Source organism: Oryza brachyantha, chromosome 11 (genome assembly GCF_000231095.2).
Source record: "Oryza brachyantha chromosome 11, ObraRS2, whole genome shotgun sequence".
Classification (NCBI taxonomy): domain Eukaryota; kingdom Viridiplantae; phylum Streptophyta; class Magnoliopsida; order Poales; family Poaceae; genus Oryza; species Oryza brachyantha.
This window is the reverse complement of record NC_023173.2, coordinates 316733-386814: the sequence shown is the minus strand read 5'-3', so window position 1 is coordinate 386814 and position 70082 is coordinate 316733. Positions and strand designations below refer to the sequence as shown.

Below are 70082 nucleotides of genomic sequence, written 5' to 3'. Positions count from 1 at the left end.
AGCAGAGACGCAAGCTCGGGCGTAGTCTGTGATTGGAGCGGCCGAGGCGACGACCAAGGCGGCCAAGCTGGCTCGAGACCGATTGGTCACAGCTGCCCTGGCCATCATCGGAGCCAAGGAGTCGCTAGCACAGGGTCATTCATCGATCAGTGTGGACGACATCGTCCGCAAGCTCGAGGAGACGCCCGCGACGCATGACGCAGAGCTACGAGAGATGGCGAAGCTGGCGTCTACCATGTTCTCGCCATCGTCAAATCCCTGTACCCTCGCGTGGAGGTGAACGCTGTTTGCGACGGATTCGTCGCCAACTGCGACGAGGAGAAGGCGATGCGGTTGACAAATGAGGCCGAAGGAGCCACCGAGTCAATCACCGATTCGATGGGTCTGTAAAAATATAGGTAACTTGTAGTAGTTAGCCTTATTTAAGGTGAAGACATGTGACACATAATCTTGTTTAATCTATTTGCTTTTGAGTTTTTCGCTGTGGTGTATCTCATCGTCATGTGAAGAGTTATCCTTTCAGCGTGTGCTTGTCCTGACAACCCCCAGGCAGACTTAGCCAGCACAGGGCTTGGCGTGGATTTGCTCGGTTTGGTGGTGAGCTAGGTGTAGCCGAGAGGACGTATAACCGTATCCAGACTTCGATATAACTGACAATTAAAGAACTCGTAGGCAGTAGATTTTATTAGGAGGGAGCCCGAAGGTAAAGAGCATTGTAGCCCCCGACTGGTCTCTCGAGGGGGAAAACACTCAGTGAGGGCAGTCGAAGGTTAAAAAGAAAGAAAAAAATTACAAAAATCAACTATGTGTAGAAAGGACGTAGCTGTCGATATTCCATGCATTCTCTAGCAGCCTTCCGTCCTCCATCTTTAGCCGGTATGAGCCGGGCCGAGTGACCTCGGCTACGATGTAGGGCCCTTCCTAGATCGGGGAGAGCTTCTGTCGATCCTTTGTGGTCTGTACTTTGCGTAAGACCAGGTCACCGACTAGGAATGCCCGACCACAAACTTTCCTGTTGTGATATCGGTGTAGTCCCTCTAGGTAGCGTGTGTGATATCTCTGGCTTCTTCCAGCCTGTTGAGGTCATCTTCCCTGGCCAGGTCTGCCCTGGACTCATTGCGTATGTGAAAGGATTCGTGGTCGACTTCGGTCGGAAAGACTGCTTCTGCTCCGTAGACGAGAAAGAAGGGCGATTGTCCCGTGGCCCGACTGACGGATGTGTGGAGTGCCCAGAGTAATGGGGGCAGCTCCTGTACCCATCGTCCAGCATACGGATGTAGTCGGTCGAATACTCTGGTTTTGATTCCTTGGAGGACAATGCTGTTAGCTCTCTCGACCTGCCCGTTGCTCTTCGGGTGTGCTATAGACGCATGGCAAATCTTGATCCCATGCTCCTCGCAAAAATCCTGAAAAACTCCAGAGATAAACTTTCTACCATTGTCCGTGATGATACGGTTCGGGATACCGAACCGGTAGATGATGTTCTGTATGAAGTCTCTCGTGTGCGCTGAGTCAATTGTGGTGACTGGTTTGGCTTCTATCCACTTAGTGAATTTGTCGATGGCGATGAATAGGTGGGTGAAGCCCCCTGGTGCCCGCTTGAAGGGCCCGACTATGTCGAGTCCCCAAATAGCGAACGACCATGAGATCAAGATAGTTTGCAACTCCTGTGCTGGCACGTGTCTCTGCCTTGCGAAGAACTGGCACGCTTCGCACTTCCTAACTAGTTCCCGTGCGTCTGTGATGGCGGTTGGCCAGAAAAATACTTGCTTGTACGCCTTTTCGACAAGTGTCTTGCCTAAGGCGTGGTTGCCGCAGAGGCCCGAGTGGATCGACTGGAGGATTTGTTTGCCCTCGTCGGGAAGCACGCAGCGCATAAGGATGCTTGACGCGCTCCATCGAAGGAGTTCTCCGTCCGACATGATGTAGCAGTAGCTTCATTGGCTGACGCGTTTGGCTTCTGCCTTATCGGTCGGGAGCACTTCCTCCGTGAGAAACTTGATGAACGGGGTTCTCCAGTTGTCGTCGATGACTGCTACCGTGCGGTCGTCAGGGTTCGACAATTTGTCATTGTTCCCTTCGTTTGCTCTTTCACTCGGGGTCGGCTTGGGCTCGGCCTTCTTCTTGACTGTTGGCTCCGTGAGGTGTTCGACGAATATGTCGGTTGGCACCTATAGGCACTTCGAGCGGAGGTTGGCTAATTCATCGCAACTTCATTATTGTGCCACAGACGTGAACCAGCTCAAGCCCATCGAACTTGTCTTCAAACTTGCGTACCTCCTGTCGGTAGGCTTGCATGTTTTCGTCAGCACAGGTCCACTCGTTCATGACCTGGTTGACCAGTAGCTGGGAGTCCCCACGAACGAGCAGCCACCCAATCCCAAGGGATATGGCCAACAGCAGCCCGTGGAGGAGCTCTTCGTACTTGGCTACGTTAAGCGAGCCTGAGAAATGGATTTGGAGCACGTACTTGAACTTCACACCATTGGGCGATATAAGCATCACTCTAGCCCCAGCCCCCGTCATGCGCAAAGAGCCATCAAAGTACATTGTCCAGTGGGGTACTTCTTCTGGCGCGGTTTCTAACTATACATTGGTCCACTCGGCCACAAAGTCGGCGAGTGCCTGTGACTTGATCGCGGTGCGGGGCTTGAAGGTGATGGCGTATGGCATCATCTCCAATGCCCACTTTGCGATGCGGCCTTGCACCTCCTTATTGTGTATAATATCGCCGAGTGGGAAGGACGTGACGACTGAAACCTTGTGGGTTTGGAAGTCGTGAACAAGCTTCCTTATCATGATTAGGACGTCATAGAGCAATTTCTGGACTTAGGGATACTTTAACTTGCACTCCCCAGTACTTCGCTGACGAAGTAGACCGGCCGCTGGACCAACTGGGTGTGCCCGTCTTCTTCCCGCTTGACCACGAGGACTGTGCTGACGACTTGTTCTATGGCCGAGACGTAGAGTAGGAGAGGCTCGCTCGGGTTGGGTGAGACTAGCATAGGGGGAGAGGTCAAGTATTTCTTGAAGTCCTCAAAGGATTCTTGTGCTTCCAGGGTCCACGTGAAGTGATCGGTCCTCTTCAGTAGCTTGAAGAAGGGCATCCCTCGCAGGCCGAGTCATAAAATGAATCGGCTGAGGGCTACCATGCATCCGACTAGCTTCTCGACGTGCCAGAGCTCACTGGGAGGCTTCATGTTGAGTGTAGCCTGGACTTTCTTCGGGTTTGGCTCGATGCCCCGTCGAGAAACGACGAAACCAAGGAGCATGCTGGAGGGGACGCCAAACACATTTTTTAGGATTCAACTTCATCCTGTATCGTCGGAGGTTGTTAAAAGTTTCCTACAGAACATCTAGAAGGTCATCCATCGACTTGACAACCACGTCATCCACGTAGGCCTCCACGTTGCGCCCGATCTGATCATGGAGGCAACCTTGGATCGTTCGCTAATAAGTCGCTCCTACGTTTTTCAGACCGAACAGCATCGTGATGTGGCAGTACACGCCGAATGGTGTGATAAAAGTGGTCTTCATCTGATTAGCCTGTCTTAGGTTGATCTCATGATAGCCTGAGTAGCAATCAAAAAAGTTGAGCAATGCACAGCCAGCCGTCGAGTCTATGACTTGGTCAATGCGCGGCAAACCAAACGGATCCTTAGGGCACGCCTTGTTGAGGTCCGTGTAATTCACACACATCCGCCATTTGTTGTTTTTCTTTTTGACCAAGACGGGGTTGGCCAACTAGTCGGGGTACTTGACTTCTTTGATGAAGCCAGCCGCGAGCATTTTGGTCAGCTCCTCCTTAATCGCGTCTTTCCTGTCCTGTATTAAGTGGCGAAGGCGCTACTTAACTGGCCTAGCGTCGTCTTTTACATTCAAAGAGTACTCAATCACCTCCCTGGGGACTCCCGGCATATCTGGTGGTTTCCAAGCAAAAATATCATTATTATTTTGGAGGAAAGTGATGAGCGCGAGTTCCTATTTAGGTTCTAACTGGGTCCCTATGAATGTAAATTTAGACGGGTCGGTGGGGTCGAGGGCAATCTGCTTTTTTTGTTGGAGGTGATTTTTGCTGTCTTTTTAGATGGCGGGTCGTCGTCCTCCGTCTTGCGAGTTGAAGCCTCGCATAACTGCTCCCGGTCGGCCTGCTCTTCGGCGTGCTGTGCGATCTCGCAGCTAAAGGCTTGCTTGATGTCGCTACGCATAGTGATGACTCAGTGGGCTCCAGGCATCTTGACCATGAGGTAGGTGTAGTGTGGGATCCCCATGAACTTCGCCAGCGCGAGCCTGCCGATGACGGTGTGGTACGCTGTTTCAAAGTCAGCGACTTCAAAGCAGATATTCTCCCTCCGGTAGTTTTCCTTTGCTCCAACGGTTACCAGAAGAGTGATCACCCCAAGTGGTGTTGCCGACAGCCCGAGAATGACTTCGTGAAAGGGCGCATTGCTAGGGTGTAGCTCCGACCTCGGGATCTTCATGTCGTCAAGCGTCCTAGCGAAAAGGATGTTGAGGGCGCTCCCGCCATCGATGAGCACGCGGTTTAGCTTGATGCTCTTTATGACTAGGGCCAGCACCGGTGGGTACTACCTTGGGTGAGCCACTCGGTCAGGGTGATCCGTGCGGTCGAAAGTGATCAGGACTTCCGACAATCGCAGGTACTAAGGGACGTCCACCGTTGTGGTGTCCCTTGACGTGAGCTTCTACTTCCACTTGGACTCATGTGCGAGTGGGCCACCGAAGATGTGGTTTAGCTCCGCTTGCGGGTCCTGGAAGTCTTCATGTCGGCGGGCTTTGTCATGCTCAGCCCGACGGCCCCAACCTAGCCTTTGGCTAGCTGCTCAGCGTAGTGACACATGACAAAGCAGTCTTTGGCCAAGTGGGAGCACTTCAGGTGGTAGGGGCACTTGCTGTTCATGACCTTGTCGTAGTCAGACATCTTGGGACGCTGGATCAGCTGCCATTCTACGACGGCGACCAACTCCTCCAGCTTGCGTTTCCGCAAGTCCGAGTCCTTATGCTCTTTTTCCTTTCCCTTGCCAGACGGATGTCCTTTCTCTTCATGCTTGTCTCCCCGTGAGACAGACACCGCATCGGCGGCCGCTGCGTAGCCGTTAACCATGTCAAAGAGGTCTTTGACAGTAGTCGGCTCCTTCCTGGTAAACTTGGCGATGAATGGCTCATCGCGTACTCCCTTCCGGAAGGCGGCGATGACCACATCATCTTTCATATTTGGGATGGAATTGCGGAGCTCCAAGAACCGTTTGATGTAGGCCCGCAGAGATTCGCTTTTCCTTTGTTGGACTTGGTACAGGTCATACTTCGTCCTTGGCCTTTCGTATGTGCCCTGGAAATTGGCGATGAACCGATCGCAGAGCTCTACCCATGAGTCAATGGACCGTTTGGGAAGCCCCGACAACCAATGTCCGGGTCGAGTCATCCAGGGCAACCGGCAGGTAGTTGGCCATGGACTTGGTGTCGCCTTCGGCGGCTTAGATGGCCATGGAGTATACCGTAAGCCACGCTTTTGGGTCGGTGGAGTCGTCGCACTTCTTAATACCAATCGGCTTGAAACCAGTCGGCCAAGTCAATTGACTCAAGCTTTTGGTGAAAATCGGGACGCCATCTGTCATGTCAATGTCAGAGCTCTCGGGTGACTAATGCCTAGACATTTGGCTATGACTACGGTGGTCCAGGTCGTAGTGACGGTCCTCCCGACGGGTGTGGCATTGCTACTCGATCTTGCGGCGGAGGTCGGCGGAATACTCTTGATTGAGGCGCCGCTTCTCGGCCCTAAGCTCTTGGCGTTGTCAATCCAGTCGGTGGATTTCATCGTCGATGCGCGCTGCCTCTCGACGGAGTTCCTTCTCCGCGCCGAGTCAGGAGAGTGTCGGCGCGACCCGTTTTCGCTGTGCTGCCGGGGCCTAGTCTGCTGCCTAGAGACGTTCGCCCTGGACCTAGGAGATCTGGACAACTGAGTCTCCGAACGAGTGGCTGGGGTATATGTCATGCGCTGGATGGAGTGTTGGATCGCAACAGTGGTCACCATAGCCTTGACCTTGTTTATGGTTTCAACCATAGGTTTATCTGACTGCGGAAGCTGCTAGATGATGTCGCCGAGTAGATCGGCGACCGCTCAGACGTTTTGCTGGGATGTCTTGAAGACGTCATGCCCGTCAACTTGGGTTTGGAGCAGATCACGCTGCATCTGCCGAGATTGGAGTCGCAGCTCAACATGCGATTGCATCACACGTCGTTCTCTGTCCTCTTGCTCCTGGCATTCTTTTTCCTCCTTGAGTCAGCACTCTTCTGCTAGTCGGGCTGCTTCCTCCTCTTGCCACCTGGCTTCGAAAGAAGGTGACACCAGCTTGCTGGCGGCGAAGACCTCTCGGGATGGCACGAAGCTTCCAGTACTGCTACGAGTCTCGGAAGCATCGACCAAAGGAATCGGCGCCATCTCGAGATCGGTCTCGACCTCCATTGGAACTATGCCTTGACTTGCTTGCTGGTCAGCCGACTTGGGGGAGGGCATCTCGGTGTCGTGTGACCTAGATTGGATCTCGGTGTGACCTGATGCCTTCTCATCAGGCTCGAACCAGCAAACCTCTTCGTTGGAGTCGGAGGAGCTCGAGTCGATGTATGACAGTGCATCGAACTGGTCTGTTTGAAGCCTGATGCCGCCGAACTTGAAGGTCAAGCCCGCGGGAACTTCCTCTTCATGATGTCCGAGTTGAAGTCCATCGAACTTCGCTGAAAAGAACCTTAGATCGAAAGAAAAAATAGCACACCCCCTACCTGGCGCGCCAACTGTCAACGATTGATGTCGGCAATAAACTTATAGGGTGGCTATCGTGCTCGGAATTTGACGGTTAAGATGAAGAGGGAAACGATTTACCCAGCTTTAGGCTCTCGACGTGGCTATCGGGCCCCTCCTTATTGGCGATGGTATTGCGTAGATGAATCTCCGTTGCCCTCAAGGGGGCACCCCGTACCCCATTATATAGTGGGGGAGGGGCTACAGATATGATAGAGTCCTAATCTAACAAGACTAAGATCTATCCTAATTCGGTTACAGCTCGGGTCCGGAGTACACGACATGCAATCCGGTACATACCAAACTCCTAGCCAACACCATACAGACATAATCTCCTTCCTATTCGGTACCCCATTGACCGTACGTATTCGTGTAGTCTTCGGATACACCCGATATAGGTATCCCACACCATGTTTTATTATCTTGTCAGTTACAGGATCAAACTAACTAGCACGCCTGTTTTCTGAGATTTAGGTCTTGCACTGGAACATTCTGAGAAGTGATTCCTATGCCTACGTGTGTGACATGTCGATCACATTTTCGACGTCAACACCAGGATATCGGCCGTATAAACAACCACCAAGAAGGTTCAAGCCTGAGATGTACGAGCTGATGAAGGCCGAAATAACAAGATTATATGATTCCAACTTCATCAGGCCTTGTCGGTACGTAGAATGGGTATCAAATATAGTTCCAATACTCAAGAAAAATGGCAAGCAAGGAGTTTGTTTGGATTTTTGGGATCTGAATAAAGCAACACCCAAAGATGAATACCCAATGCTAGTGGACGATCTACTAGTTGACGCAGCTTCAGGGCATATGATGATCAGTTTGATGGATGGTAATGCAGGATAAAATCAAATTTTTATGGCCGAAGAGGACATACACAAGACTGCATTTAGATGCCCAGGAGCAATCGGTCTATTCGAACGGGTCGTTATGACGTTTAGACTAAAGAGTGCTGGAGCAACCTACTAGAGGGCCATGATTTATATTTTTCATGACCTAATCGGCTCTTTGGTGGAGATTTATATCGACGATGTGGTAGTCAAGTCAGGTACAGTGGATGAACATCTGAATAATCTTCAGTGAGTGCTTGGAAGAACAAGGCAATATGAACTGAAGATGAACCCGACGAAGTGCGTGTTCACTGTATCTAGTGGGGAGTTTCTTTGTTTTATGGTGCATGTAAGATGAATAGAGGTAAATCAAAGGAGTCTGAAGGCTATTAACGAAATTGAACCTCTGGTTGACAAGACAGAATTATAGTCATTGATCGGCAAGATAAACTTCATCAGGAGATTTATTTCAAATTTATCAGGAAGGATTGAACCGTTTTCTCTGCTGTTGATATTGAAAGCTGATCAAGAATTTGTTGCGGGAGGGACCAGCAGAATGCTTTTGACAGAATCAAGGATTATCTCAAGACCCCTCCAGTTATTATGCCACCAAAGAAATGAGTACCATTCAAGTTATATTTATCAACCGACGAAAAAACAATCGGCTCATTGCTAATTCAAGAAGTCAATAACAAGGAAAGGGTGGTATTCTACTTGAGCAAGAAATTGTTAGATGCCGAAACCAGATACCTAGATGTTGAAAGGTTGTGTCTCTGCCTATACTTTTCATGTACAAAATTGGGTCAATACTTGTTGGCAGCAGAATGCACGGCGGTATGCAAAGCTGATGTGATCAGATACATGCTATCGGCTCCCATGCTAAAAGGAATGATCGGTAAATGGATTTTAGCATTTGCAGAATATAACCTAAAGTATGAATCAGCCAAAGCAGTAAAAGGACAAGTAGTAAAAGGATAAGTGATGGCCAATTTCATTATTGAACACCATAGAGAAGCCAATTACGTGGAGGTTGTACCCCAGACAATTTTCTTTGACAGATCAATGTGCAGACATGGGTGGGGAATCAGCTTAATGGTAATTTCGTATCGGACTAACAATCCAGCGGAGTATGAAGCGTTGATTAAAGGACTGCAATTATTAAAAGAGATAGGTGCTGAAGTCCTTGAAGTTATGAGAGACTCTCAATTGGTGATCAAACAACTATCAGGAGAATATGAGTGATCTAACCCACACGGAAAACAAGAATGAACATTACCTTATGATTAATCATGAAGATCGTATTTGATTGATTTTTTAAAAAAAAAGTTAGAAACAGGATGTTTGCCAAAAGAAAAAACCCATCATGTTCAACATTATAGAAATTTGTGTGGCTGATGTATCGAAGGCCTCGTGATGCCATGTCTAAGAAAGCGTTCCCATGACCCCTTTCTTCATCGCCAAAAATTCCTGATCCCATCAACTTGAACACGAAAAATTCGTAACCCTAAATCAACGTGTGCATATGTCTTCTGTGCAACATCCATGAGATCCACTGCCAGGAGCTCTTGCCGGCTTATGGTTGCATTATGGGCATTGACAAGCAGTCAGATAAAATGCGCAAACGAAGATGCTGATTCAACTTTAATTACCCAGATCCATCCATAACATCATTACGAAATGTCCATAAATCATTAAAACATAATAAATTAGCAATTTTCATAAGAGAACCAATTACGGCGTGACATGAATGATGATGCAAATCACATCGATATGAGGATCAATGCTGCTCTCAAGTTTCTCATACAGAACTGATTCTCAACAAATTCGTTTATTTATCGTATAGCAGTATCATCATCCTGTAAATTTTTTTCTCTAATTTTGCTAGCAGTTCACGTCGATTGACATAGGAATCCGAAGGACATCGTCCCCTTAAATCTGCGTGATGTTATGATGTGAATTAATCGAAACACGGGATTCAGAATCCACGGTGTTGTGGCAGCATGCACAGCAGCAACTAGCAAGCCCACTAGCCATACCAAATCCATTCATGCAAATTGAAATGATCTAACAGATACTAATGATTATAACTAATTCAGCAAAAACTTGTAGTACTAATACATAAAAGTTGTGCCATACAGGAAATGTTAAAACATATATTCGCATAATAATCAACCACTAGATAGATCATACATACCACGATATTCTACTTTCAAAGGCAGGCCATTAGCCTGTTGATCACTTGCCGGATCATTTAGGCCTGGCATACTAAGAAATAAATAGCGTTCCATTATATCTTATGCCTTAATATAACACTGCAATCAAGGTTTTCACCTAAAAAGTGTTGACATAACAACCATGCAACACAGCTCCTAGCAGAACACGATACAGCCATCTCATGTAGGCTCCCAGTATCATTGATCTTTCTTAGACCTGCACAAAAATTAAAGCAACATTTTGGATGTAGGGGTACTATGACCAAAAGACATTCTAGAAGCTTATAGAAAAATGTGTCAACAAGCATACCACCAAAGATTCTGTACTCAAGTGCGCTTAAACACCTTCTGGGAAATTGAAGCAGCAGTACAAAGCATCCTTCTGGATTCACTTGATAATGGGGTCCATCCCATTGAACCAAGATTTCCTATTGGTTTGTTTGGGGCAGATGGGTGGTATATACTCTTGCTCCCTTCTTTGCTCGCTTCGGCACTTGGCGAGTCCATCCAGCTAGGCTTAGAGGATAGAATTTTCTTCACCTCCAACCGACGAGACAAAACTGATTTCCAGTATGGGAAGAACATATTTCTCACATCTTTTACACCCAATCCTTTAGGTGGTTGCTTGCCCAGAATCTGTTTGCGTGAGAAAATTAGCATCTGAACGCTTAAACAAAAATTAGAAAGAAACTCATATTTAAGTAGTGAGTATTCCTTCTGTTGTTAGCCACCAAGGCAACAATTGATGGTTATGCATTATGTCATCAAATATTTCCAGATCTTGTTAATCAATTGGGTAGTAGGAATAAATTTGGAGGAACAATATTGTTTTCATGCAAATTTATCAGTATGAATTAGAAAACAAATAAATTTAATTACATATCTCATACCCTTTTACTAACTTCGCATTTATCAGACGACGACTTCTCCACTTCAATAGTTTCCCCAGAGCCCACTGCAATCACTAATGAAATTGGTCATGAGTCAACTTGTGAAATGCAAAGCATAGTACGGAGGCTGGTGTAAAAAGCCAGGTGCACCCCTTTTGCACTGGATGGAGATCATAGGCTTTCTGCAATGTTACAAAGTTGTGCATTCACCACAGCAAATGACTTTGTAATGGGTGGAAACATAAGAAAGTTGCACAGCTAATTTTCCCTTCTAGTTTTATTTTAATAAGAAATAGGATCAACCAAAATGAAACATACCTCTTTGTGAATCTGTCTTACCAATTGGCATTCCCCCATGATGTTTGTAGCTCAAAACACAAAAGATAATTCAACACACCAATTATATGCACAAAAACATGAACTGAATATATTTAAAACCAATAGATGTCAAACCATTCAAGTTTTCCAGTGTCAATGCTTTCCCCAGAATGGGCAATGCCATTGCTTTTTAGAATTGATAAAACATGTTGAACAATGCCGTCATGTGGCACCTACATTTTCACCGGTAAATATGTTAAAACGAATCATTACAAAGTGTTCAAGGACATTATTCCAAAGTGTATTCAGATATCTACACTTGCAGGTGGTGGGAGTTGCAAGCCACATAACAACCTTCAATAACATCATCTCTCGATATAAACAGTATGACACAGCTGGGAGTCAACTATAATGTTTTACGTATTACATTTACACAAATACTAAGCGGCCAAAAGTATCAAGTCATTGATTTGGCATGCTGCCAACTTACTGTAGTCAACCAACTCTATTCTTACAATCTTGGATTTATTTGCCATCCTTGCTCACCACAAAAAAAGGCAACACCAAATAGCCCATTAGGTCCTTAGGGCATTGTCAATAACATCTCATTGGTCTAGACAAACAAACAACCAAGTTACCCAACTTATACTTTCTGTCTGGAACCAATGACACATTACATGACAACACTACAGTATAATAACAGAAGAAAATTAGAACAGATCCTATACAATATAATAAGTGGTATGGCAGCACTAGGCCAGCACACGTGTAGAGAGCAGAATATTGGCAGTTGAGAGTTATTTTGGGTACCACTGCACCTGCTACAAACCAGATTCCTTTTTTGGAATTGAAAGTAACAGTCTAGACTATATAGATGCTATGTGATAATAAGTTCTAGATTATTGTGGTGTCACAATGTTATGTTCTACAATGTGGGATATTGTTGCATGAAATTGCGGTTTCATTGACATGAATCTCAGCAGAGTTTCACTTTTCCTACTACTACCTCGTCACTAAATAAGTGCACTCCTAGCTTTAACTTATCCCAAAATAAGTATATTTCTAGAGTTCAGTTTTCTCTCGAAACCACCATGATTCAAATTTCTTCCCATGTTACCCCCAACACCATCCTACCTGCAACTACCATCTCATTTAATTGTGGGCACCTAAGCCATTTATTTATATATTAACTGTCTCCTTTAATTACTAGAAATGAACTTACTTAGGGATGGAGATAGTATATATCAAAGTAGTAAAGACAAGAAAAAAAAGAGTTGCCTGATGACAAACGAATCTTGAGTAGCACCAAGAACCAAGGCCTCGTCTCTGCTAAGCTTGATGTGAAAAGGTAGAGGCTTAAGGCTTAAGCTACTATTCTCCTATGACAAACCAGATGAACATATATCATCACTGCAAACAAAGTTGTGGCATGATGATATACCATGATTGCTCGGGTTAATCTTTCTGTCAAGCATCCACTTTTTAATTTTATTGATATATTCGTTGTGGCACACTGGCATATATGGGTGCTGTAATATGGCGGGGTCTTCAAAACAGGGGCAAGTAAAGTTGAACAGAAAATATTAGAACTCACTATGCATGTGAGTTGAGACATGGAATGAAAAAGGATCACAATGAGCTATATTTTAATTGGCACAGGTTAATTAGCAACGTTTTTTTGACACACCAGCATTCTCACTTATTTTTAACATGCATATAGAATACAAGTAAATACGAAAGAAAATAACAATTCGGCATATTTTTTATGTTTACACGAACATGCCAGGTGAGGAATAAAAGACATAAGTGCGGAAGAAAAAAACTGGTCAGCACCAACTAAAACTGCCATGATGCAGGTCTTCTGGTTCTGTTATTTGTGTCATTATCAGAAGTTTGTCTCAGGGTAGTTCAACTTTTTGGACCATTCATTTTTTAGAGCTTAATTGAATTTAATTAAAATATTGAATTAAGACTCATTTAGAGAACAATATGAGTATCCCTAGACCCTAGTCATCATCATGGTTAGAGAAAGACTATTATCAACTTCCACTCAGACATATATACTAACTAGAGCAGCATATCCAATATTATGTCTCGACTCCAATGGGGCTACCCACAAACCACATCACCCTTACCACTATTGTCTCTACCCTTTTTCAGGTTACCCCGATATAACCTATGCAAACCACATCACCCTTACCACTATTAGCCTCATGATCTCTCAAACTAATCAACTAAGCAACTTCTTGCTCATCTTACCCTTTATGTTAGCCCCCAACTTAAATAAAAAATAGAAGCTGAATACATAGTCATGATCAGGGTTCACATTCCCGTCCAAGCCATCCAGGCCACGGGACGGCAGACCCACAATTACCGTGCGGTTACCGCGTACACCGTCAAAACCGCGACAAATTCAAATCCAAAAAATTTGAATTCAAATGGTGTGGTAACCGCTCGGTTTCTGGTCAAACCGTATGGTTTCAACCGAAAACCGCGGATAGTTCAATCTGCGAGATGTCAAATGCAAAAAAAAAAAAACTTTTGAAAAAATACAGGAAAATAAGGAAAATATTATGACTATATTTGTGACATTTAGAACATGTTATAGGGAAAAAATTTTGACATGACCTTTTCTAAATTCTTGACATTGCAACATATAAACATACACCTTCATATCACCATTCACCAAATAATTCACATCAATAGCAAGTACCAACTTCATTTTGAGTGCCAAGTCACAACTATACCTACTACCCATTATTACGAACAAAACTATTTCGTATGTACTAACAGGCACATATAATTTTCCTCCATACATGTGTTCCCTGTATATATCGTTGTATATTTGTATTTCAACATTATGTACAACATGTGCAAATTAATATTGACTCAACAAAAAAATATCTTAACCATCTTATGAAATATTATTTGCAATATGCTATTTTTTCCCCCGGAATTCTCGGTTACGATTTTTAATTACGTCGGAAATACATTTTTTCATGAATCTTTGACAAAACTATACTATATATCAACCTCTACAACATATACTTTTTTGGTTAAATTCCCCTCAAATTTAAAGTCGAAACCGTGGTCATAGCGTTACCGCCCCTCGACGGAGGGCCCAGTTTTCGTCGTGGAAACCGCGGTAACTGGAACCCTGGTCATGATTAAAATTGCTGAATATGTATAGTTACAAAACTCGAGCTCAATTTCCAAGCTAAAAAACTTGCTTTGCTAAACTTACATGGGGTCCCACTTTAAATGTAACCCAATCTCCAAGAGAGAGTGCTATTATATTTTTATTCTCAAACCATACTTAAGAACAATTGATTTTCTTATAAAATTTATATGTTCCAGATCCCAAAAGATAAATTTGGTACCTTCAAGGGACCCCTATGGTCTTATATATTATATTGTTCATGTAATTATCTATTCATGATCTTTTAAGGTGTTAAATCACACGAAATTGTAGTCGTGAGGCATTAGTGGAGGCATCCTGCGTGCTGCAAACCTTTTCCCGTTTGTCAGCCATTGAAGTTGACAGGTACTTGTTATTCCCTCCTCTCTGCGCCGTTTCTTGCGCTATACTCCACTCTGCTACTTTGGAAGGCCTGTCTTCCCTCATCTCTGCTCTGTTTCTTGCGCTTTGCTTTGTCTCTATGGAAAGGATACACCTCCTTTTTTGCCCTTCTTGCATTCTGTCGCTGAGAATGAAGAGGTCATCTCCCCTCCTCTTTGCTCTTCTTCTTTGGAAAGTGGGAACAAGTGGTACAGGGGCTCAAGAATTGGTAAGCATGTGTGTAATACAAAAGTTGGCGACATTGTATAGATTTAGAATAAGGCATCACCTTGACTTGTGCCTTAAACAATAGGCGTATAAAAGTTGGTGGGCCACCTTGCTTCACGTTCAAACTGCGTCTACTCCTGTGTTTCCATATATTTTTGACTCATACATTAGACTTGAAACTAGCAGTATACTATTACTATGTTGGGCCAACGTTCTGCCTCTTGGATTTACATGAAAATGCGGACTAAAATATGTCATCAACTGCATGGGTCCAGTTCCTTTTCACTCCTTTTTATGTGGATATGTGACTAGTAGTTGATACATTGCAGCAGGTGCTCCAACTTTTTTCATATCACCAAAAAGAAAAAATAATCTGACACAGCCACAGCTTTCTAAAACACGGGTAATTCGAGCATTCACTAGCAGATCAAAATGATGGAAGCAAGCATCACACAAATTTAAAGAGCATGAAATTGGAAAATCAAAACAATCAGATATCACAAAACAATGGGGAAAATGTTTCATCAATTACCTGTGAGTGAGTCTGAATGTATCCCTCAAGAGCTATACCGGCTTTGTCAACAATACGAACAAGTGCATGTGCTGTAAGAAGGGCTTCCTTCCTGTCTTTGAGTCTCTTAAGTGCCTTGCCATTCTTTCCCTGCTTAACCATAGTTAACCCCTCAAGATGTATGGTGTCAAGAGCATCATCAATGCAGCTTTTAAGAATATCAAAGCCGTTCAGAGAGGCCTCGCCACTGCTTTTGTTAAGGCGCCCACGGAGCTGCTTTTGAGCAGCCAGCAGCAAAATTGCTGTGTGGACATGCATCTCCTCATGGATGTAACCGCATACCTCTTCAACAATGTTGTCTGTATGTTTGGCAATTAATCTAGTTGTGTCCAAGAACATTTTCTGCATGAGAGTGGCAGCTGAAATTAGTTATATATTGGTCGTAGATAGCTAGTATTTGAAATAAGCTAATTAAATGGTCTGATAATATAGTATGAAAGAAAGATAGTAGTAGTAACCATCTCAGGAAGGCAGAGGAGGAGGATGAGGCGGATGATACTGTCCCCATCAGTCCAGTGGTCCTCCAGATACTTGTGCATGGTGGCATTCTCAACAGCAACATGAAGAGGGAGGAGGCCCTCGATGACTTTGCTGCCCTTGGTGCGGATGTTGGCGGAGGCGCCATAGCGGAAGAGGAGCTTGACCATGGCCACATTGAAGTTCTCGGCAGCCATGTGGAGGGGCGAGAAGCCAAAGCGGTGGAGGATGTTGGGGTCAGCGTGGCGGCCACGCAATTGAGAGGTGCCCTCCAATGCCACCCTGGCACAACGCAGCGCGTTGAAGGAGGCCATGTTGGTGAGGAGATCAGGGTAAAGGAGATCCCTGATGCTCATGAAACGTGGACATAAATTATAGACTTGGTAGAAGTGCTTGACGTTATCCTTGACCAATGCTGGAAGTAGTTTCGGCTGTGCAACGCATACGAACCCCTCTAACTTTTCCTGCAATAGCAATCCATCGATCGACCGGCCGCATATATAATAATAATAATAATAATAATAATAAAAATATTTTCATCCATGGATGGAAGAAGAAGAAGCAAATCGATGAATGTGTGTTACGTACCTTGAGCTTTTTCTCGAAATATGCTCTATGTTCAGGATGCTTTGGCAGGACATTATTGATAGGATCGCTGTTAACGATGTCATCAATCCTCTGCTTGAGTGTCCATGACCCGTAATCCTCAGCTTCGGCTTCGGCTTCACCCGGGGTTCCATGCTCCATCGTCATCGTGGAGCTAGAGTACGAGATGCGGATTGCGGAAACCTAAATCGATCCCCTTCCCCAGGAAAGGAAAGGATACGTACGACTCGAGGGTTCGCCGCTCCTGGAGAGGACAGGGTACGGTCGCGCGGGGGCTGATGGAGAAAGGTAGATCGGTATTCGAGGCTAGCAGAGCAGAGGCGGCGGCGGCGGCGGCGGCTGCATTCGTCGGAGGCGGAGGCTAGGGTTGGAAGCAGTGGGAGCCTTGGATGGAGTACGACGGCAAGATTGTTGTAATCGTGGAAATCGATGATTATTAACGGGCTAAATGGGCCTCTACCTTTTCATGTTCCTTCTACTTCTATGCGGAATGAAAAAGTCCTTCCTAGCTCCCTCAACTGTAGAGTATACCATGTCTGATTTTTCTTCTCTCCCTGAAAAAAATTGTATGCAGCCTCCCTCTCAACACCGCCACCGGGACAGATATAATAAGGGTTAATTAGATCTGTGTCATTATAAATTTGCTAGTTTTGAAATGTGACATTACTATTCGACTAATTGTAAGATGTCGTCGTAATTTCATAACTATGCGACGGCGACCCCAACGGGCGACGAGCCGACTTCGGTGGCGATGGACGCGGCGATGATGCGGCTCGGGAGGCGACGGCAACCCCGGCGGGCGACGAGCCGACTTTGGCGGCGACAGACGCGATTCTGGGAGGCGACGGCGACCCCGGCGGCATCTCGGCGTCTCACTCCTCCCTCTCACTTTTTCTCCCACTTTCTGACCACACTCTGACAAGGCACCGCGTGTCCTCTGCAGTCTGTGTGCATCCTCGCGGAGAGACGGTCTATGAACAGTTGTCATGTGTGCACCGACGTGTGGGCTAGGGCTCCTCGCCACATCGGCGCACTATGCATGGCCTTATGCACCTTCCTTTGTTTTCGAGGAACAAACTTTTGTTCTATGTTTGCGTGTTTCTGGAGATAAGCATGCTACTAGTTAAACAATAGAGCTTAATGTGATAATAAACAAATAGATAGAGCTTAATGTGATAATAAACAAATAGATAGAGCTTAATGTGATAATATCTTATTATCTTGTAAGCCCTTCTTCTCCCCTTTACAAACAGTCTCCCAAGTATCATTCTATCAATTAAGAAGTAGCACTCGTGGAAGCAAGAACAAGGGTAACTTGAAACGCTGGATGGCTGCTCTTCGGAGAGAAATGTTGAATGAAGAACAATGAATGCTGTCTCATTTTGTTTTTTGAGGATTTCATTGATGATCCAACCACAAAACCATGCCTCTGATACTTGTTGCAAAATAATAAAACATAAGTTGAGGTATGAATAGGAAAAATTCAGATGCATGACTGTATAACACAGGCCATGGCACGGCCCGCAGCTTCGGAATCGGAATTGGGATGGATGATGCTGGCAATGGCATGCCAGAAAACCCAACGCCTCCACGCCACCGCCGACTCCTTTCCTTTTGGGCTTCAGTGAAGATGTTTGTCTGACTCTTCACTTATTGTGCGGCCCAAGTTCGGCCTCATAGTTCAGGCTGAGAAAGTTAAGATTGATGACCTCATGGCTGCTCCTCTTAAAGACATCGAAAATTTGAAAAAATAGGAAGCCGATCTGATCAACAGATGCATGCATGAATAAATATTCCTAGCCTTCCCTAAATATAGCAGCTACCTGAAGCCAAAGCTAAAAAAAAAAAAAGAAGAAAAGATGCATCTCATCTTTCTTTCCTAGCTTTCCTTAAATCATGCATCATCTCAGCTGTTCTGCAGAAAAACAACACGCCCTACATGCTTACCAAGGAATATAGCAGCTAGCTGAAGCAAAGTAAATGCAGACATTTGCTAGCTTGCTAGGCTAAAAATGGAAGCAACAACATGTCAGTAAAGACAAGAACAAAAATAAATTAATCCATGACTGATAATGCATGGGAGGATTGATATGTGGTTTGAGAGGAACAAAGATGAGCCAGTTGTTTCTGAATTTAAGCACCTAAATAGAACAAGCACCTTGTTCAACACAGTGACTTAATCATAGTAAGACCAGTTCAAATTACTTAAAAGGTCCAATTTTATACAGGTAAAAACTACTCTGATTTTGAAATTACTCATCTGCTGAAATAAACATCACCGTTGATCACTTACAGGATCATTTAGGCCTGGCATACTAAGAAATAAATGACGTTCCATTATATCTTATACCTTAATATGACACTGCAATCATGGTTTTTTCAACTAAAAAGTGTTCACATATATAACAACCATGCAACACAGCTTCTAGCAGAACACGATACAACCGTCTCATGTAAGCTCCCAGTTTCATTGATCTTTCTTAGACCTGCACAAATATTAAAGCAACATTGAGAATGTAGGGGTACTATGACCAAAAGACATTCTAAAAGCTTATAGAAAAATGTGTCAGCAAGCATACCACCAAAGATTCTGTACTCAAGTGCGCTTAAACACCTTCTGGGACATTGAAGCAGCAGTACAAAGCATCCTTCTGGATTCACTTGATAATGGGGTCCGTCCCATTGAACCAAGATTTCCTATTGATTTGTTTGGGGTACATGGGTGGTATATACTCTTGGTCCCTTCAGCACTTTGCATCCAGCTTGGTCGACATGATAAAATCTTCTTCACATCCAACCGACGGGACAAAACCGATTTCCAGTATGGGAAGAACATATTTCTCACATCTTTTATGCCCAATCTCTTAGGTGGTTGCTTGCCCAGGATCTGTTCATGTCAGAAAATTAGCATCTGTTTATGTCAGAAAATTAGCATCTGAACGATTAAACAAAAATTAGAAAGGCATTCATACTGTAGTAGTGAGTATTCATCCTGCTGTTAACCACCAAGGCAACAATTGATGGTTATGCATTATGTTATCAAATATTTCCATATAGAGTAATTTTTACAGTACTTGAGAAGATATCTAAAGGTACCAAAATTTTAGTGTAAAATTTGGTATCTACTGGTACCAATTTTACACTAAAATTTTAGTACCTCCTTGTATCTTCTCAAGGCATGTAAAATTGATCTTCCATATATAGTTAATAAATTGGGTAGTAAGAATAAATTTGGAGGAACAATGCTGTTTTCATGCTAATTTCATCGGTATGAATTAGACAAAAAATAAATATAATTACATATCTCATTGCCCTTTTACTAACTTCGCATTTATCAGAAGACGACTTCTCCGCTTCAATAGTTTCCCCATAGCCCACTGCAATCAGTAATGAAATTGGTCATGAGTCAACTTGTGAAGTGCAAAGCATAGTCCTGAGGCTGGTGTAAACAGCCAGGTTGCACCCCTTTTGCACTAGATGCAGGTCATAGGCTTTCTGCAATGTTACAAAGTTGTGCATTCACCACAGCAAACGACAATGTAATGGGTGGAAACATAATAAAGTTGCATAGCTAATTTTCCTTTCTAGCTTTATTTTAATAAGAAATAGGATCAACCAAAATGAAACACACCTCTCTGTGAATCTGTCTTACCAATTGGCATTCCCCCATGATGTTGGTAGATTCAAAACACAAAAGATAAATTAACACATCAACTATATGCCCAAAAGCATGAACTGAATATATATATTTAAAGCCAATAGATGTCAAACCATTCAAGTTTTCCAGTGTCAATGCTTTCCCCATAATGAGCAATGCCATTGCTTTTTAGAATTGATAAAACATGTTCAACAATGTCGTCATGTGGCACCTACATTTCACCGATAAAATTGTTAAAATGAATCATTACAAAATGTTCAAGGACATTATTCCAAAGCGTATTCAGATATCTACACTTGCAGGTGGTGGTAGTTGCAAGCCACATAATAACCTTCAATAACATCATCTGTAGTGTTTTAAGTATTACATTTACGCAAATGCTAAGCGGCCAAGAGTATCAAGCCAGTAGTCATTGATTTGGCATGCTGGCAACTTACTTTAGTCAACTAACTCTATTCTTACAATCTTGGATTTATTTCCCATCCTTGCTCACCACAAAAAAGGCAACACCGAAGAGCCCACTAGGTCCTTATGGCATTGTCAATAACATCTCATTGGTCTAGATGAACGAACAACTATGTCCCAACTTATACTTTCTGTTTGGAACCAGTGACACATTACATGACAATAGTACTACAGTATAACAGCAGAAGAAAATTAGAACAAATCTTATACAATATAATCACTCCTTTTTATGTGGATATGTGACTAGTAGTTGATACATTGCGGCAGGTGCTCCAACTTTTTTCATATCACCAGAAAGAAAAAAAAAATCTGACACAGCCACAACTTTCTAAAACATGGGAAATTCGAGCATTCACTGGTACATCAAGATGATGGAAGCAAGCATCACACAAATTTAAAGAGCATGAAATTGGAAAATCAAAACAAGCAGGTATCAGAAAACAATGGGGAAATATTTCATGAATTACCTGTGAGTGAGTTTGAATGTATCCCTCAAGAGCTATACCAGCTTTGTCAACAATACGAACAAGTGCATGTGCTGTAAGAAGGGCTTCCTTCCTGTCTTTGAGTCTCTTAAGTGCCTTGCCATTCTTTCCCTGCTTAACCATAGTTAACCCCTCAAGATGTATGGTGTCAAGAGCATCATCAATGCGGCTTTTAAGAATATCAAAGCCATTCAGAGAGGCCTTGCCACTGGTCTTTTTGAGGCGGCCACGGAGCTGCTTTTAGCAAAATTGCTGCGTGGGCATGCATCTCCTCATGGATGTAACCGCATACCTCATCGACAATGTTGTCTGTATGTTTGGCAATTAATCTAATTGTGTCCAAGAATATTTTCTGCATGAGAGTGGCATGCAGCTGAAATTAGTTAATTATATATTGGTCCTGGATAGCTAGTATTTGAAATAATAAGCTAATTAAATGGTCTGATAATATAGGAGTACGAAAGAAAGAAGATAGTAGTAACCATCTCAGGAAGGCAGAGCAGGAGGATGAGACGGATGATACTGTCCCCACCAGCCCAGTGGTCCTCCAGATACTTGTGCATGGTGGCATTCTCAACAACAACATGAAGAGGGAGGAGGCCCTCGATGACTCTGCTGCCCTTGGTGCGGATGTTGGCGGAGGTGCCATAGCGGAAGAGGAGCTTGACCATGGCCACATTGAAGTTCTCGGCAGCCATGTGGAGGGGCGAGAAGCCAAAGCGGTGGAGGATGTTGGGGTCAGCGTGGCGGCCACGCAATTGAGAGGTGCCCTCCAATGCCACCCTGGCACAACGCAGCGCGTTGAAGGAGGCCATGTTGGTGAGGAGATCAGGGTAAAGGAGATCCCTGATGCGCATGAAACGTGAACATAAATTATAGACTTGGTAGAAGTGCTTGACGTTATCCTTGAGCTATACTGGAAGTAGTTTCGGCTGTGCAACGCATATGAACCCCTCTAACTTTTCCTGCATATATATATTCTCATTCATGGTCATGGATCGAAGAAGAAGAAGAAGTAAATGGATGAATGTGTTGTGTTACGTACATTGAGCTTTTATTGGAAATACGCTCTATGTTCAGGATGCTTTGGCAGGATATTATTGATAGGATCGCTGTGAACGATATCATCAATCCTCTGCTTGAGTGTCCATGACTCGTACTCTTCATCTTCGGCTTCCGCTTCACTGGGGGTACTTCCATGTTCCATCATCATTTAGAGGACCGGAAACCCTAGATCGATCCCCTGCCATGGAGGGAAAGGAAAGGGACTTGAGGCTTGCCGCTGCTGACGGAGAAAGGTAGATCAATCGGTATTCGTGGAGGCGTCGGCGAGGGGAGGGGTGGGGTTGGAAGCATGCAAGATCGTCATTGTTAATTAATGGGCTAAATGGGCCTTTAGCTTATCATGTTGCTAATGAATGAACAAGTCCTTTGCACCTCCCTCAACTGTATATGTCTGCTTTTCTTCTCTCCGCAGAATCATGTACGGAAGCAGTTTTTTAGCACACGGGTGTATATATACCCGTTGCTTGCATGTCATCTAAATAGTCATCAAAAAATATGAACAAATTTGATAAAATAGTTTAATACGAGTTATATCACTCCACCAACATGCAAGTTTAAATTCAACTTCTACAGACTAAAAGACACCAACACAAGATAAAAGAACCCTTAATTACTTAATTCTATTCGAGAATCTCCATCCGAAGTTGGTAAAAAGGTGCATAATCATCGACTCTAGTTTACGACATGCATCATTTATTAGCTTGATATCATCATCATGCCTTTGCAGTTGGGCCCAATCCCGAAGCCAATATGTTGCCCTGAAAAGTACCTGCAAATAAGATTTTGATGGTGTTTTATCAAAAATCATATCATTTCTGCTAAGCCAAAGAGCCCAACATATGGCAGAAGCCCCTACAAGAATAATTTTCTTAACTTTTTTATTGACACCCACCAGTCAATTCCCAAACATATGAGAGATACTTTGTGGTGGGTATAATCCAAATGAGAATTGAATTGATCTACAAAGAAATCTAGAAAAATGATAATCTAGGAAAAGGTGGTAAATTGTTTCTTTTTTCATACAAAAACAACATCTTAAATTACCAATCCAGTTCCTCTTAGCCAAATTGTCTTTTGTTAAAGCAAGTCCTTTAAGAAGATACCACATAAAAATCTTAATCTTAAGGGGCATCTTAAGCTTCCAAATAATCTTATTCCTCTCTATGTACCCATTATTAATTAAGGCTAAATACATTGATCTAACAGAAAAATGACTATTTTGATGAAAGTTCCATCTAAATATGTCATCCTCCTCTGTTAAATTAATATGCAGAATTGAAGCACACAGATTATGCTAGTTGACCAAATTTTGACCAACTAAAGCTCTTCTGAAAGAAACATTAAGTGGAACCGAACTCATAACACTTGCAATTGATGAGTTTTTCCTTCTCACTATAGAATACAATGACGGATATTTGTCCTTTAAAGAAGAATTTCCTAACCACTTATCCTCCCAGAATCTAACTTGCTCACCATTATTAATTAACCACGAACCCATATTTAGAAAGGAATTCTTAACCTTCATTAGGCGAGACCAAAAATGTGAATCCCCTTGTTTTCTCTCGACCTGGGTTATTGATTTACAACTAAGATATTTCCTCTTCAACATATCTTGCCACATGCCTTGTTCATTTATTAATTTGAACAACCATTTGCTTAATAAACATTGGTTTTGGATTTCTAAATTATGAACACCAAGTCCACCCTGATCTTTTGGTTGACATATAATGTCCCATCTTGTCAGCCTATATTTCTTTTTATGTTCATCACCTTGCCAAAAGAAACGAGATCTATAATAATCAATTTTCTAAAGAACCCCTTTAGGAATCTCAAAAAAAGATATCATAAACATAACCAAGCTTGACAACACAGAATTAATCAAAACCAATCTCCCTCCAAGAGACATGTGTTTACCTTTCCAACTACTAAGTTTTCTATAATGCATAGGGATACCCAAGTATCTAACTGGAAATTGTCCTATTTTACATCCAAAAATATTTGAATATTGCTCATAACATTCTTTTGCCTGACCAAAGCAAAATAATTCACTCTTGTGAAAATGTATCTTAAGTTCAGATAATTTTTCAAACACGGTTAATAACAACTTTATATTCTTTGCTTTATCTAAATCATAGTCAAGAAAAATAATAGTATCATCAGCATATTGTAAAATAGATAAACCATCATCCACCAAATGTGGAATAGCTCCAGAAATCTGACCATCAACTTTTGCTCTCTTAATTAATATAGCTAGCATATCAACAACTATATTAAAAAGAATGGGAGATAACGGGCCCCTTGCCTTAAACCCTTATAAGTTTGAAAATTTGCCCCCACTTGATCATTTACTTTAATACCGACATGTCCCCCTTGAATGAAAGAGGAAATCCAATCACACCATTTTCGCGAAAAACCTTTCATTCTCAAAGTTTGTTGGACAAAAGACCACTTAATTTTATCATAGGCTTTCTCAAAATCGATCTTAAAAATTACTCCATTCATTTTTTTCCGATGTAATTTATGAATTGTTTCATGGAGGATAACAACCGCTTCCATAATATTTCTCCTAGGTATAAAAGCTGTTTGTGTAGGACTGATAACTTTCTGAGCTACTACAGCAATTCTATTTGTAGCAACTTTAGTAAATATTTTAAAACTGACATTAAGTAAGCAGATAGGCCTATATTGTTGAATCTTAGTAGCCTCCCTGCACTTAGGTAATAAAATGATAGTACCAAAGTTGAGCGAATAGAGATTTAGGCTTCCACTGTGAAAATCCTTGAATAAGTCTATCAAATCAGATTTAATAACATTCCAGAACACTTGATAGAACTCAGCAGGAAAGCCATCTGGACCTGGGGCTTTATTGTGTTCCATTTGAAAAATTGCATCTTTAATTTCCTTTTCCGTAAATTCATCTACTACAGCATTATTTTCTAATTGAGACACTTGGGGGATATCACTTATCTGACTTTCATCTAAAGTTAAAGACGAACCTTCAGGAGGACCAAAAAGACCTTTATAATAAGTGGTAATATGCGCCTTTAAATCCGCATCACCATTTATAACCCAATCGCCATCCTGTAATTGATAAATTCTTGTTTTTCTGTGTTTTCTATTTGCTACCAAATGAAAATATTTGGTATTTGAGTCACCTTCCAAAATATCTTTAGTCTTAGCACGTTGATACCATTTAATTTCCTCATCTCTTAGCAAGCATGCTAGTCTATTTCTTAGATATTGTCTAGTATCAAGCTCTTCCTGATTCAATAAAATTGTTTCAGCTTTTTTATCAAGTAAATCAAGGTTATCTAGTAGTGCCTTCTTCTCTTTTTTATAAGTACCGCTAGTTTGTTTAGCCCATCCTCTTAAATGTTGCCGTAATCTCCGAATCTTTGTTTGCCATCGCTCTAATGGAGTATTTCCTTCATTCACACTAGACCAAATTCCCTTAACCATGTCCACAAAGCCACTACGAAGCAGCCAACCTAACTCAAATTTGAAGTATTGTTGACTATTACACACCGAGGACGAATTTGTGTTTAAAAGTAAAGGCGTATGATCCGAAATATCTCTATTTAGAGCAAACACCGAGGATAGAGGGAATTTCTGTTCCCACTCTGTCGACATTAGTACTCTATCTAATTTTTCATAAGTTGGAATTGTTAAATTATTTGCCCAAGTATATTTCCTTCCAGACATTGAAAGTTCTCTAAGACTCAGACCATCTATGATTGCATTAAAAAGAAAAGGCCATCTATCATCATAACTGTCATTATTCTTTTCATCAGGACTGCGTAAAATATTAAAGTCTCCACCAATAATAATTGGCAAGGTTTCATGACTGCACATATGAACTAATTCAGCTAGAAATTGTTCCTTAAAATCATTTTGCGCCGGTCCATACACCAATGGTCAGTGATCAGTTTTCTATGTGTGTCCATCTCCATGCATGGTTTCGTATCAGTAGAATTGTCTTGAGGTTTTCTTCTCTAGCATGGATGGTAAGAAATTGGTGAAGAAATTTTAAGAGAGTTTTAATTTGCTAAGTTAGCTTTTGAATAAAGTGTCGATTAATACCATTTATGCGACACGAATTTTCCCATACGAAAAGTAAACTTCTCCTGCGTTACTCTTGGTTTCTGCATTAACAAATTTTCCAATGTTATTCAAACTATTATTACCATTATCGTAATGAATCCTCAAAACATTATTTTTCTCCCAGAACTGGCTAACTCTGCCAACTTGCCCGGCATGTGACGTGTAGTTATGTACTTGTGTTAACCATACTCTAATAGAGCGAAATCGATGCACCTTGATGCCATATTCATAATTAGCAGTGCAAAATGACTTGTCGATTCATGAAGGCAAAATAATGGGGTGTTTTTTTAACAATAATTAGTATGCTCTGTTCGTCCGTGACTCCTGATGCTCCTGTTTTATCACTTGAATTAAGTGTTATAACAGCTCAGGACTGACAGCTTAATACAAAAAGATTTAACATCTGTAGCTTCCTAGCATGTAGTTTATCCATCCTCTTTTGGGCATTTAACAGTTCCTTTTGGTGAGTGTGTGATGCAGATAAAAAAATGTACTTCATTGGCAAAACATATATTGTATTTTGATTGTCAAAAAAAAATTATCAAAATCCAATGATCGAATCAGTCGTACCTCCCCTTTCTTTCCACGCCAACGCAAAGTAATCGCGCATCTCCTACCCACTCAGGCCATTTTCTTCCAGTCTTGCACGCACCCAGTGACACTTCTTCGTCCCCCCATCTTCTTGTCTCTCCAAGCTTCATTCCACCTCAATCACGACATTGTGCCCCGTCTAGTCATCGTCGCTTGCTTGCCTATGAAACCAGTGCCATGATGGCGGGGAACAGAACCAGAGGTGCACCTAGGAGGGAATAGAGGTGCATCGCTACTAGCATGGTGCCATGTCCCTGCATCCATCATAACACGAGACATTAGTCATATGAAATACCCAGATGTGGGGTATCCGGTGTACTCTACGTATCTGTATAGGAATGATGGTTCTGAATTATAAAGAAAGTTGTAAATATAGATATCAGACTATATAACCAACTAGGTATATGGCAAGGATTAGGACTCTGATTCCTAGTTTGCATAACTAGTTGAATATGAGTCGGTTTAGGCTTAGTTTTATCAGATTACGTCTCTATCTCTTGTAACTATGTCCCCGATATATAAGAGAAGGCATGGGTCCCTCAAGGTACACAGTCTAACAGATCATTACTAAGTCTGTCCTAGGATTTTAGATAATCAATCTACATCCAAGCAGTAGTATGGTAATATCTCATCCTGAGAACTCAAACTTGGGTAACCACTTGTCTTCTGCACACCATCATACTTTTGGTCTCATGCGTCATCTCCATATTTATTGCCAATACAAAATATTGACAATTGGTGCACCAGGTAGGGGCAGCGTTGGGATCAATCTTGATGAGCACGATGGCCACATCTCTAGCATTGTTGGCACCTCTTTGTCTTCCATAGAAGGTCATAGGTTCGTCATCAACTTCTTCGCCTCCATGTGGTGATCTCATCAACACCACAACCGCGTCGATCATTGTCGTCGAGTAGTGACCTCATCACCACGCTGGCCACATCCATCACTATCGCCGCCAAGATCATTGCCGCCGAGTGGTCATCTCACCACGTCGGTCATCTCCATCGACACCCGTTGAGTGGTGATCTCATCACCACGCCGGTCACATTCTCCTTCACCACCAAGATTGTCGTCCTCAAGCGGCGATCTCATCATCATGCCAACCACATCAATCATTGTCGTCGATTGGTGACCTCATCACCACGCTGGCCACATCCATCATCGCCGCTAGGTGGTGATCTCGCCTTCGCCGCCAAGATCATTGTCACCGAGTGTTGATTTACTCACCACGTCGGCCATATCCATCGTCGTCCGTCGGGTGGTGAACTCATCACCATGCCTACCGTATTCTCCAAGATTGTTGTCTGCATCCTCTGTCGTCGTAGAGGGGTGATCTTGTCACCACGCCAACCACATCCTCTATCGCCGCCCAATGGTGATCCCATAACCACACCAACCACGTCTACCTTCGTCACTAAGATTATCATTGTCGAGTGGTGACTGCATCACCAAGCCGACCACGTCTAGCTTTGTCGTCGAAATTATCATCGTCGGGTGGCGATCTCCTCACCACGGCTAGCTACAACCATCATCGCCATTGGCTTGTGATCTTTTCACTACGTCAGCTGCATCCGTCACCGCTATCAAGTGGTGAACTCGTCCTCACACATAAAAGAATTCACCATTGCTGAGTGGCGACCTCATCAACACGGCCTTAGCTGCCAACAAGTGATGATTTTGTCCTAGTCACGTCTTTCATCATCGTTGAGTGGGTATGATGTCCCTACGTCAGCCACCTTCATCGTCGCTGAGGGTCTATCTTGTCGCCATGTAAGCCGTATCCGTTACTGGACTTCTACTATCGTACAGATAGTTGCCTTCGTTGTTGTCAAGTGGGCTTTCACCGCCGCGGTTGGACTTTCACCATCCCACAGTCCTGCTATCGTTCAACATCCATAGTCGCAGTCAACCGCCTTCACCACCGGCAAGCAGAAATCTCATCACCATGTTGGTGACTTCATTACCATGCCGACCGCATTCACCGTCGCCATTAAACTTCATCGTCATCCCATCGGCCACCTTCATCGCCACCGAGCAGTGACTTCATTGCGACGCTGGCCGTACTCTTCATCCCCAGGTGGCAACCTTGTCACCATGATGTATTCGCCGCTGAGTGGTGACCTGCCATGTCGGCCCCATCCATCGTTGAGTGTTGGCCTCCCAGACAAGCCAGCTTCCATTACTAAGTGGGAACATCGTCCCCAACTGGTCACTTTCACTGTCATCGAGTGCTAATCTCGTCCCCATGCCGACCATTGGTGTGATTGCCGGGATGGTCGCTTCCTTATGCTAATTGTTTTGTACTGAAGCATCTTTCACTGTCATCGAGTACTTATCCACGGAGGCCGGTTCATTCGTCCTATTCTGATTTAGGACCAAGAGCATCGGCCATCGACGTCACCATCGCGTGGTGACCTCGTGCGCACATTGGTCGTTGTCGTCGCCGCCAAGTGGTGGCTTAGGGAATATCAAAAAGCTAAGTCTTTTTTTTTGTTCTTACCCGAGTAATATTTTATTTTTCCTCTGCCTCACTGCCTCAACTGATTCTCCATTAAGTAGTGTGTCGGAGGCTGCACCTGCTATATCATGCTTTTTGCAAATATTTTTGACTTTTTACATTGGTAACTTGCAAACTATCTGAGTGGAACAAACTCCGACTGTGAAACTTAGCTCCACATGGAGTGTATAAACATAGGATTAACCACTTGAAAAACTACTGGTTAGACACATGAGAAGTTGAATTTTTCTTATCTTGATTGCTTGCAAATACATCCGAGTAGAAATGGTATCGAGTCATGAAACTCTATTCACTGGCTCAACCTGAGTGCTACGCTATGCTCTGCGTTGGTCCATGGCACTTGGGGGCTTGCTAGGATGAGTGTATAACACAAAGTGCTAAGTACTACTCAGAGGAAATCAAAAGCATAGAGATAAGTTGGTTTTTGCTTTTAATGATTGCAAAAGTACTTGAGTAACATATATTCTAATTCGTGAAGCTCAACTCCATGTCAAACGAGTGTTTAAACACAACGAATCTACTATTTGAGGAAATTAAAATCAAAAAGAGGAGAAATACACTTGTATAGCCTACAACATACTAGGATTTTTTTAAGTCTTTGTCAGTTTGGTTATGAGTTTTTGAGAGGGAACGGTACCAAATTGTGAGGCCCTATTTACCGTATCAAACCGGGCAATACGTTACGCTCCGTGCTGGCTAAATTACTAAGGAGTTGTCGGGATGGATGTATAACACGAGGTGCTAAATAATAATCAAGGCTTAATAGTTGAGCAATGACAAAAGACATAAAATTGCTTAACTAGCTTAATAAGTTATATTACCTAGATTTTTCCCAATCAAATATATTTTGCATTAGATACTATTTATCCTTTGTGTTTAGCACCATTGAGTAACCGGGATTCAACACCATGAGCTTATCTCCTCCATGTAAAGTTGGAAGCAGCCAGTATATTCCACGGAAACTCCATGGGCTTAAAAATGCACCTACTGGTGTGGTCCACTTTGACTAAATGTAAATGTGTCCCTTTGGGTTGAGCGAGTCGTTGCTTTTGCATGGTGATGGTGCAGTTTATACCATGTCTAAGGGAACATTGAGACTTTTATGGTTAGTCTAATGGTGACATAAAGCTCGTGATTTCTCAAAATTAGGATACCAACGGCATGGCCCTCAAAATGGGTCGGTGGCTCCGAAAATATAGGTGCTAGTTCGACATATCCTAGGCACTTAAAATGTTGTTAAGCATGTGCCCGAAGCAGTGATTCCAGATTACTTTGGATTCGATTACTCATTCTTCTACTAATTGTGCTTTAAAGAAACATTATCTACTCTTGGGCAGAACATTTTTCATGTGTTCGAGATATTATAGCATTTTCATCTCCAAGCCAATTGAGTTCAAATCGCTCAAGAGAGAGCAACCCAAGCTAGCACCACTTGGGTTTGTACGTGCTTGGGTCTTTTAATAAAGTTTGTTGCTTAAAAGTTTATTTTCATTCTTGAGATGACTGGTCTATGTAGTGCACCAGCTTCAGCGTGTCGACGAGCTCGTGTCCCGCTGAGTCAGTGTCACTGTTGCGCATCAACTCGAGGTAAAAAACCTCGCTGGTCCACTCCTCCTTGACAATTGATGCCACTGACTGAGGTAGGTTCATGTTGTTGTTATAATATCATTAGAGAATAATATGTGATACAAATAATCATATAAACTTAATATTTGCAGATAAATAAGGGAGTGACATTTGTTATAAATATGATGATTATACTATATTATAAACATTTGTTATAAATCTAATGATTATAACAAATTATAAATAGTCTTCAAGTGATCACATATCTTTAACTTTATACATATATAGAAAAATATGTCAACATTGTTGGAGAGCTCTAGAAATAGTAAATATTTATGGTAACTAATAAATACATCATGAAGACAGATTTTATTATGTATTTAATAAAACTAATGTGATATGGTAGATGTTAGTGTTTTTAGTAAATTTTGTTAAACTTAGTAAAGTTTAATTTAGGAAAAATGTAAGTGATTTATAATATAAAATGGAGAGAATAAATAATAAAAAAATATGTTTAAATTTCAATTTCTATTTATAAGTAAAACAATAGATAAATGAAATATTGAAATAATTTTATTATACTAATAATAACATTATATTTTTTATTAAACAACTAATTTTCAAACTACTAATTATAAAATTCTAGATCACCCACCGATACTCATATGATTGGATTTGGCCATTGCGTCGGTGTGCTTACAATGTTTACAAAGTAAAATGTGATGCCTCTTATTACCGATAAGATGAGAAACCTAATGCTAAAAAAAACTATAATAAATCATTACTATTAGAATAATATTTTTTAATTATAGACGATATTTAAACAATATCTATCTCGTCATCTTCTTATTGGTACTTCTCTCTTTCTTCCCCTCACTGCTTCTGTCTCCTAGATTTGTTTACATGGTCGTCGCCGAGACAGAGAGAAGTGAAGCTGATGGCAGCAACGATTCTAGCGGGAACACGCTGCCAAACACTGAGTTATTTTTTGTCAACAATATTGCATTGAACACTTATTTCTTATATTATTAAACATCGAATGTCATGAAGATATAATAAGCTGTGATGATTTGTTTCTCAATGTTAAGTGTGTTTCAGATATAACGGTTATTTCCATACTGACAGTCATGTTGCTCAGCCGACTGAGACTCAGACGTGCAAACATACTCTCAAGCATTTGTTCGAGATCTCGGTATAGTATAAGTCCTGATGCAAGTTGGCGATAATGATAACTACACGTCACTCGGTGTTAATTCAGAACATCTGAATAAGTTACCACCATGGATAAAGAACCGTCCAGTTCATCAAATGCATGATATCATGAAGCAAGTGAAAAATGATTCTGCTGAATTCAAAAAGGTTTCTTCAGAAAGTGTGCTCAAGAAAACATTTGAAGAAGAGATAAATCCTTTTTTCTCTCAATTTGCCTTTTGTTTAACTGAAACCATAGGGAGTTACTTTGTTAAAGAGCTCTATTTTATGTATTATGACATTTTTAAAAGACCTCCACTTTCTGTCACATCAAGAAGTTTGATGAAGTTGCTTATCAAGCAAAGTCGCAAACGCTGGATACCGATACTCGAATCCTTGAATACTGAGGGGATTGTTGTATTACTGGACTGGATCAATGAGTTGCCACCAATGGAACTTCTATTCTTTAACCTTGGTTTGTTGTTGATACCACACTCCAAAACATTGCATGATTCTACTGTTTGCAAAGCAGAATGTGATGCCTGTTATTATCGTCTAGATGACATACCTGATGCTGAGAAAAAGGACTATGTCAAATTATTATTGTCAGAACAGATGATTTCAAATGTAGACGGTATTGCCATGGTAGCATCAGTAATTTGGAAATATGGATGGCCATTAGAATACCAAATCATCATAGATTTACCATGCAACAGCTCTGAACAAGGCACTGCACTATTTTGTTCTCTTGTTCGAGGGAGAGATCTTGACATTGACAAGCTTAATGTGGTCACTGATAATGAAGAAAACTATACCATCATGATTGGGAAAAGAAATATTTATCAAAGCAAAAGTTTGGAAACCTGCATGTCATTTCTGTAGCAATTGTAGGTGGGTGCCTAGAGAGATGATCAGTCATGTGAACGACATTGCCAAGCGTGCATTTCTATTTGAATTTGATACATTGTATGTGGAACAACAAATATGGAAGCGGAAATCACCTCACTTTTAGGGCATGCACTTTCTGCGCATCAGTCAGTCCTGAGATAAGACACGACGCCGACTGGGTAATACTTCACATCAATCCATGCATCTTGGAATTAATTTGAGAAGATTATGTGGTTTTTAGCTTAATGTGTTTCTTGTTAATGTGTACACCTTTGTCCCATAATATAAGTGATTTTGAATATGCACATGCATTACCAAAATCACTTTTATTTTGGAACTTCAGCGTCGACATGGTCAAGCTCCTCTTCCGGTACGATGCGTCGGCGAATATCTGCACCATTGAGTTGTACTAAGGGGTTAGACTAGAAAGCATACTTTATGTGATTCCTCCGCTCCACATTATCCTCTCCTACCTACCTTTCTCACACCCATCAAAGAGATGCTCGCTTGTCAAGCTACGTGCTTTCTTTCCTTTCAAAACTCTATGTATTCATTTGCTTTCATAGATCTTCCGACCATAGGTTTATTGAATAAAACAACATTATTTTTTATCCCGGAGCTGCTTTTATTTTCTCTACGAAGAGAGTGGCTAGCTAGCTTCTTTGTGAACTTCGAGTGACGGTAAGGTCACCTCCAACAATAGAGATAGCATACTATCTCTAAGTATTCTAAAAGACAACTTCTTTAATGGTCTAGCTCTTAGTAAATAGCTCATAATGCAAATGACCCTACAATTCATTTACAGTTGATATTAAAATATGTGCAAGAGACTCTTGATTAAGAAATAGCTTTTATCTCTCTTTAATAAAAAAAATTATATAGTATATTTTATAGGTAACTTATAGATATCTATTGAAGGTGGTTTAACTACTCTTATTGACCGTTACTCACACAAGAGGCATGAAAACTTTTTACTCAAAATTGATAAGCGATTATTAAACCCTTTGTTGTAACCTTCTCTTGCACCCTTAGGTTCTTTTTCCAATAATGCTAAAAACCAGCGGAATTCATCTCTTCTTGTTGTTTGGTTAAGGAATCCAGTAAGACAATGTGGTATTTCTATTGATATTCTGATAGAGCGATTCAGTTCTGTTGCAAATAATATTACTTATTTGCCTATACAAGGAAAGAAGGCTGCAAAAACAACATAGACGAATAATGTCTACCACTTACTAATACTGCTACTACTAAGCTTTCAAATAAATCAAAGAATTCATAAAATGAAACGTAGGAGTATCTCTGTTTCCTCTGTTCTCTAGCTGCTCTGTTTCTAGTGTTCTCAAGCTTTGATTTCTTCTTCGAATTCTGCTCAAGAACCCAGCAGCTGCTTACTACTCATTGCCTACAGCCACATGGCCCGCGCCACCTTCCTCGCTAGGCCCGGCGCCGCCCTCCGCCCCCGGCCTGATCTGCTCGAGCTGCCGGAGCACCTCCCGTGCATCAGGTCTCACCGTCGGTGACTGGTCGACGCAGTGCAGCGCCAGCTTCAGCGTGTCCACGAGCTCATCTCCCGCTGGGCCGGTGTCGCCGTCGCGCATCAGCTCGAGGTCGAACACCTCGCTGGTCCACTCCTCCTTGACAATGGACGCCACCCACTGAGGCAGGTCCATGCCGTTGGTGGCTTCGGCGGGGGACTTGCCGGTGAGGAGCTCGAGGATGATGACGCCGAGGCTGTACACGTCGGTCTTGGCGCTGGCCTTCTTGAGCTTGGACAGCTCGGGGGCGCGGTAGCCGAGGGCGCCGGCGGCGGCGAGGACGTTGGAGTTGGCGGCAGCCGTCATGAGGCGAGACAGGCCGAAGTCGGCGATCCTGGGATTGGTGTGGTCGTCGAGGAGGACGTTGCTGGCGTTGAGGTTGCCGTGGACGATGGTCATGTCGTCGTGGAGGAAGGCCAGGCCACGGGCTGTGCCCTTGGCGATTGTCATCCTAGTCTCCCAGTCGATCGGAGTGTTTGGCGCGCGAGCTGCAACATCATTTATGCCATCACAAAATGTTATTTTGTCACTATCAGGTATGCAGATTTTCAGCTCACGAAGATGTAACCCAAGAATTGCAGTGTGAGTGTTGAGCAAATTTGTTAGTAATGCAGAGCTAGAAAAGCTTGATAGTGTTACTACAGAACTGCTGTTGAAAAAGAAGCATGCCATTTAGTGAACTGAACGAAATGTTAGTTTGTTTTAGTTAACTGGCACTCTTTTACTGAACTTTGTTTGACAATGAAGACATGAAATGCTCAATCTCTAAATTGGCAAGGGATGTTCATTCTTATGGTTAAATCAAATGCACAACTGTGCAAAATTTTCAGTATACACCAAATCTACTTGATGAAAGAGCTAAATCAATATTAGAATTGTCAGAATCTGCAAGTATTCAGGCTAATCCTTCAGTGAAATATTCAGAGCAAGTTTCAGTTGAAAGCAGAATGTTGTAAGCACAATGCCAAGCAGAAGCAAGCTGAAGATGCATTAATTAGTATGATGCAAATTAATAGTGTAAGTAGCAGCTGAGTTACTGACCATGGAGGAACTGGGAGAGGCTGCCATTGGGCATGAAATCGAGCACAAGAAGCTTCTCGCCCTTGGGGCCGAGGTAGTAGGCTCTGAGCGGCAGCAGGTTGGGGTGGCGGATCTTGCCGAGCACCGCCGCCTCGGCCTCGAAGTCCTTGTGGCCCTTGGTGATCTTCTCCCTCAGCCGCTTCACCGCCACCAGGCTCCCGTCCTCCAGCGTCGCCTTGTACACCGTCCCGTACGTGCTCTTCCCCATTATCTCCGCCGTCGCGCACAGCAGGTCGTCCGCCGTGAACGCCATCGGCCCGTCGAAGTGCACCAGCTTCCCTCCCACCTCGCCTCCGGACTCCACCTCCGCCGCCCCCGACCCTGGCTTCTCGCCTCGCCCGCCCGTCGCCGCTCCGGCACCACCTGCTGCCTTGCTCGCCATCTGCTTCCCGCCGCTCCGTGATCCGGACCCCTTCTTCGTCAAGAAGCAGAGCAGCAGGCAGCAGAGAGCCAGCAAGACAAGGATGCCGACGACGATTCCGGCGATGATCAGCGCGAGCTCCTTGGTGGTGAACTTCCGGTGGCGCCCCGAGGCCTCCACCTGCGTTGGTGATGCCGGTGCGGACGGCGCCGGAGACGGAGACGCCGGGCAGGGCACCGAAGCAGAGTAGCCGCAGAGCTGTATGTTTCCGGCGAAGGCGGAAGGCCCAAACTTTTGCGCGAGCGAGGCCGGCACTTCGCCGGAGAGGTTGTTGTTGGAGACATCGAAGGCTTGGAGAGTGGAGGTGAGGTTGGACAGGCTCGCCGGGATCACGCCAGAGAGGGCGTTGCCGGAGAGGTCGAGCGTCTTGAGGTCGGGCAGTGACCCAACCTTCTCAGGGATGGTGCCGTTGAGCCTGTTGCCGGCGAGGTCGACCACCTGCAGCTTCTGTAGTCCGGCGAGCGACTCCGGTATGGGGCCGTCGAGCGAGTTGTGCGAGAGGTCGAGGACGGTGAGGTGGTAGCTCCCGGTGATGGCTTCCTTAAGCGAGGACGAGGAGGGCGCCCTGGAGCCAGCGAAGGCGTCGGGGATGTGTCCGGACAGCTTGTTGTGGGAGAGTGCGAGGAAGACAAGCGACGGCGAACCCGCGACCTCGGGTGGGATGTCGCCAGAGATGGAGTTGTGGCTGAGGTTGAGGCGCATGAGCTTGGTGGAGTTGGCGAGGGAGGAGGGGATGGCGCCGGTGAGGAGGTTGTTGCTGGCGTCGAAGGCCTGGAGCGCGACGCAGTTGCCTATGGAGGGCGGAACGGCGCCGGAGAAGCGGTTGTTGAAGAGGTAGACGCCGCGGAGGTCGGGGAGGAAGCCGAGGGAGGTGGGGATGGGGCCGGCGATGGCGTTGTCGTGGAGGCTGAGTCGCCTTAGCTGGGTGAGCTGGCCGATGCGTTCGGAGAGCGTGCCGGCGAGGCCGCGCCAGGGGAGGGTGATGGCGACGACCTTGCCCTGGACGCACTTGACGCCGGCCCATGCGCCGGAGCAGGCGCCGAGGCCGGTGTCGTTCCAGGAGCGGAGGAAGCCGTAGGGGTCGGAGAGGTCGTGCTTGATGGCCTGGAGGCCCTGGTAGTCGGCCTGGCTGATGACGACGCCGTCGCCCGCGGCGTGGACGTGGTGGCGGTGGGGCGCCGCAGCGGCAAGCGAGGGGAGGAGGAGTAGGAAGCAATGCAGGAGGCGGATGAGCATGGCGGCAGGAGGAGAAGGGGGAGCATGTGGTCCTTGCATTCGATTGGAGTAGCGAAGGGAGGAAGCGCGCGCCGGCTGATCGGAGAAGACGGAGGGAAGTCTAGAGGAAGGAAGGATATCCTTAGCAGAGGCAGAGCAGAGGAGGCAACGGCTAGTGACACGGGACTGGACTGACCGCCATGAAGAAATTATGCGATGGCGTGGGCCCCACCACTATCTCAACGGCTACTTCTTTTTTTTTTCCCTCGTGTTTTGTTGTTTTTCAGGAAGGAGGGAGAGAAGCCAAAGCAACGGGCGGGATGTACTGTCTGGCCTTAATCAGGTAGATTATTTAGAGCAGGTCTGCTTGTGTTGGGCCTACTACTCCGACCTTAGGGCCCACTAAAATAAGCTTCCACAACATAAAACTCATCTGGAATTTCGATTTGCTCCTGTTATGTACGACCGTTTAGACTGACGTGCACAAAATAAAATGGGAGAATCATGTCGAATGTTGATTATTACATGGTCTTATTGCTTGATTCTTCGTTTTATATTATAAGACTTTATCAATTTATCTATATTTATATATCAATGTATATATTTTGTATACGTGTCTAAATTTATTAACATATAATTAAATCTGGATAAAATTAGAAAGTCTTGTAGCGTGAAACATGTGGAATATATTGCTTTTGGGATTACCAAATGACAAATCAACGGATGACAAAGGTGATCAGGATCAACCACATATAAGTTATGCCACATGGTTTTTTGATAGTGCAGTGGCAGTGAAATCCAGCATCAAAGACAAGAGTGGCTGCGCTGGAGAAATCCACCAAACTTGGTGAAAAAAGACAACAACATTGCTACAGAGCAGTGTCAGGACCCGAGTGATTCAGTCCGAATTGCAAAAAAATTGAACTTTGGCTAATTAGCTACCCAAATGGGACATGAATTGATAAATTGCGGGAAAACAAAGGAATAGTAGAAAAGCAAGTGTGTCACAGGAAGAGTAACAAAATAGATGACGACAACTGAGTGGCTACTATTGTGTGTCTTGGCTGCTTCAGGACCATTGGATCTTCATTACTCTTCCTGGAAGCAATATCGTGTAATCTGCACCGTCTGATAATTGTTGTAGCTTCTTTCATCTTCAGATCAATATATTCAGGTTGTGACAGAGGGAGGAATGACCAGCAATTGCGGTTAAGGGAGACAGACTTGAGCATGGCTGAACGACGCTAGTTCGAGGGGTGATAGGCGGTGGCAGGATAAAGAACACTACCAACCATGATGGGCAATTGGGCCGAGGAAGTTTTAAGTCTCCACTACTGGCTCTAGGCTCATGGAGCGCACTCTAAAACAAGAGAGACTATTGTAGGTTTTATGTGAAGAGGAGTTGAAGCTTCATATATAGAAGTTAAATAAGAGGATTGTTCTACCACCACTGTTATTTTCCCATGGATCCACTACCAATAAGGGGTTAGCTGTTATGGTGTGAACGGATTTTAACTTCACTTGAGTCATCTTAAAAACTGAGACATACTAACAGATTTAGGCGACTTAATGAATTGACAATCATCCCTTTTAATGCATTTATTTCTGCCTAGCTGGTTCGTTTAAGCTTTTAAGCCGATTTTTCGCTTATAAATCAACGGTTTCTAAGTTTCAAGTTTAATGGTGGGTCATATCTCTATTTCAAGTAAACAAAAAATGCTACTCCCTCCGTTTCATAATGTAAGATGTTTAACTTTTTTGTTTGCAATGTTTGATCATTTGTCTTATTCAAAAAATTATGGAAACATCATTTATTTTGCTTGTGACTTACTTTATTATCAAAAGAACTTTAAACACGACTTGTCATTTTTTATATTTGTACTAAATTTTTGAATTAGACAAATAATAAAATATTATAACTAAAAAAATCAAACATCTTACATTATGAAACAAAGGTAGTACTTAACATAGCTTGTGGCTTTAAAAAGGTAAATAAAAAGTTGAACATTTGTTTAAGCTTATGTTTTCTAGCTAATAAGCCTCCAAAAAAGGACCATATGCCTTGGCTTATAAGCCACATGCAAAACAACAAAGAACATTACTTTACGATTAATCAGATTAATCAAGTACGTAGTATTAGCTATTATAAATGTGAAAAATATATCTCTGTATTCATCGTATGAATCATCAATACATGAAAAATTCCTGATCCCACCAACTTGAACATGAAAAATTTGTACTCCTAAATTAATGTGTGTATATGTTTTCTGCGCTACATCCATGAGATTCACTGCCATGAGCCCAGGAGCTCTTGGCAGTTTATGGTTGCATTATGGGCATTGACAAGCAGTCAGATAAAATGCTCAAACGAAGATACTGATTCAACTTTACTTACCCAGATCCATCCATAACATCATTACGAAATGTCAATGAATCATCAATACATAACAAATTTGCGATTTCCATAAGAGAACCAATTACGTTGTGACATGAATGATGAGGCAAATCACATCAAAATCAGGATCAATGAAGATCTCAAGTTTCTCATACATCAAATGCAAAAGGGAACAACTAGATTCTCAACAAAGTCGTTTATGTATCGTATAGCAGTATCAATATCATTCTCCTCTAATGATTGTTTGCTCTAATATTCCTGACAATTCACATCGATCGCCATATGAATATGCATACATGATAGTCCGGTGGAAAAGTAAGAATAAAAGAAAGAACGAAAAATGGTTGTATGACCTTTGAATGCGGATATGATCAGACGCGGCCTCCGGTGGCGTTGGAGACGAAGGAGAGCAGGTTGACGGAGGCGCCACCGTTGGCCTGGTCGGGCTCGTCGAGGAAGAGGTCCTCGGGCACGCGGAAGGCGCCGTGCGCGCAGACGAGGGCGGCGCCGAGGGTGAGCGCGGAGAAGATGAGGTATCCGACGGAGGTGAGGAAGACGACGAAGGTGGAGGCGACGATGAGGCCTCCGAGGGTCTCCCTGTCGGAGAAGGTGCGGCCGAACGCGGCGAGCGGGGGCGCGTCGGCGGGGCGGAGCAGGTAGAGGAAGCACCAGGCGGCGAGGAGGGCGAGGAGCGCGGCGAGGGAGAAGGGGTGTGCGAGGAGGGAGGCGGCGAGGGAGAGGGCGACGATGGCGGCGTAGTTGACGCGGAAGTAGGCGAGGTTCTTGCGGAGGCGGGCGGTGGCGTCGGAGAGGGAGTCCGGGCGGGAGAGGGCGGTGCGGTCGACGAGCTCCGGCCAGGGGCGCGCCCCGGAGAGCGCGCGCTTGACGGAGTCGAGGAGGCGGGAGAGGAAGGCCCGCGTGGCGGCCGGGTTGGCGTCGGCGGAGGAGACGGAGGTGGGTGCTGGGGTTGCCGTGACGGTTTCGGCGGGGAGGACGGTGGTGGGGAGAAGGGGAGGGGCGGCGGCAGCCATGGCTGGGATCCGGAGGAGGAGGGAGATCTGCTGGGTGAGGGGGGGCGGGGAGGTGGACGATGATTTCTCAACGAAACAAATCCAAGCTTAGGAGGGAAGCCACCGACCGGCCACCACGATGAGTCAATGGTCAGCAACACTTTGACCATTTTGCCCTTCCCAATTTTTTCGCACTTTCCATACATTCATAGCGATTATTATATTTTTTTTTCACACCTGTCCTGGTTATACGGATCATATTAAACCTCAACACATATATAAAATACAATTTATTAATTAATCCATAAATCAATCTAGATATAGCAAAAATATTTTATAATACGAAACGGAGAAAGCACTTATAGTTACAATGGTCATGCTTTCTAAGCTCATATAGTGATTTTAAAAGAAAACTTTCCATGTAGAAGTTTCTTAAAATACTCTTCATAATCCATTTTTCAATGTATTTAATTCATTCTTTTCTGCTCTAAAAAATGTCATAAAATCAAATAATCTACATTTTACCATCTATAGCAATGCTCTTATCTTATAGCTTGTACTTAGGCTTATAAGCCCAAATTTAAATTTTAGAACTTAAATTTGGAGTTGATTTAGTGCCTTTTCATTGAGCTTATTTTCCATCATTTGCTTTTACATCAATAAGAACACATATATAAATATTATCCATAGATTTTTTTTAACCATTAATAAACAGCTCCAATTATGTATTGGATTATGTTGAGATAGTTTATAGAAAGGTGTAACAAATCATTTTTCCCCTATGGAAGCATGTTATAGTATGGTGAAATGCCTATGAAGCAACCAGAATGGAGCAGAGATTGGCAACACTATGTTAAGGAGAGAAGAGGCAAAGGGGAGGTCAAGATTAATTAGGTAGCAAGCCACGTAGTTGGGCCAACACAAACACAAGACAAACAGACTAGGCACCAGAAAAGTTTGATGCTTAAGAACCAAACCTTGCTATCAGACTTTGACCCTTGCTATGCAAGTTCCAACCCACACTTTAGCGCCAGCAACCACAGGTTTAGTTCCCAAATTTTTTTTCAAAAACATCACATCAAATCTTTAAACACCTAAATAAAGCACTAAACATGGATGAACCAAAAAACTAATTGCATAGTTACGGAAGAAATCTTGAGACGAATCTTTTAAGTTTAATTAGTCCATGATTAGCCATAAGTGCTACAGTAACCAACATGTGCTAATGATGGATTAATTAGGCTCAAAAAATTTGTAGGCTAACCGTAAAATTCGTTTTTTTCATTCGAGTCACAAAATCCCTTCCAACATCTGACATTTCTCCCAAAAAAAATTTTAATCTAAACGGCGCCTTAACTTGCGCTTCCTGCCCCTGCTGCCCTAGGACGAAAAATCTGCCGTGAAAAATAAACAGCATTTGGTCAATGCAGATGCATGCCCTGTAACGCGTTAACCTGCTGTGGTCAAGGGTCTCAGCAGGGCCTCTCTTGGATAATTCTGTGAGCTAAAATGCCAACCAACCTTACGTCAGCCCACACACTTACCACAAACATAATACAGGGCCAACCTTGATAGGCAAACACATCACATTGCTCTAAAGCATGCCAAGTTTCATTCACTGCATATTTCCATGTTCACATCAAGACTTGCAGCCATTAGACTGATACATGTGACAACATTGTCCTCAGACAGGCAATGAACAAGATACTACCAATTTTTAGGCTTCACGCACCTTCAACGCATACGACCTAACCTAAAAGGTGGTGCCCTTCCATCCGAAGTCCGAGCGCTACAGAAAAAAAATTATAAAGGGAAGGGATTTATAAGCGCTCAAAATTACCATGGAAGAGTATATGTACTGTGCCAAGGATATTGTCATTTGTCAAATACAGAAAATACCTAACTGCAAAAGTCAATATGATGTTATTCAACAGAAAACAGATGGCCATTTACACTGATCTATTCTTGATGCAAAGCATGCAAACATTGAGCATGTTCTTGTGCAGGATGGGCCTAACAAAGAGCACAGATGCTATGAGAAATATGACTATGTTAATCTAGACCCATGAATGAACAGTCAACAATAAAGGGGGTAGCTTACCTTGGAATCGTAGAACTTGAGGTAGAAACGGGACATGGGAATGGACAGCTTTGACTCCAGGATAGAGGCAATGCCAGCACTCAGCTTCTTGTTGACATCAGGGTTCAGCCCTCCAATGGAAACCAGCTCACCATAAGCCGCAGGCTCCTGTGTACCTCCAAATGCCATAGGCACTGAACCCTTAAGAATAACCATTACATACTGTGGGAGGAATAAGCATTAAGAATTCTAATTAGTATCTCAACAACAAGATGCAAAATAGCGTATTGAACTTAATTCTCAATTTTACATAAGACAAGTCTGACAATGTGCAGTCTTACATCATCTTGAACTCCACCAAGCAACATGGTGTGACTAAAAGAGCTTCATTGTGGGGTGGGATCATAATTCATAGATTATAATGAGATAACTCATGTCATGTTCTAAGTAAAAAATTCTAGTTCGCTAACAGCAAATCAGCCATTTTGCTATCACATTTGGTTCCAGTAAAAACAAATCTAGCTATGTCTGGTACACTAGAAACAACGCTAGCTATTTCTGATAAATTAAATATCACTCCAACAATAAATCTCTAGTGTCGGTAGCTTCCAGAAGAATACTTATTTAGAAGAAGGACATGAAATCAAACTATTCTTGGAAAAAGTAAAATTCTGAGTAAGTGGTTATAGATACCACTAACATACAAGACTGTAAATTTGAACTGAATGTACATGACCCTTATTGCAGGAAAGCTAGATTAGTTCAGCTTCAGCTAATTTACTTTTGCCAAGATTGCTCATCCATTTCAATTTGCAACACATGGTGACCAAAGCAAGCAATAATCCAGGAAAAAGGACCCCCTTTGATGTTATTATATTAGGATTCTGCACAAAAGATCGTTTTTTCTTTGCTGAACCAGATAGAAAAATCCAAAAGACGACGATTTGATGTGGAAAAAGAATAAGCAATCTAGGAATTGTGGCAGTCTAGGCGTAATCGAAAGAAAACTGCCAGGTTTTCATGCAATTAATGGTTTCCTATTGACAAGAACAAGAAAGTTTGTGAAGGAATTCCAAGACCCTCTCCCAGTCGCTCACTCGAACTACCTCCTATCAGAGTTGGTTGTATTCCCACAGTCCCATATTCACATGTGAACATCACCATACTTGATACTAGTTCAGAGTTGAACACTTAAAGATAAAATTTCCCAAATCGTAACAGTCAACAGATACAAGGTCAAAGATAGATGGGCACCTATACCCTAGTCCCCCTCGAGCAGCAGCAGGTTGAATCAGCAGACAAGAGAGTGATAATCCACTAAGGTGCCAGATTAAAAGGTAGAAGTAGATGCAAGCGAAGAACAGAGCACACCTACAAGGACTGAGAACATCCCTATGGAGAAACAAGCCTAAACCTAGATGGTAGCTAGGACAGGTAGAGAAGACGAGGAATAGAGAGCATACGGCCTCAGGCTTGCCGATGATGGTGGCGACGGTCTTGGAGGCGTCGGCGAGGACGGCGGAGGTGTCAACCCCATCCAGGTTCACGTTCGTGGACACGTTGAGGCAAGGCATCTTCTTCTTCCTCCTCCTCCTGGCACCTTCACTCTGAGAAAACAGACAATATGCCACTCAGTTCGCGTGGCTTCAATGAAATGCCACTCGTACAATAGAACCGGATAAAATGCCACTTCATATGTTGTTAGCCGGATATTTTGCCACTCTAACTAGTTTAAACCATTTTATTTACAATTTTATTGTTTTCTTCTCTCTACCATACGTGAAATGACAAAATTGCCCCTGGGGCAAATCAACAGATCGCTGTGTGCATGCATGCTTGTGCTCTGCCTGTGCGTGTTCTCTGCCACCAAATTAACAGATCGCTGTGCCCTATTTGATTCATCAACTTGTGCAGACTTATTTGCCCTTTCATCTTCATTCGTTAAGCCTAGAAGCACAAATAATTGGTCATCACTTATGACCGGACTCCTTCCCTCGTCATCTTCTCTTTCCTCGATCTCCAAGTTATCCCAATCAACAAATTGAATTGATTGTTGTTGTGGACTGCACCCATACTCAAGAAATGAAGGCACGCTTGTACAATTATCTAGATGTTCAGTAGCTACAGCTGAAACTGCTGAAGCTGAATTCGATCCATACTCCACCAATTGAGCATCTACTCTAGATAGTTCATCTAAATCAAACCTAAACAAATTGAACAAAAAAAACCCATAAGTTGGCTCCTTCTAACTCGATGAAAACATAAAGTGCCAACAACAGTGAAGTATTTTACCCTAAGGACACATCTTTGCAATTTGAACTCATGCTGTCAGTTCATTGCATCTAGATCAACACATGCAATTAGTCTGTACAAACAATTAGGGTTTAATGCAATTAGTCAGTACAACCAATATATACTCTTTCCAGTTCTGATTTCTCACCTTCTAGCAGGTCGCCGACTGGAATCAAGCGACCAACCTAGTACGTTCAGTTAGCAGGTCGAGAGGGGGAGGGAGAGCGGGGAGGCGATTAGCTGCGGTCGGCAATGGAGGTGGAGGCGCCGGACGGCGGCGGGGCCGGCGACGGAGCAGCGGCGGCCGGCGGTGGACGCGCCCGGCCAGCAGAGCAGGTGGAAAGGAGAGGGGAGAGCGTGGAGGCAGAAGCTGCGGCCGGCGATGGAGGCGGCGACGGGGTCGGGCGATGGAGCTGCGGCGGCCGGCGATGGAGGCTCCTGGCGGCGGCGGGCCCGGCGATGGAGGTGGAGAGGGGGAGGAGCGCGGGGAGGCGAGCAGGTGGGGCCGGCGGCGGCGCTGGGCGGCGCCGGGGGCCGATGGCGGGGCGGCGGGGCGGCGACCGGCGTTCCAGCGACGAGCTCGATCTGTTTGCTTGAGGGAGAGAGAGCACGATGGGAGGAGTAAGAGAGAGAGAGACCGATCTGTTGATTTGCCCCAGGGGCAATTACGTCATTTCGCATATGGTAGAGAGAAGAAAATAATAAAATTGTAAATAAAATGGTTTAAACTGTTGGAGTGGCAAAATATCTGGCTAACGACGTATGAATGATATTTTATCCGGTTCTATTATAGGAGTGGCATTTCATCGAACCTATGCGAACTGAGTGGCATATTATCCGTTTTCTTCCTTCGTCGTATGCCTCTCTGTTCTATTTTAGTATAGTGGTGTTGTGTTGCTATCCAACACTGCACTATTGCTTGAAGTTTATTGGGCCTTTCAGTTACAGTGGCACTATTGACTAAGATGTTTTTATGTTGCCAGCTTTGCAGGGGCATCAAAACTGCCTGAGCTATTCATACATTGTTTATTAAAATTAACAAAAAAAATTATTTAAAAAATAACAAAACTAAACCCCAACATCCAACTAGTAGGTGATATATATATAATAGTCACTAGATGAGCAATATATCTAATGTGGCAAACGACTGTTGATAGGCGGATAACGATGCTCGTCACATTTGTAGCCGTCTGTGCTCGTCACATTTGTAATCGTCTATGCTCGTCATATTTGTGCTCGTCACATTTGTAATCGTCTATGCTCGTCACATTTGTAGCCAGCTCCCTTAATACCCACCTACTGGATATTAAGGGGCCACTTACAAAATATTCTCGCCCATGAGTGAAGAGAGAGAGAGGAGGGACGATTTTACGGGTGGTTCCATTAGAGTAAATAAACACACCAACTAATAGGGTGGGTGGTAAGGAAGACGTTTGCAAAATCGGTGGCTCCCTCTCTCTTTTAATTATCACGTCAGATATATTGTCTAGCTAGTAGGCATTTTATATATACTAGCTAGGCGTTGGGGGTCTAGTTTTGAATTTTTAAAACAAAAATCTATGTTTGTTAGTTTTTAATAAAAATATATAAATTAAAAATTCAAATCCAGAGGGCATTACATCATTCCGACAAATATCACCAGGGAGCAAAAATTCCACCAAATGTCTCTCATTTACATTACATGGATGGCTCTGAATGTGTCTCTATGCATCAGCTTTCAGTTTTCTTGTATACAGGGCATCTATTCTATAAACAGTACTGTACAAGTTGAACCAATTTCCTATAGCAATCCAAATAAATAGGGCTACAATACTATCTATCAAGAGCCAGCAACAAGTATTACACCTACTTCTAACCAAATCACTACAAGAGTACCCTGTCTGTCATCTCCTAACGAAAAAAAAAAATCTTTCACTGGATTGACCAGCAGTTATCTGTCTTTCTCCTTAATGTTACTGTGGGAGATTAATCGAATTATTGAGCATACATCATTACATCCTTTAACTTTATTCAGTTTCAGACCAGATTATTTTCCATGGTCCGCCTTTGCTCCCTAACCTGAAAACCACAAAATCACTCAAGTCACCACTTTGGTTTATAACGAAACTGACCTACTCCCAAAGTAATGATTCATTACTACCTCCAGAACCCAGCAATTGCTCGCAAACTCATAAATAGAGTAAGACCAGCCCAGACGCCACCAAGACCAAACTTAGGAGCGACCACAAGCATTACTGCTGATGAGACAGCCCCCGCCAATAACTGAAACAGCAAATATATTAGTATGGCTTGGGTGTTGCAGCAGCTATAACAGATAGCAATACGATGGGAATGGGACAGGATAAGGCTAGAACTCTGAACCGTAGAGTATGCCGCGAAACTAAAGTCAGAAACACCATAGTAGAGCCCATCAGCCACAAAAGCAACAGCATTTATCGGTTGAGAAACAGTGACAAACTGCAAAAATTCATCAATCGTTACTATAAAATCGTTGCATATTACTTGAGAAATTAAGTGTCGACTCCTCGGAATGGTCATTACCCAGACTCCAGTTCGAGCAACGTCTAATACTGCCGGATCATCTGTAAACAGCATGGACAAATATCCAAACCCAAGGAATAAGGCTGTAGCAAGTGTTACGCCAGTTACACCTCCAACCTGCATTAAAAATAGTATGAAGGTCCAAGCAAGCGAAAAGTAGAGGATAAATGTCATGCATTTGATAACATAATATTTCAATTTCGTCTTACCTGCAGAACTCTGTATAAGACAACACGGGCTTTCTTATAGTTTCCTTTTGCATATTCATTCGCGAGTAGAGCCTGCGTTATGTATAAACACTTTACAGGCAAACATAAACATTAGAGGCTAGAAACTAAAGGCCTGGTCCTGTAAATGTACATACCTGACCAGCAAGAGCGAGTGCATCATTGAGCAGAGAAATTGTTAACCACACCTGCAAACATATCTCATAGCCAGCCATTGGAACAGGCCCTTCCCTGGAAGCCAGGGATGTTGACACTGTGAATGTCAGGACTACTGCTATGGTTCTTGCAATTAGCAGTGCACCTAGAGAATCATGCTTATTAAACTGGTTTTTCAATAGAGGTATAGTACAACAAAACGAAACTTGTTTGATAAAGCAAGTACGAAATGGGGCTGGAGCTTGTAGATACTTTTCGTCTGTTCATTTAGAACAACGTTTTCTTACAAGAAAACAAAAACCACCATTTGTAAAGTATTTGTAAATGAACGTGAGGAATATTGGCCAACCAGATTTTAGGTAACGGACGATGTCTCCAGCAATGACATGCCATGAGAACAGAACCATTCTGCTATTTAGCTTCCAGAGGAGGATGAACGCTGTCAAATACCTAAATCCATGCAAGTAAATTATGAAAAGAATTAAGAGAAGTGAAGAGACTCCAAATCAAGAAAAATGTAATATTGTTGTGAAGTCTCAACATACTCAGAAGTCACTGTTGCCAATGCAGCGCCACTTACGCCTAGACCAAGTGGAAAAATAAATATAGCATCCAGCAATGCATTCACTAGGTTACCAGCAACTGTATGCATCAGAGTATTAGTTTCTTATCATTTGAAGTCAAATAAATTTCTTGTCTTAAATAAGAAGACAAACATAGTAACAACAAATATATGTAACTATACTTGAATAACCACAGAAGATCATATGCATCAGACAAGATTTCAGAACACATGCTCAGAAATTTAAATTATTTTCAACTTAATAGCTAGCACAAAACTTATAAACAACTAAAAGATGCACATCAGAATTAATTTTCAGTCCATCTGCATTATCAATCAAATTGCATCATGAAAATTTATACATGGACTGAAACAACAAGTGTTGATATTCAAACACCAGATTGAAAGCGACTATGCAAGTCCAAATGCAGAATGGAAGAATTGTAAGGCACCCAAATCCCAATTATTTCATCCAGAAGAGTTTCCATACATTGTCTTACCCACAGCAAACAACGGTGTCTTTGTATCCATGAATCCACGAAAAGTACCCTGTGCTGCAAGTGCTACGATGACTGGTGGTGCACCATATGCCCTTAAAATAAGAAATTGTTCTGCTGGTATACGCATTGGTGAATCCTGTGTAGGTTGTACAGAGAACTTATGTTGAAGCCAGAGTATAAAGAACTTAGATGTGTAATAAAGAATTATTTAGAATAATTCCAAGGTTACATAGCCTTAAGTGTGAAATGGATAAACCAACGGACAACAGATGTTACAGAAAAAATGTGGTCCCCCAAATTTTTTTAGAGGGCTGATGCCTAAAAGCACTCTTTTTTAGGGTGTTCTTTTTCAAGGGCCTGTTAGGTAAATATTTTGTGCTCTGTAATATGCTGGTGTCAATAAATAAGTAATACAAGATAGTCAATCTTAGGATACAACATTATCCAAATATTGGTATAGTCTCATACTCTCATTCTAATTTCTTAAAAATGTAAATTGTACTTTGGTTTCATATTCACACATTAATCAAAGACCGCTGCCTGATCCCTTATTATCAGCTGAAACCTTGAATAATAAAGCACATAAAACAGGTGTGAAAACGTTTTTGAAGCATAAGTTATATGCATCAAGATGAATACTCAAGACATGAAACACAAAATGTGGCACCTGATTCACCTAGCTATCAGTTGTACACAGGATTTAGACTCTAGATATCAACAACCATGATACACCGTAAAGAACACCCACAACTAGCACTATGTTTCAGAGAATAGATGAATCCCAGATATCTGAATGTGGAGATAAATTAGTCTTACGTACAACAGTTATACCGACGATGTCCATTAGTGTCCCAGACCCAAGGATCAGTGTCACCGTTTCCATCAATCCGATGCCAACAGCTAGAGCCAAGGATGTTGAGACAGCTGGAAGAAACTTCCTTTGTTCACCTGCCTTTTCTTGTGGGCTCGAAATCTCATCTTCTATGTGAGGACTAAACACTAATCAGTGTTGTGCAAACAAGGAGTTATTTTAATTTTTAAAAAGCAAATAAGGTCTACAAATTGTTTACTTTGTATTGAGCTATTATGATCGGCATCCACTGCCTGCTGCTCGGCAACAAAGGATGTGGTGACGTTGAGCAATGGCACATTGAGCAGCTTGGATACCAAATTGAAGATAGAAATGGATGCTCCAACGGCAGCAAGTTCAGCCGAGCCTGTTGAATGAGTTGAAACCCGTCAAGTCTTGTGCTCAGCATTTTCTTTAAGTAAGTTCAACAGATCTCAAATTCCAACCATAGTTCTATAGGAAAAATGTTCCTTCGCAATACACTATTACAAAGAAACAGATACAAGCAAGAGTACTTCTCTTCTAAGTTGAGAATTGAAATCATTACAGCATGTAAAGATTGATTTCACAGACAGGATAATTTCACATGTTCCCATATTTATCAAGAGTTCCAACTCAGTTTGCCTAATTCACTGTGAAGAAGTGACGCAAGAAACTGAGCTCACTCCAAAATGAAGCATTTCCTCTGGTTCCATAAATGTAGATAGAATTTATGAAAACTTAAAAGTAAGGGGGTGTTTGGGACAAGGGGCTAAACTTTAGCCCCTTGTCCCATCGAATGTTTGGGCACCTATTATAAATAGTAAACGTAGACTATTAATAAAACCCATCCATAATCTTGGGCTAATTCACGAGACGAATCTATTGAGCCTAATTAATCTATGATTCGCCTATATGATGCTACAGTAAACATGCTCTAATTATGGATTAATTAGGCTTAAAAAATTCGTCTCGTGGATTACCACTTATTTATGGAATTTGAAATTAGTTTTTTATTAGTCTATGTTTAATACTTCAAATTAGTGTCCAAATATTCGATGTGACACGGGGCTAAACTAAACCACCCCTAAGTAAGGAAGCAAGGTCCTTTACCAACATGACCAACGAAGGCGGTATCGATGAGCGCCGTAATGGGGTCGGCGGCGAGGGCGAGCACAGCAGGCAAGGCGATGGTGAGGATATCCATTCCAATGTCATCAAGCGTGAACCACCCGCGCATCTTCTCTCGTCCATCGTTCCTATCGGCCTTGGCGTCCGGTGAAGTCTCCCTCTGGAGCCGCTCCTCGTCTAGCACGGGCGGCTTCGTCCGGCGGCACCGAGCGGGAGGAGGAGCAGTGCGGCGGTGTGGGCGGTAGGAAGGAAAGGAGATACGGCTGAGCGCTGGAGAAGGGGTGAGGAAAAGCGACCTGATCGGCGGCGAGGTCGCCGCCATGGCGGTGGCGTCGCGAGGCGAGAGCGTGTGGTGCGAGTGCCACACCGAGCAGAGCAGCGATATTTTGTGGTGTTGGGCCGGCCTGTGGTGGGCCGTAACCTCAAACCATGATGGGATGATCTGCAGCGTCCGTTTCGCTGCGTCAAGATGCGTACTCCTACTCCGAGGAGCTCTCTCTCTCCATCCTCCTCTCGCTTCAATTGCCGCCGCCGCCGCCGCCCCGGGCCTGGCTGGCCGACGACCGCCACCGCCGCCAGCCTGCTCGCCGCCTCGCCCGAAGCCCCGCGTCCGGTGCCGCCGGCCGGCCTCTCCCTGTCTTCTGTGAGCGGTGAACCTGTGGCTGTGAGTCAGTGAGTGGTTGAGTGCTGTCTCTCTGTATTTACTCTACCTCCGTTTCATATTATAAAACTTTGTAACTTAGTCTAAATTCATTAATTAATAAATATATATAGTTTAGACAATACTAGAAAGTCTTATATTGTGAAACGGAGGGAGTAGATTAGTAGTTAGTGTCTAAAAATCTAAGTAAGCCCTTACTGGTTAGTAGTAACTAGTACTCACTACTCACTAATTAAATTTCAATCTGTTGCTAGAATGAAAATTATGGTTCTACTCACGTGCAATTGTAATTTTTTTACTTGTTATAGACTTACAGATTACAACATCTCATTATTTACTTGTCAATTGTTATTATAGAATTTTTATTGGGCTATTTTTATTTGTGTAACATTTTTTGTATTTAGACTATCTATGTTGTAGTATTTGAACATTTCAAACTTGTTAAATTAGTGGATTATTGATGCTGTAATATGTTAATTCGGTATTCTATCATATTTTTACTAAATTTTTACCCATATATGTGATTGCGGTGTTCAATTTCTTTTATATCACGTCAACTTGCAACATTGGAGTTTGGACAGGACTACCCATTGAAAATTTCTTGGCTATGCCACTGCATTTCTCAATCATGGAATGTGCTTCCATCTTCTTCTGTGAGATGTACACCACGGAGCTTTTATTTATTTTTTTGAAGAATTACTCTAGATTTGAAACCATTGGTTGTTAATTCTTCTAGTACCAACCACTAATGTCTAGATTATTCTGTTCATTATTTCTTCTAGTAGCAACCGCTAGCGTCTAGAGTATTTTGTTCAATTAAATGTTATGTCTCACCACGATGAAATAAGTGAAGAATAAGCAAAGGAATGGCAGGGGGGAGCAGTATGTCAATGATCACGAAGCTAAACTAAGTCTCTGTGATTTTTTGTAAAAATAAAGGCGTTCCTACTATGAACATTCTGTTTTCAGTGATGTGATTATAAACATTTAGCCTTCCACTGTTCATATGCTATGTGGCCCCCTTGCAGCACAAATAGTTTTACACAGCAATGCCTAGTATATTGGGAAAACAAATTCCTCGCATGTTGTAATATCTAAGATCCTTTTGGCTTCCCCTCACCCCTGTACCTCTGCACAATCTATATATAAATATAATAGTTTTGATTGATAGCTACTAAAATGTTCAAGCTAACAGAATGCCATCCGTAGTTTTCCTTAGAAATTGTGTTAACTCTGGATACCCATCCCAAAAAATGCCTGAGTCTGCCGTGGTTCACTCATTTGATTGACTGGCCTTTTTGGATGTGGCAGCTTGCAAGAGCAGAAGGGGGTCCGAGAGTAAAAAAGATCTGTGCATCCGCATTGTGTTTCGGCCAGACGGGAGGATATGAAGTTCCTGGGTTGGTACCTCAAGATCGCAGCTGGCGGCGCGACCATAGGCGCTGCCATGGAGCTCTTCATGATCCACACTGGCTTCTGTGTGTCCCTATTCCAACCCCTGCTAAGAAAATGATCTTTTTTGTTCCTTGTGTTCATCGCTTCATGCTAATATCAATTGCTATTTTCTATTTGGTTCTGTGCTACAGATGAGAAGGTAACTGTGTTGGAATCAGAAAAAAGAGCATGGGAAAGCAGCCCAGAGGCTCAAGCTATGAGAGAAGCCTTGAATCCATGGCGGAAGCATGATGAACAAGAGAAAAGACAATCCTAGATTCGTGGGCCACACTTCTATAAACTGCATTGCCACCCTTCATTTGTAGCCCTTCATGAGGTAATTTGGATGTGGCATTTTCACAGTAGGTTAAGCAGTATTATCACCTTTCAAATTGTTGGATGGTGCTTCTACAAATGCTTTCAAAGAATACCCCCGTATGTCTTGTTTGTTTATTTCAACACTCATACATGCAGATGGCATGCCATCTTTATCTGATGTCCCATAATAACAATGAAATTATAGTCTTGGAGAGGTCAAATAAGTCTATTTTGTTGTGCTACAGTTACTACCTTTTTCATGTGTTTGCTAAATTGCTTTACTGAAGTATGTTTTTCATGTATGAATTTCTTGCTTAATTTGATTCTTTCATTGAACCAGCTAGTTTTCTTGGTTCTGATTTTAGGCACTAACCTAACATGTCAGGCAGAGGCATCCAATTTCATAACTGCATCATGCACAAGACTAAACCTTGAGAAATGTTCTTGATTTTATGAGTTATGCTAGAAACAATCATTCAAAATTAATTTCATGGCATCTTGAATGTCAACATCAATGCCCTGTAAATGGAACTTCATCCGTCACTTTTGCTTCTCAGAAGATGCTAATCCGCTTCTTTCTCTGTGATGATTTTTTTACATGTATGTTATCTAGTATCTACTAGCCCAGGTCACCTAGAACTCAATCAAAACATGTACAAACTAGCCATGATTCCATAGCAGTGAGGAACATATCAAGGAGTTCTGTCATCTCGAAACTTGGCTAAGGTGGTTACAACTTGCTGACCAGCAGCAGCAGTGTAGGCTGTTCTTGTTCTGAAGAATAGGATTATGCTTGAAACCAACCCCAACAATGTGATACATCCCCACACGAAGAATGTGGTCGAATAGCACTTTGCCCCCATGCACACCACCGTAGTTTCAATCATTCCATTGCGGTTGTCTATTACTGACATCTTTAGGCCATTTGCATCATATACTAAGGCAGCAATCTGACCGTATAGTAGTGATCCTAGTGGGATGTTGGTGATGAGGATGTTATGGTTCATGCCAATGCTGTTTGGTCCAAAGAGCTCAGATGTTACTGACACTGCTGCAGCAAAGATGAAACCTGAGCTTAGGCCAACTACTGCTGTTCCTGCTACCAGAGTGTTTATATCGTGCAATTTCCACATTAGGAAGAACGCCATTGGCATGGGAACCAACGCAGCTGCAAGCCACCCTGTCCGAGCAAATGAAACCTTCCTGCATGCAAATTCCTTATATAGTTAGTTTACCGGCCAGCTGGTGAGGGTTAGGATACATGCAAGTATATAGAACAAGACAGAGGTACCTGTGAAGAAAGTCTGGGAGTGCAGACAGAAGCCGGCCAAAGAAGGAGCAGGAGGAGTAGACAGCAAGAAGCATGGTGAGCTGAGATTGCATGTGAAATGATTGTGCAATTTGCCCCAGGTTGTTGCTGTACACTAGCCCGACAGTGGCACCACAAAAGTAGGCTGTGTAGTATAACCAGAAGTCAACACATCGGATGAGCTTCTTTGCACTGTGCTCCTCACAAAGAACTAACATGCGTCCCTTCTCCAGTATTACCCCCAAGCAACAATCCTGCATCTGGTGTTCCACTCTCTTCTGCATCATGTCATTAGATTCTGTACGATGATCATTATTGAGCAAAAGTGGTCTTTGTGGATCATCGTGGTTGAGTGGAACTGCAGGATCAGGGGTATGTGTGCCCATGTGGAAGCAACTGGAGGATGCAGGAATGATGAGAGGGAGAACGAGGAGGATGATGGCGCCTGTAAGGACTGCCCATGCAGTGGAGTTTGTTGTGGTGAAAGAGCCAAAGATCACTAGATATATACCAGTGATGAACGCAAGGATGTAGAGACCAAGAAAGACATGTTTGTCATGCTTGGGCACAATGTGGAGGTGGCCATCATGCGGGTGGCAGAGGAGGATTGCTGGCAGCGCAACAAGAGATGCGGCAAGAGGAACAATGGCATTGAGGAGGAGGTACACAGATGGGGAAAAGGGGGATAGGGCATTGGCAAAGAGGGTGTAGAATGCAGCACTTAGCCCATTGAAGCTTATGGAGAGGGAGAGGGCCAGTGGGCGATTGCTCGAGGAGAAACTGCGTATACATAGCACAAAGCATACTGTGTTGAACCAGCAGATACTGCAACCTGCTACCAGGCAGACCAAGAACACCTGCAATGTAATACATGATTCCAAATTAGGCAATCAGTTGGTTACCTTAGTTTAGTAAGCCCAAGCATTTAAAAACATTATTCATGCATCGCTGGTATAATACAATTGATGGAAGTTAAAGGAAAACATGCCTACCAGCGAATTCGTTATGCACTAATTATCAGTTCATACATCTTGGTTTTATGTATGGAAGATTTCTCTTCATATTTGGCAGCAATCCTCTGTTTGCTAGACCTTTTATGCTTCTATCACCCGTGTGTCCTAGCCAATTCTGCCATATTAATAGATTGCCCTATCTGTGTACCTGTATGTGGCTGAAGGGATAAGGAAGCTGTTGTATTACCTAAGGTCCCCAGCTGTTATCCACTTGACCATATGGCTTGGAAATCAAAGAAGTCTAAAGCGTTCTGGGAGTTATGAATTATACTGGTATGCAAAGTACTGTACAACAAAGTGATAATCCTGATTTGCTGCTTCGAATAGCGTGTGGAAGCATGTGTTATGTACAGTTGCAGAAACTGTAACATCGATCGTTGGTTATAATTCTGCGATCTAATTGGTATTTTTTGTTCATCAGGATGTTATGCAGTGCTTCCTCATCTATAAAAAGGATGTTTTGCTTCCTACTGCTATTGAAGGACCTGCCCAGGGAAGAATATGTGAAGAAGGAGCAGGTTGATGGTGCTGTTTTCAGTACTGAAAATGCAATGCAATAGGCTTGTGATGTTGCAGTTGTCCTCACATTTATGGCTGACACGCGAGCAATGCTTTTGTGTGTTAGAACCTTTGTTCTAGGCTGATGTCGCTTCTGTTTTAGAGGGATTGTTTGGCGGTTGGGAGGACCATGCTTTCTTAAGGCGGGTTGTTTGGTTTCAGAAAAGAAAACGTTGGCCAGTCGGAGAATTTCTACCAGGTGTAATTCGCTGACCTTTGCCTAGGCAGGTTGTTTTAGCTTCAGAAAAGAAATGGGCAGGCTATTTTAATTTCACAAAAGAACCAGGACAGCTTATTTCTGTGAGCTATGCAGTCTAAGAAGATTTATTACAACAAGTCAAGTATATGGTGGCAATGGAACTTGGTGAACTCACTGGTTGATTAGTTATAGGCTTAGAAACCATGAATCTGTTCATACTATTTGGTTACTGTAACAGATAAAAAGGGCTTGTTGCTTCTTTCTTGCTACTGTTTATGATGGAGAAGTTGAAGGCTTGGCATTATCACCTAGCAGCATGTCAGCAAGAAACCAAAAGAAGGGGATACAGTGTCCATTTGTAGGAAGAGTGATAGCTGGCTCATCTGCTAGTCAAAGCTGGATTGAAGCTGAACTGTTTTTTATAGTTAAATCTGAAACTGATAGTTCGGCAAGAAGGCATTAATGCAAGGTGCCAATAATGCAGCAGTGATGTAATGTACATGACAGTGGCATGTTGATGGTAGGTTTTTAAATGTAATGAAGGACAGAGCTATCTGGATGTTGTATTAGAAAGGGAAGCATAGCATGATAGTTGAAGGAATGAATTTTAGTTTTGCAGTTCAACAGTGCTGGAGCGTTAGGGAGTCCGGTCAGACCGTGAATGCTATTCACTATTGAGTAGGGGTAAGCACGCCCGTGTTTGTTTGTTGTTTCTTTTGTCGTGTGCAACTCTTTATTTTTGGCCCTTCATATTTTGAAAGTGGGATTTCTGAAAATAAAGGAGAAGAGAGGAACAATTAAATAAGACATCTTTCATTGTTGTCTGCAGGTTGGAATATATACTGGATACACTATGGTTTAATTAGTTTATCTTCTGAAAAAAGAAAATAATGGAATCTGCTTATTACTTGAGAACCTTGTGGTTGATGCATGTGCCGGTTTTGTTGGTTAGTATAGTTGTTAAATAATACTGAAACGGAATATATGTACAGGTTAATTAATTATTAGCAGGTGATAGTGTAGGCTGGTAAGATGGAGAATATATATTGGTATATATGAAGGAGCGAATGAATTCCAGCATAAATTATCTCGCGCGGATATATATAATGAACTTATTGGTGCATATAATATTATTATTAACTTTATGTATAGTCTGTGCATTTATTGAGAAAATGGTAATGGATTGATTGGAGGTTAGAGCTTACAGACGATTCCAAAGAAGCGTAGGCCAAGTAAAAACGAGAGGTTGTGGCTCTGGCTTGGCTGCGATGGAACATAGCATCGATTTTGAATGGGAATGGGACGTAGAATTGTGTCCATGGAATGTGATATGTGATTGCAACTTATTTGTGGCCTCTACTCTACTGTAGGTAGTAACGTCATCACTATTACTCTACTTTTACTACCATAAACATATATGATATATCGCTGCTGGCATGGCCTCTATACATCCACGTAATCAGTATTTATTAGGCCATCTTCAATGTAATTTTTATGGACACAATTACCTAGAGTGACATGTCATCTTAAAAATTTAAAACTAGGATAAAACACACATCTCTCAATGCTTGTTTTCTAGATTACATGTAAGACACAAGCTGTCTAGATAACAGTGTACAGAAGGTTTCATCTTCATGAAACTCATTTTATCTCTTTTTTCATTAATACTTTACCACATCGTTAAAAATATCTATATGACATCTTATTTATTGCCTATGAAACTCTCATATATATATATATATATATATATAGAGATCGATCATATATAGCTAGGGGTAATATATAATGGAAGAAGAACAAGTGGAGTAATAATTAAGGCAATTAAGCTACTCTAAATCAATATACAGTAGTCGAAAAGAAAAGTAAATAGGAAGAGAGAGAGAGAGACGTGTCGTACGAGAGGGTAGGGGAGGTGCAGGTGGTCGAGGATGATGGCGTACTGGAGGGCGTAGGCGGCGAGGCCGAGCGTGGCGGAGAGCAGGAGCACGCCGGGGAGCGGGAGGTAGACGACGGCGAGGCCGGAGGACCAGCCGAGGGCCTTGCCGAGGTCGGAGGCGGTGGCGAGGTAGTTGAGCGCCTCCTGCGAGACCCCGAGCGAGGCCTTGAGCGCCGACGAGTAGGCCGAGAAATCGAAGTTGGTCCCTGTCACCGCCTGTATCCACACCGTCGCCACCAGCACCGCCCACCGCCCGCCTCCTCCTCGACCACCACCCCTCCTCCTGTTCGATGCCTCCATGGCTAGCTTGCTGCCTTTTCTTGGTTAATTCCCTCTACCTAGCAAATTAAGCTTCTTCATTGCTTCTCCTCCGCGCGCTAGCTCCTATATATATCCACCCATATATGCAGCAGGCAGGTCGATTCGCCGCCTAGCTGTCGCCTCACTATATATTTCTTCTTCTCTCTCTCAATCTCAATATAAACGAGACAAACATGTCTCGTTCACTCACCCATCTCCTTAATTAGTTTAGCACCTAGCTACCTAGCTATACATACATACGTACATAATTTATATACACAAACATGCAGCCAGATTGAGACTATGCCACTCTCAAACTTCGCTCCTTGCCCAAAATATTCTATAGTGTGTTCTATATGCACACATATACATACAGAATATTCCAGATGTATGTTCTTTATGCATACACATGTACTGATTCCGTACTGCCCATCAACACCATGGAGTCCTTATGCATCAGTGTATACTTTTCCCTTAATTAGTTATTATTCTCTTCGTTCCAAAACATAAACAATGCAATATCAAAAATGCTTATGCTTTAGAATAGAGGGAAAGCCTCCGTTTTTAAAAAAATTGAGAAATGTTACTTTCTAAAAAAAAAGTATCTAGATTACGTAAGGGTATCAAATTTTTAGCGTAGAAGTTTGGTACCTGCAATGTACTTTTATCTAAAGATAAATTTTATGGTCCTTCAAAAGATACATAGAGGTATTAGGTGTAAAATTTTGGTATATATATGTACGTAATACCTAGATGTATTATGTCCTTGGGCTTTTTATCAGCTTTAAAGTACATTTATGTATCAAAAATTTAAATGTAAAATTATGATACTTCGAGGTACTAGATTTTTACACTGAAAAATAGGTATTTTGAAGTACTTTTTTAAGAATGTTAAAAAAAAACTCTATGTCCTGACACTAGCGGTATCTTAAGTCTTATGAATGATAAAAAAAAACTCTTATATAAAATATAAGTTTTTACGCTAAAAATTAGATACCTTCTTAAGTATGATAAAAAACTATTTCTTTTTTCTTTTTATTGAAATCATATATTGACATGGTTTTTTTAAATTATCACTTACGACATTGATGCGATCTCATGTTTAACAATTACAGCAATAATCTCTCGCTGTTTTTAACATCTTTGAGGCAAACAGTACTTCAGCCTGGCTGATCATCAACTGGTTAAGTAATAGATTGACTAATTGAATTTTGAGTTTCGAGCTAGGCAACTGATCGATCTATAGTGGAGAGATGAGATTATAATATATAGCTTCTACTTGGAATGATATCTGTACGTACGTTGTAGTAGTGATTGCCAATTTGTCATGTACATGAACATGTGAACAAATCACGAAAACCAGAGTTGGAAAAAAACCATGTACTGCATATGGGGGCGGCGGTAGATCGATCTGTTTCAGTGGATCGATCAATCATTCGTTCGATCGATTGATGCAGCCAGCAACACGATATATATTGGATCCATCTCTAATTTGTTTTTACCCTCAACTGTATCTGCAATATGCATATATGTCTACAGGCAGATCGAGGAATCCGATGCAATGTGCATATATGCAAGCGTGACATACATGGATCGATGGACTACGTACTCTGGATCGATGCTCTTCATTTTCATTTGCAACTGATCACACATTAAACAAAACCAACCGAATATATCTTAGTAAATTAATTAACTACCAAGGGGACATTATTTAGACACCATCTCGGGCAAACAAATGTTATCTAAATTCACCTGATTAATTGCACAGCTAGGTGTTTGCAAGTATATTTCCTTTTCTGGTTTCACAGGATCTCAGGCAGCTGCAGTTGACTATATATGTCAGATGTATGTAATACGATTAGATTTAGAACCACCCCAGCCGCTGTCCTTTTCTTTTCTCTAGTTTTTTTTCTTTTTTGCCTTTTCCATCGCTCCGTGTACAAACCTCTGTACCTCATTTGCTCCCTTCTTAATTTAATATAGGCAGAGCTCTTGCTATTGCAAGTACATGTACATGGGCCTATATTTTAAAATGTTTTTATTAAATGTTTATACATATTTTACTCTATAAATATGTATGTTTAAAAAAGTTAACAACATAAAACACTAAAGGTATGACAGTGCAATTTTGGCACTTCAGACTCAAAATTTTAATTAATACTGGAACCAACGGCTTATATATCCATTGATTTTTGCTAGCTGCCAATAGGTTTTTCATTGGAGGCCGATGCTTCGTGACAAGTCTATACACACGGTTTCATTCCAAAGTGTAGACATGCAGGCTTCAATCTAGCAGGAAAGTTAAGAGGATAATTAATCTTGTATGAATTCACACGTGGACTTTTTTTCCAATGCATAATTGCATATCAACATTTTACTTCCATCCTTTTTCTTTAGATTATGTTTATAAGACAAAATTTTAATATTTAATCTTAAATTTAGAGTTGATTTTGATATTTTTACTGAAGTTTATTTTCCATTTTAGGATTTTAGATCGCTAAGAATACGTATATAAAAATTTTATACATAAATTATTTTTCGTTTGCAAACATGTTGGCTTTTTCCACACCCCATTGTTACTACATGACACTTTACCATTAACCAGCAGAGCCTTTTTTTTTTCATATTTCTTTACGACACACGCCTTTTTCTCTTCTCAGCGATATATGATAATCGATAAGAACCTTTGACCCAGAAGAATATAAACACTAGTTATATTATATGATGATGTGAGCCTTCTGCTGGGCTGGGCTGGGCTGGGCTGACAAACCGACCGACCCCTTAAGCAACGGTGGCCAAGATCGAAATGGGCTAGCTACAAGCTGCGGAACCAACGAACGGAAAACCAACCAAGGCCACGTTCGTTTCCAACGAGTGATTTTAGATTTTTAGTCTCTGCTGCATAAGCTTCTAAATGTATGTTTTATATAAAAATTATATAAAAAAATAGAGGGATTTTACGGTGTTTATGACTTATGAGGTATCTAAAGGTACAGTAAGGTAGTGCGACATGAGCCGTTGATCTGTCTGGGGTAAGGTACCAATAGAAATAAATTATAATCAATGATAATGATGTAAATATAATGGTATATATACCTTACGCACATAAAAAGTATGAAGATATATTATCCTTATTAGGTTGGTTTTGTGTTTCATGCGTTCGATCTGTTAATGAGGGTTCTCATCGTATCGTCTTGTTTACATGGTAGACACCAAATGAAGAGGTGCCAGAGGAGGTGCTGCCGGAGGAAGGTGCGTGGCACTGCGTTCCGGGGCCGTTGAAGAAAGAGGCGGTGGTACGATGTAGATTCGTTTGGGCTTTGGTTGATTACACAAATTTGATCTAGGTTGGTTGCTGTTGGAATTTGTTGGGTACGTAAATCTTCTTATTTTATTTGTTTGTTGGTTTTTTATTAATTACACAACGATATCTCACGTGGTACAACCCACTTATTGTGCTTATTTACTGGTTTTTAATATAAAAACTTATCTGTCCTTTCGTTCAACATATCTAATATGTGATAATTTCAATGACCTTATTGTGAAGAGTTCTCATGAATTGTATTTTACTATCTCCTTAGCTAATAGCCACGATGTACGACCTCAACATATTGAATTGATTGTCTTCTCACATGAGCATTTATCTATCAAACCAAATACTTATTTAATATGAATAAATCTTCACAAAATTTGCATTGCATAACTTCAATTACCATGGCCCTAGAGATGTTTCTTTTTTAAAATGATAATTATTTGAGTCGTTTTGATTTTATGCTTGAAAATCAGAAAAAAAAACGTACCGTAGTGCATCACTCGGGAATCACCAAAAGGCCATGTAAATCTGGCCACGGGTTGGAAAGATTTTTGAAGACCATGCAAATATGATCTTTATCACGTAAATCAGGCCAAAGTTTACAAACTAACTACAATGTAACACAATTTTTGTTTCTACCACGTAAATCATAGATTTTTCTGGTTCATTTCAATCCACTTACGCGCTACATTTGCGGTACCCCTACAATTTGGTGGACATAAATGCTTTTGTATACATTACTTTTTAGCCCTTAGTATCTATGTACCTCTAATACCTTTTATGGAACACCTTTCGACGTCAGCCGTCGAATCTATGACATCTTATAAATGCAAACTGGATAAGAGACCTCAAAATGTTATTATTTGAACTTTTTTAAAAAATAATTAAATCATTCGTCTATACCCTCGAATAGCCATCCCAAAAATTATATAATCCTTTAATCTCATCTCAAACACCACCTAGCAGTAGAGGCAAATTAATTCTTTGCATTTTGCGATTACATAGGTTCTTCCTTTCTCTTTACATGTAAATGTTAAAAAAATGATGGGGGCCATGCCCTGTGCACTAATACCTAGCTAGGCACCCACAAGTTAACAGAGAAAATTTTTGGCCAAATTAAGAACACATTATTATACATATATCATTTGCGCATGAGGTATGCGTACAAGAACTCGTTCCAGACATCAGGAACTCCAGGGAGGCACCAATGCATGCAATCCGCGTAGATGCTCGGGTTTTCAATCTGTTGTTTCGTCAGAGGAACGTACTGTCTCCTGAATATCGTGGGATGAGCGTCCTTGCGGTAGTCAGACAGCTGGGTGATGTTCAGTATCTGAACATGTATGCCCTTTGCCTCCAGTGTTGCAAAGATTTCTTTCGCCTTGTCCATCATGCTGTAATCTGTTGTTGCGCCCTTGTATCCTTCTGTCTCAATCGGTTCCGTTTCGTTTAGACACTTGTTGTTGTCATCTCCTCCCCAGTCGCTAGCCCTGAAAAAGGAAATCCATTTTTGTTGCAGCATTTTCTTGTCAGACTGCAATGCACTTGACTGTTATTTTCAGTATCTAAGCATAAGCCAGATTGGAACTTGAGCAGAGGTGATGAATTTGGTTGGTTTTCAGAATATTTTATATGCAAGAGCTGTTGTCTCACCAGGTGTGAGCCGGTGAGGAGCCGGCAAAGAAGATTCTAGTCTTGTTCTTGTTGATGTTCGTCCCCAGCCATTCAGTTAGCTTCTTGAGAGCTATCTCGAAACCATCAACCATTTCCACCTGATCTAACGTTGCATCTCCATCCTCAAATGATCCATACCTAAATTATTGATTATTGCACAAGGAAGACAATAACTTACTTGCTGTCACCCCAGAATCACAGTTGCATTTTTGGAAGAGAGAAAAGGGAACTTCTTTTTCTGACTGGGAAAGTAGATGTACTTACATGACCTTCATCGTCATATCGGCCTTCTGCTTCCTCCACCAAAGGTAAGAGTTGAAGACGATAACGTCAGCATCCCTCCAAACGCTAGCGTGCTTCTCAATCCTGTCTGCCCTAATGATCCGGTACTCCACTCTGTGAATGATGGGGTTGTCGCTGTTGGACTCCAGTAGCAGTGGCGACCAGTAGAAATCTATAGTCGCATTGTACTCCTGAAGAAACCAAAAAAAAAAAAAAGAAAAGTTGTTCAGATGATAGAAACAGAGTGTTTCTGATTTCTGAAGGAAGAAGATGAGAGATTTGTGAAGCTTACAAATGCTTTGAAGGAAATAAGGGAGCCATTGTAAACGCGCATCTTGCGGCCATCAGGGATGGAGGCCTCCACCAGGCACACCATCGACACCCATTGGTTCCTGTTTACTGAATCGCCCACGAACACCATTCTCTTGTTTCTGAGCTTTTCAAGAAGCTTTGTGGCATTGAATCTGTTTCAACGGATAAAGATTGTGACACCATGTCAGAAAAAGAAGAGCTTTCGATAAGCATTGGTTCTCTCATAACTGTATCTTCCGTTGTCTTAAAAAATAACTGATTTTCTCTGTCCACTAGTTTAGTCCTCAAAACCAACTGTTTCCGAAAGAAGTCAAAACTAACCAAATTTTCTGCGTGTTTTCAAGTTGGCCTCTGGGTTACAAGAGTAATCAGAGAAATACTGTAATCTGAAAATGGAAAAGGTTGTTTTTTTCCCTGCAGGAACAGACCAAGCGAACGAACACTGAAACAGCTCGTAGTCGTACTGCAGTTTCAGACTTGCTGCAGTGTCAAATTAAAGAAAACTGAATTGATGTAGAATGGAAATGAGATAGCAGCAGTACCTTGGAAGGTTGCATCCGTGAGGCTGCCATCTCCAGTGCTGGTACTTGGTGTCATTCCGGCCATACTTGTCGCAAGCGACCTCGTCGAAGATGAAGGAGCACTTGAGCCCGGAGTAGAGCGGCCGGGAGGAGTTGTCGTACACCCACCGCCCCAACGACCAGTTGCACTCCTCCTCCTCCTCGCCGTCGCCGGCGTCCCTCGCCTCGTCCAGGAGCTCAGATGTCCATTGCACCTGCGCCTGCTGGCCCTGCCTCCTCAGCGATGCCCGATCTACTGATTTCTGCTCATCCACTGATGCTGCAGGAGCTGGTTTCTTCAGCTGGACTTCTTGGTGCTGGTGCTGCTCGACGGCCAGCTGCACCTGAGCTTCGTCCTGGCCTGATCGGTCGAAGAGGAGGGAGACGGTGCTGGCGACGATGAAGAAGGCGACGAGGGAGGTGAGGATGCTTCTCAGCCCCAATGGAGACTGCAGCACAGTCATCTTGCTGGCTGCACCTGCCGCCTGCTTGTGGCCGCTGGCCTCAGTTAGTGGCTTCATTATTCTGTCCTCCTTCACCGCACTTCTCTTGTGCACCTCCCTGAGATGAGAGAAGAGAGCAGTCCACATGGCTAACTGCTAAATGGCCGGCCCTGGCAGCACCTGCAGATGTGTGAGTACCTCTCAAGCAACACTGACCCTTGGGCTAACCTTGAAGCCTGAAAGGAACTTAAATGGGTAGTAGAACTGAAATGCTGATCTTGTGTTTGGAATGTGGTGGTGGTGAAACTTATTGATCTGAAACCTTCCTTCCTTCATCATCACCACATGCACCCACTCCCATCATTCCTAGCAAAGCATGAGCAGGTTAGCTTTTGAGTACTGAGACTGAAATGGCTCTCTGTCAATATGATTGTCCTGCTACATGTACTGTGCCCTGTATTTGTGAAATCGTCTACAGTGTAGGCTCCCTTAATTTTAGGCTGCTTAATTATTGTGTTAAAACTGTAGCTCGTTTAGTTAACAAAAAGCAAATAGAGAAAAAGGTGATGCTCCTAGGAGGTAGAGAGTACTCCTTTCTGGTGACCGACAGCTCTCTATCAGTCCACCACAGTCACACCAACCATGCATGTATAACTAAAATATTCAGTGTGTGCCAATTGCAAAAATGATGAGATTCAATTCGCATCTTAAGCCATAAAAAGGAGACGGTGAGCATTCAGAAAAGAAATCGTTTTCCTTGTCAAACATGCATTAACGATATAAGGTAGCATTAAGTCACTAAGCAAAGAAATTGCACTTGTATTTTATCTGTGCACTGTTAGTGTTAGCTACAGTGGTTTCAGTACGTCTGAGTCAGCTTGCGATGCAGCTATGTTTTTGGTCCCAAGACTCCCAACGTCGACTTGTGTACACAAGTGCATGCAGATGGCCACTAATAATTAATCTTTCTCAACAAACTGAGATGGATTGATGTCGGTGTGTGTGAAAACTGCACGCGGTTTCTGAACAATAAAAGTTATGCATTTGATTGCACAAACGCACTAGAAGATCAATGCATGGTTCATATCCATTATCCAAAAGGGAAAAAAAAGAGTGACATGCTACCTATGTTTGACGTCACTGACTTTTATAAATGTTTAACTATTCGTCTTATTCAAACTATTTTTGTTAAATATGTAAAGCTATATATATGCATAAAAGTATATTTAACAATAAATAAAATGATATAAAAATAATTAATAATTATGTAATTTTTTGAATACGATGAATAGTCAAATATTTATAAAAAAAAATCAATGGCATTAAATATTTAGAGAAGGATGGAGTATATATATAGTCCACGGGCTAGGCAGAAAGCACCTAGATTTACCTAGTGGTGGAGATAAGTGAGATTACGGCATTGGTGAATTGTTAAATTTCTTTTAGCTATTTGAAGGTATCATATCAATTACTGAATTAATCACTGCAGATGAAAATTTTACTTTAAAAAGGTTACACGAGGAATCTATAAAAAAATACAAAACATTTCGTTTAGAAGCTTAGAAAGCTTATCCATGAAAAATCCAAAATCCGTGTGTGTGTGTGTGTGTGTTTTTTTTTTGATACCACAAAAACCTTGTTAGATTGGAACGCAGCTTTACTTTGAAACGGACAATTAATCAGTTATATGGTCCACGCAGCGTCTTTTATTCGCCTTGTAATATTTCTTTTCTGGTAAACGTACGGTCGGGTCAATAATGCGCTGGATAGGACACATTGTGATTAGTATTTAATATCATGCATGGAGCTACCTAGCTATCGAGTGGTAATTAATTAAATGGCACATGATAAATCAACACATTCTTTTGCATCAATTTGGGTTGGTACTGAATATTCAAACGTCCCCCAGTTCACTTCTTTCGGCATAGCATGAAATGAGTGCTGCCAAAGACGAAATAGAAAGTGTTAGGTGAAAAATTCTGTGATGAGTCATGAGATTTGCTTTGCATGTGTTGGTAGCCTGTCCTAACAAGTGGGGTCTAATAGGAATGCTTGGCTGTTGAGAATTTCAGACATGTACAGTACGACCATGGTTTCAATCAGTAGCAGCTTGTTGCCGTTTTCTGTTCAAAGCTTATTCTGACAGAGACGTAGTATCATCATCCGTTTCAAAATATAACCTTTTCTGATATTTAAAGCTGATCTTAAAATATAAGTCATATTTTTCACTTTTATTTATACTTATAAACCAAAATTTATTTATTTTTTAAATTTAAAGTTGATTTTGAGGTTTTTTTTCATCCTAACTTATTTTCCACCCTTTGTTTTTAAATCACTAAAAACAAAACACGTATATAAAAATTTTATTAACAAAAAGATTTTTCGTTTATAAATATGTCATTTGACGTTTGTTTTTTTCACCAAAAAGCATAAAGATGGACTGTACTATCTACGGTATTACTTGTCCTTATCTCATTCAAAATTCCTCTCATTTTACTGTAAGTACTATCTCCCACTCTATTTAATTTTTTGTTCTCCACATTAATCTCTGTATACTAATGTTGTGCAAGTTCTTGGCCAGCGAGCACATCCACGTGGCGCAGCGAGCATCGCCCGATTATCTTCCATCTTCGTACGGAGGAGTATATCGACTGTGGCTCCTCGTCCGTCGTCTCTTCCAGAGCCATCGCAGGCATTCTTTCTATATTGATCTCGTGGCTTGGGCTATTAGTACCGTGCAACGTCAAAGACAGATAGGTTGGTGACTATTGAAAGTAGTTTTCTTTTTTTTATGTATCCACGTGTAACGTACTCTAAGTTATCTATCGCTCATCGGTTTGAACTTTTCATAAACATAGCGTGGTATAAAACATACTAATCAATGTTTTTATTTGTCTAAACAGTATTATCTAGAGCTATAAATGCATTAAATTTAGTTAGGAAACTAAAAATGGTAATCAATTATAAATGGAACAATACCAGCCGGCCGTATCTATTAGAATTATATTTTATTCACGCTGGATGCATTAAATTTTATTAGGAAACTAAGAAAAAAACAATCAATTATAAATGGAACAATACCAGCACTATTTATCAAAAAAAAAACATTTTGGATGTATTTTTCTACTATATGAATGCCAATAATAAATGGCTATAAAAATAGTTTAGAACAACGATTATTAAATAAATTATTTTTAAAATATCATTAACTGCATGGATAATTAAAGCATTTATATTGATTGAGCGCATTTTATTTCAGACTTTTTCCCTCCTGAAACACATGTGATTTACATGTAAGACTAACATATTTTCCTCATATTATCTGCAGAATTTATTAAATATGCTGTAAAAAATAATCCAATAGATATAATAGAATATAATAGAGAAGAATGCAAAAAGCAAGACCAATAAGGTTACAAATAATAAGAGAAAAGAAAAGGAGGAGAAAAGACAATATAAATATTGCAGATAATAATATTAAGAAGCATTAGGTCGAAAGAGAAAGTATTTGTAAAAAAAATAAAAACTCCAACAAGCTAATAGAAACACCAGAAAGTATATTAAATACAAATACAAATATATTTTCCCAAAGAAACATTGATTCGAATGCACAAATAAGAAGAAACAAAACAGAGAAAAGAAAAGAATATTATAACATAAATCATATTGAAAGCATAGCCCCAAAAAATGTATGTATATAGATCGTACAAATTCATATCAACTATCCTTCAATAGTATGATATACTTTATGCTAGGATATATTTACAATTTAATTTTTTTTATGAAAACAGATCATATGTAGGCATGCCGGAATTTAAATGTAAAAACCGTAATACTATATTTTCGTTTCTAGAAAGAAATAAGAGGCAAACAAGAAAAAGAAAAAAATAAATTATATATTCAAACTGCTGCAAAAATGGTAAAATTAGAATACCATCGTTGAAAGAATCACCAAAAATACTTGATAAATTAGTTAATAATAGGAATGATAATTAGTCCAAACATTTTATGCATAAAAATTAGACAAGCCTATTCGTTTGTACTTCAATGGGCGGCCAAATAGGAAAAAAATATAAATAATGGTAATGTCACATATATATTTATTCAAATCATTGGGGCACTGAAAGGTAATCCAATACAAAATGAAATGCCACATACAAAAGACTTAGCAATTTTAATAGTTGGATAATTAAATGTAGAAAATTATAGGAGAGATATTATTGTTAAAAATAAATAATGATTGTTGTAGTTAATACATAAGTTCATAATTACAAGATAGAGAAAGAGAAATGCTCCATTAGATATATAATATTTCAATTATTATAATGTTATACATATAATGGACTGGCTCATCTACGTTATACCGCGGCAAAGCCGTGTGGTCTTTCTAGTATTTACTAAATAACTTAGAAATATTTATATTTTGCTACGGGTGTATTAGTAGCTATGAAAACTGAAAGGCATGAATGATGTACACCGTTTGCATATTTAGCAAAAGCTGAGGAACCTCAAACCACATGACTGAAAGAATGGTACTAGTACATCAGCTGGTACTACAATAATTACTGCTTGGTAGTACATCAGTTGTTGAGCTAGCTGATCTTAGAAGGTTAGTAAGATCGAGGTGGTCGATGCGCAGTAGCAGCAGTTGGGATCTGATCGTACCTATGCTGCTCGGCCCCTCATATATATGAACGAGATGAAATATGGATGGCTTCCTTTCCTGCTAGCTGAGAAGGCACGCATCATTAG

The 70082-nt window shown here is 41.9% G+C and overlaps 7 protein-coding genes, 1 long non-coding RNA gene and 1 pseudogene across 15 annotated transcripts; 1 reads left to right on the top strand and 8 right to left on the bottom strand.

The window, feature by feature from the left end:
• Positions 1-9729: 9729 nt before the first annotated feature.
• On the bottom strand, positions 9730-16905 carry LOC102717744. 2 transcript variants are annotated; one of them, XM_040528948.1, is made up of 8 exons: positions 16498-16905; positions 15891-16373; positions 15394-15774; positions 11210-11307; positions 11075-11124; positions 10757-10830; positions 10177-10502; positions 9730-10083 (listed from the first exon to the last, which is right to left on the bottom strand). In XM_040528948.1, the coding sequence occupies exons 1-7, from the start codon at positions 16660-16662 to the stop codon at positions 10194-10196; spliced, it is 1560 nt and encodes a 519-aa protein (XP_040384882.1). In that variant the 5' UTR covers positions 16663-16905; the 3' UTR covers positions 9730-10083; positions 10177-10193. The 2 variants fall into 2 exon arrangements, with proteins under 2 accessions (XP_040384882.1, XP_040384883.1); XM_040528949.1 differs by having other exon boundaries at positions 10757-10821.
• Positions 16906-18784: 1879 nt separating this feature from the next.
• LOC102709320 lies at positions 18785-22335 on the bottom strand (annotated as a pseudogene).
• Positions 22336-34018: 11683 nt separating this feature from the next.
• On the bottom strand, positions 34019-37451 carry LOC121055720 (probable leucine-rich repeat receptor-like protein kinase IMK3). The gene is made up of 2 exons (XM_040528702.1): positions 35621-37451; positions 34019-35067 (listed from the first exon to the last, which is right to left on the bottom strand). The coding sequence occupies exons 1-2, from the start codon at positions 37353-37355 to the stop codon at positions 34436-34438; spliced, it is 2367 nt and encodes a 788-aa protein (XP_040384636.1). The 5' UTR covers positions 37356-37451; the 3' UTR covers positions 34019-34435.
• A 2610-nt stretch (positions 37452-40061) lies between these two features.
• On the bottom strand, positions 40062-40721 carry LOC102709036 (PRA1 family protein B2-like). The gene has a single exon (XM_006663086.3). The coding sequence runs from the start codon at positions 40719-40721 to the stop codon at positions 40062-40064; it is 660 nt and encodes a 219-aa protein (XP_006663149.2).
• A 1568-nt stretch (positions 40722-42289) lies between these two features.
• On the bottom strand, positions 42290-45522 carry LOC102717469 (macrophage migration inhibitory factor homolog). 3 transcript variants are annotated; one of them, XR_005812713.1, is made up of 5 exons: positions 45221-45522; positions 44244-44387; positions 42802-43002; positions 42600-42713; positions 42290-42489 (listed from the first exon to the last, which is right to left on the bottom strand). XR_005812713.1 is itself a non-coding variant. In XM_006662592.3 (4 exons), the coding sequence occupies exons 2-4, from the start codon at positions 44352-44354 to the stop codon at positions 42454-42456; spliced, it is 348 nt and encodes a 115-aa protein (XP_006662655.1). In that variant the 5' UTR covers positions 44355-44387; positions 45221-45514; the 3' UTR covers positions 42290-42453. The 3 variants fall into 3 exon arrangements, 1 of the variants encoding a protein (XP_006662655.1); XR_005812714.1 differs by having other exon boundaries at positions 42605-42713; XM_006662592.3 differs by lacking the exon at positions 42600-42713 and having other exon boundaries at positions 45221-45514.
• A 1202-nt stretch (positions 45523-46724) lies between these two features.
• Positions 46725-51391, bottom strand: LOC112543457 (uncharacterized). 3 transcript variants are annotated; one of them, XR_005812685.1, is made up of 12 exons: positions 51001-51391; positions 50129-50275; positions 49879-50039; positions 49059-49194; positions 48542-48638; positions 48346-48446; positions 47978-48141; positions 47823-47894; positions 47614-47730; positions 47427-47529; positions 47213-47334; positions 46725-47130 (listed from the first exon to the last, which is right to left on the bottom strand). XR_005812685.1 is itself a non-coding variant. In XM_040528521.1 (12 exons), exons 1-12 carry the CDS (start codon positions 51338-51340, stop codon positions 47079-47081), a joined length of 1605 nt encoding a protein of 534 aa, XP_040384455.1. In that variant the 5' UTR covers positions 51341-51391; the 3' UTR covers positions 46725-47078.
• A 178-nt stretch (positions 51392-51569) lies between these two features.
• LOC121055721 lies at positions 51570-53704 on the top strand. Of its 3 annotated transcripts, none has more exons than XR_005812716.1 (3): positions 51570-51690; positions 52991-53157; positions 53266-53704. It is a non-coding gene; the product is annotated as an uncharacterized LOC121055721 (long non-coding RNA). The 3 variants fall into 3 exon arrangements; XR_005812715.1 differs by having other exon boundaries at positions 51571-51682; XR_005812717.1 differs by having other exon boundaries at positions 51624-51661.
• Positions 53705-53864: 160 nt separating this feature from the next.
• LOC102717189 (uncharacterized) lies at positions 53865-58947 on the bottom strand. The gene is given in 3 exon segments (NM_001363640.1): positions 53865-54634; positions 54723-55597; positions 58408-58947. Coding segments are annotated over 3 exon segments (1725 nt in total). The 5' UTR covers positions 58747-58947; the 3' UTR covers positions 53865-54123.
• Positions 58948-62949: 4002 nt separating this feature from the next.
• On the bottom strand, positions 62950-65732 carry LOC102716907 (protein trichome birefringence-like 34). Its single transcript, XM_006662590.3, has 5 exons — positions 64870-65732; positions 64308-64479; positions 63998-64206; positions 63713-63871; positions 62950-63549 (listed from the first exon to the last, which is right to left on the bottom strand). The coding sequence occupies exons 1-5, from the start codon at positions 65475-65477 to the stop codon at positions 63201-63203; spliced, it is 1497 nt and encodes a 498-aa protein (XP_006662653.1). The 5' UTR covers positions 65478-65732; the 3' UTR covers positions 62950-63200.
• Between the last annotated feature and the right edge of the window lie 4350 nt (positions 65733-70082).

Bases quoted from the DNA above. Each gene is read 5' to 3' on its own strand.
- LOC102717744 (XM_040528948.1), bottom strand. From the start codon at position 16,662: ATGACGATGGAGCATGGAACCCCGGGTGAAGCCGAAGCCGAAGCTGAG. The intron at 10,831-11,074 runs GTATGTTTCATT...CAATTTCATTAG, and splicing joins TAAGACAGATTCACAAAGAG to TGATTGCAGTGGGCTCTGGG. The intron at 10,503-10,756 runs GTATGAGATATG...TCACGCAAACAG, and splicing joins AATGCGAAGTTAGTAAAAGG to ATTCTGGGCAAGCAACCACC.
- LOC121055720 (XM_040528702.1), bottom strand. From the start codon at position 37,355: ATGCAAGGACCACATGCTCCCCCTTCTCCTCCTGCCGCCATGCTCATC. The intron at 35,068-35,620 runs GTCAGTAACTCA...ATGATGTTGCAG, and splicing joins CCTCTCCCAGTTCCTCCATG to CTCGCGCGCCAAACACTCCG.
- LOC102709036 (XM_006663086.3), bottom strand. From the start codon at position 40,721: ATGGCTGCCGCCGCCCCTCCCCTTCTCCCCACCACCGTCCTCCCCGCC.
- LOC102717469 (XM_006662592.3), bottom strand. From the start codon at position 44,354: ATGCCTTGCCTCAACGTGTCCACGAACGTGAACCTGGATGGGGTTGAC. The intron at 43,003-44,243 runs GTATGCTCTCTA...TTCCTCCCACAG, and splicing joins TCATCGGCAAGCCTGAGGCC to TATGTAATGGTTATTCTTAA. The intron at 42,490-42,801 runs GTAAGCTACCCC...TTTTTTCTGTAG, and splicing joins TCAAGTTCTACGATTCCAAG to CGCTCGGACTTCGGATGGAA.
- LOC112543457 (XM_040528521.1), bottom strand. From the start codon at position 51,340: ATGGCGGCGACCTCGCCGCCGATCAGGTCGCTTTTCCTCACCCCTTCT. The intron at 48,447-48,541 runs GTATGTTGAGAC...GCATGGATTTAG, and splicing joins TTGGCAACAGTGACTTCTGA to GTATTTGACAGCGTTCATCC. The intron at 47,335-47,433 runs GTTCAGAGTTCT...TTGCTGTTTCAG, and splicing joins GTTTCGCGGCATACTCTACG to TTATTGGCGGGGGCTGTCTC.
- LOC102716907 (XM_006662590.3), bottom strand. From the start codon at position 65,477: ATGTGGACTGCTCTCTTCTCTCATCTCAGGGAGGTGCACAAGAGAAGT. The intron at 64,207-64,307 runs GTAAGCTTCACA...TGGTTTCTTCAG, and splicing joins TTATTTCCTTCAAAGCATTT to GAGTACAATGCGACTATAGA. The intron at 63,550-63,712 runs GTGAGACAACAG...TTCCTTTTTCAG, and splicing joins TCCTCACCGGCTCACACCTG to GGCTAGCGACTGGGGAGGAG.